The sequence below is a fragment of the Dendrobium catenatum genome, unplaced genomic scaffold, assembly GCF_001605985.2.
Source record: "Dendrobium catenatum unplaced genomic scaffold, ASM160598v2 fragScaff_scaffold_1721, whole genome shotgun sequence".
In the NCBI taxonomy this organism is placed as follows: domain Eukaryota; kingdom Viridiplantae; phylum Streptophyta; class Magnoliopsida; order Asparagales; family Orchidaceae; genus Dendrobium; species Dendrobium catenatum.
In genome coordinates this window covers 121,026-193,114 of record NW_021320183.1, presented here as the reverse complement: position 1 = coordinate 193,114, position 72,089 = coordinate 121,026, and the positions used below count along the sequence as shown (strand labels likewise).

The window sequence follows — 72,089 nt, the reverse complement described above, 5'->3', positions numbered from 1 at the left end:
GACGAACTAATCACAAGCACTCAAATAAGAATGTGTTGATGTAACCTTACACTTCTATGAATTTCTCCCAAGTTTTGTTGAGCCTAAATTATTGGATCAATGGATGATTTAATTAAGCTAATGCCAGTCTGTAACATTACACCTCTTTTTAATCTTGAAAATAGTTCCTTGCATTATAAAATAAGTTCCAGATTAAAATTTGTATTTGATTATTTATATTTTTTTCTAGATATTAGGCCAAAAGTCCAAAATTTTACACATATCATAATATATAAGAGATTTAAATCTAAGACCTTTTTAATTGATTGTTAAAAACGTTTCAACTAAGAGACTAAATACGAGCTGGCGGTATATTTATCCCCACTAAACTAAAGTTATCAGCTGCAGTTTATTTTATTAACGTATTTATTTCTAAAAAAAAAAAAAAACAAGAACGAAATTATCTAATTATTTTAACAAATTTAACAAAAGCAAAAAGAATTAAATCAAATCGTGTTTATTTAAACGCATTGAACTTGGAGGGCGGGGAATCGAAAACCCCGTGCCTCTCCGCATGCGAAAGCGACGCTCTACCATATGACTACACCCCCATTTATTCAATTTTGAGAATTAGATCTAATTTAATTATTTAAAGCCTTCATAACATCTTTATCCATAAGTTTTCAAAAATAAATAAATTATATATATAGATATATAAACGGGATCAGTTTTATTTAAATGGTTAAATGGGTAACATCAACGCTTCCGCAAAGCTAAATTTTATTTATCATTTTTCTAATCAATTTTTAAATTGGCAGGAGTTTCAAACTTTCATTATATATATTCATAATTGATTTATCTTATATCTAATAAAAATATTTTTAAAAAAATTAATAAATAAAAACACATTATATAAAATTTATTAAAATAAAATTAAATTAGTTTTAATAGCCAACCAGTTCTACAGAAATTCGAAACCCTTTTGACAATTTTTCGATCAAATTAGCGGTTCAAGGCATTTGATGCAAAATGATTTTTAAATTTGACCGAAACCTTAAACTTGCAGGTTTACGTTTTCAAAGCGGTTTAACACAGTCCGCTTTCAAAATGTAGGCTTGAATACTTTAAATTTATTAATATTTTCTAAACTGTTTTTGGTTGTTTCAACGCAAATTTTGGAAGCAATTTCAAACTTTGAACAATTGAAACTCAATTTTTAAAATATTTTAATGTCAAAAAAATTTATTATTATTATTATTATTATTATTATCTATTATATTAATAAGGCATTATTGAAATTGTAAACGAACATTATATATATTGCTTTTATTTAAACATAGCTTTGCCATTCTCTGTCTCTATATAAAAGAACTACCTGTACTCATTACATTTAATTCAATCAATAAATAATTTTACTTTCTATCTCTGCTCTATCTCGTTCCTCCCCTGTTCGTTTCACGCTCGCTCTTCTGTTCTATTATGGTATCATGAGCCAATTCAATGGGGAAATAAGAAATCTGCAAACTCCCACCCTCCCTCCTCCGCTGCTTCCTCCGGCAATCAACCACCGATCCTCATTCGCAGCAGCTCAAGTTCCTCATCTCTAACATCAAGAAACCTTGTTCCCAATGCCCTCACCAACGAGAACACGCCAGATAGCGCATTCCAACTCTCCAACTAATTCAACGGCGAATGGCTATGCCTGGACATCTCACACGCACCGATTTCTTTGCCCAACTGATGTTACCTGTGTTTGGTTGGGGGCTGGGTGTTTTGGTCGGGTGGATTTGGTGGTTTGGGTATTGTTGCTCTCAAGAATTTTCGGAGCGTGCACACTTATAGTTCCTGGCACTAGAGACCTTGCTATCTTTCCGGAGGCCTTCATCTCTTTTGCTGCTGCAATAGTCGCGCTGCCCACCATGTGCTTCCCTACGTCATTCTTGCACTCACTGCCAGGATGGAGGTTCCTGGCTTGTTTCTTGGAAGGTGAACGGAGGTAACGGGACGTCTACAGCCTCACATGAGCCGTGGCCTTTGCAAACGCAACATTCACAAGCCCAGCTACAACGAATCGAACTCCATCATGTTCTGACAGATGCAGAGATGCCTGACCATGAAGCACTAAAATAACTCAACGCACGTCAGAAATACCATAAGCGTACAGACGAGAAGTGAGGGCAGCCTGCGAGCTTCGCTAACGTCGTGCGGAAGGACGATAGTCCTCCGACGAGCTTGCTCACAACGACCCTTATCACTAGCATAAAACTCAGGAGTTCAAGATCTCGCGAATCCCGCTCACATACTGCTGCTCTTTCACACGACTCTACGCTTATGTAATCTTTACTCACTTTCTATGCAACGCGAGAGAAAGAGGTAAACGCTCAATCTCAGTTAATGTCGTCCACAGAGAGAAAAGCATCCCTGGCTCTTGGGGCTCTACCTGGTTAGAATGCTCCGGCATAGCCATTCGGCTGCCTCTGTACGCCATGTCCTGCCTAATGAAAATCGTTCGAAAGCTCGTCGACTGCGCACGCCGAGTCGTAAATGAACTGCGCACACTCTATACCCCTCGCGCGGACTAACCTTCTCTCGCGTGCTCCAGAGCCCAAGTCGTCCTTTGGTGAAATGTGCACACAACGGCGGCTTCTTCTGTAGTCTCGATATTCTGTTCAGAGGAAATAGAACCCTATTAGAAAGCTAGTCTTGCCACAACGACAGTGAGCGGCAACTAATCGATAGTGGATTGAAGCTGTCTGCACCGAGGGAGCAGTGCCGGAGAGGGAGGAGGATGCCACTGTTGGCATGTCAAGCCTCCTACTAGAACCCCATGAATTGAGCTCATGATACCATAATAGTAAACAATGCAAGCAATGCCGCAGTGGACGAAGCACATGTCCTTGTGACGCACCAAAGCCAAATTATCAGAATCTCCAGAGAGTTGGAGTCAGTTGATTTCGAAAGAGTGAGCACTTCACAACCATTCTCACGCCAGATTATTGAATTTCGTACAAGCAATTCAATCATCTAAGATAGCACAGAGGCTGAAAAGACAAATGATCCAACAGTTCAAGATGTGCGTTCTCATTAGCATAGACATTGGAGATCAACAACTTCCAGATCGGCTCAAGAATTGCGAGGAGCGAGGTACTTTGTAATTATAACACGTATTAACTCACCCGTTAAAGCTTGTATTTACGCAATCTCCTTCATTCGTTTCCGATTTATAATTTCATAGGCAATTATACTATCAACAATATTCTTCTTGTCGATTTACAATGTTTGAAATCCAACTTAGATTATAATGCCACGTTCTAGTCACTATGTTGAGTATTGATGTATGTGAGGGGTGATCTTAGAGAAAGATTAATGATCTTGCGGTCTACGACGTGTTTCTATATCGTCTTCATAAGGGGTTAATTGCTAATCATTGATCGGCCTGTTACCTATACTTCGCAGAACATTGGTTGACCAGCCGTCTAAACCAACGGACCATATCAGCCACGTTTCAAGCCGACATAAGAAACGATCCTAGGCATGGGACTCAAGATAACACTTAGTGCCACCCCTCAATCATATCCGGGTAATGGCTCAATAGAAACTTGTCTTGAGGGCCGGGGGCGCACTGTGAGCATTGTTTACACAATTACAATCACTGGTCCTTTGCATTTTCTTTGTGAGGAGATGGTAACTGCAAACTGATAAATCGTTCTTTTAATATGGAGATATAATCAATTCTGTTTCTCTGCCGCCTTTGATCTCATACACTCTGATGTCGGGGATTTGTCCCACTCGTGATGTATCTCTACTGAGGTCGGTTATTCGGCATTTGGATGTGCACCTGTTAATATTTGTAATATACGATATTTGGTGTACGCGTTATCTACCTTGAGGTATTCTGATAAGGATATAACAATTGATGGGAACCTGTCGCCTAAATTTGTCAAATTATTTCAGCATAACACTCATCCCGCACATCATATTCTCATACTTTTACTGATAGGTTTCTAGTGTTCCGATTGCTGGAGGCGAATTCACAAGTCTGTATTATTGATTGTACATCTCAATTTAATTTCTTACAAGATTTTATCGACATTACAACGGCAACTCTCTAGTTGTCCTAACGCCATGATGTCAAATATATTTTAGGCTTTGCAATATAAGGAAAAACAGCACTCAGTTCACTCTCGTCTTGATTGCATTAAGCTTAGTACACAATGCCTTAATCGCACCAACTTACCAAACATTTTCGGCTAGGCCGAAGTATTTGCAATCAACGCAACTATTCGGCGTAAACGCACTTACCACTTCTTTGCAACTTTAATGAGCCTAAAATTATATAACCCCTTTCTATCGCATGTGCACCTGTAGCCCACGCCAAGGCGCTGTACTACTCGATCTCATCCGCTACTCATAATGGGTGTCATGCTTCACATTTGGACTTACGACCTTTAATGACGTTCGATCAACACTCTCAGCCGAAGCTCTCACTATAACGTAATAGCACTTTTTATATCGAGGGTACTTTCACCCTTCACACAAAGGGTATAATTTATTTTGTCTTCTGGATCCCTTCATCCCGATCACACGCCTGCCCTCCCTACCACGCCGCCTCCCCACCCACCACTCCCCACTCCCTCATATTCTCGGATACAAAATTTAATATAATCACGGTCACGTTATCTCTATCAATGAAACCCAAATTCTCCCGAGTATACATATATCGTGTCCCGTGTGCATGATCGAGCATAAATTACGCTTAGACACTCCTTTCGCACCGGACATCTCCTCCTTAGCTCTAATAGGCACCGGTGTCTGTGGGCTATAATGCCAACGGCTGCTATATCCACGACTAATCCCTCCTCAGAACCTCACATGCCACACATGCTTAACAAATTGGATCTTCTAACTATTTCAGAGAACCAACATGTAGAACCTCGCCTTTAACCTCCCTCCTTACTCCCCCCTAATTGAGCTCACCACTTATTTTGCCCTAGTTATTGTTTAATATAATCCATAGATACCATACCTATATCAAGTCTTTTGCATCTTATCTTTACATTTTCATTTTGACTCGGCATACTATAGATAACATCGAGCCGAATTAATTAATCAAAAACCAAAACAAGATCATGTCTCCGTCCTGAAACACTATTGCCTTTAGTCTCATCCGCATTTGCGAACATACAACTCATAACGCACACTGATCGTCAATGAGCTCGTCTAAGCACTCGCATCTATAGCTCGTGCAATGTTCTCATCTCGTACCTTGTAGGAATATGTCATTAGGACCCTTCTCCAAAATCTACTACGTTCACTAACATTGACATCTAGATTAATCGTTGCGTCTCTGGACTCAAACTCCACAATATCATATTCGTGTTGAACACATGGTATCCTCTTGCAGGAGCCCCTAACTCCACCCTAACGGGCAAAAGTGAGACATGAGTATAAATGAACTTACCGACTTTAGTTAAGCCAAGGGCCTACGACCACATACATACTGACGAACAAAACTACAAACTTTGAGACTTAAATTTTAGTTCAGTGGCTTAAATAAGACTATCAATTCGCAAATCTCCTATTACTTGCCGGACTTTAGCACTTATATTCTGTATATGGCAATATAATTATCACAACACTTGACGTACGTATGAACGAGTTCCTTGTTCAAACGGTGCGAGCTACCTCACCGAGCCATGAACAAATTTTACAAGTGCTTCACAGTATCACCATCCCGGTGATTCGTATTGTAGCATCCACCTCATTAACATTCAGGTCATACCGCACTGATATCTGTCTAAATTTTGAAGTAAATACGATTTCCACTCTACGAGTACTCGTAGGTAACATAACCAAGACCACCGTGGCATGGTTCGCGAATCTTATTGAAGAACTAACGAGTCCTGTACTCCTTATGCGAGATGAATCCATAGTGAAGTTGCAATAGTTACCGCATCTCGGAGATCACTTTCCTCTTATACTATATCGGTCATACATATTACACTATCTACAAATTGTTTTCTGTTGTAATTCTACTGTCGGAGGAGCACTTATGTGTTACTTATAGGGACAAACACGAGGTCCGCACCACCGAACCCGATCGCCTCTCAAGTTTTGAGCAAGACCTCCATGGATTCGCTTCCTCAAATATTACTCAAACTGAGGGGCCATCTATATATAATAACACTTACTATTAAATGACTCCACCTCTCGGGCTATTCCAGTATTAGAATAAGAATAAGGATAGGCTCGACAAAGAGGCATATATAGAAGTATGCATGCAAGCACGACAAGGCAACATCTAGATGACACATCGAGAAATACTGTGCCTCTCCTCGACCTACCGGCGAGCCTCCCGGACTGAGGCCGACATGTAGATCACACCTGGTAGCACGCAAACACACTTGAGGCCCTCCAATACCTTCTGTCCGTCTCTGCAACCATCCAAGACACACGACTACAACCAGTCCAGCCGTTTCATGATCCACTAGTACCAGACGCCTGCAGGCTCCACTCTGCAGAGCTCTCCTCATCTCTCCGTACGGTCACAGCCCAGTACTGGAAACACCTTACGGCTTATGCGGCTCAAGACATAATCCCATTGTCGGTTATCCACACATCACACCGCATCGTCGAGACGCACACCTCAAGGGAATTTTCAAGTCCTCGCCGGTATCGAACAACCCAGCCTTGCGTCAGGCTCACGCCAAGCTTTCCGCATCGAGACGGCACCACCCATCTCTCCTTTATCGGGCACTCGATTCCATAACCATCGTCGCCCAGTCGTGGCTTCTGGCTGCGGTAATCGGGATGTGATCACACTCTGATTCGGGACCTAATTAATATTCAGACGCCGAACTGCCTGACATCCTCTGATCCGGAATTATCTATTACACATTACAGGGTTTCTTGCACCGTCCGAGTCGTATGGGCGATGCCCTCAAATTGCATCTACTTAACTAGATTCCGTCGAGTACCACTGGAAGTAAAAGGCAACGATGGTGCAGCGAGGAGAATGCCGGAACAATCGTCCTGAGGCCTGAATAAGATCACAATTCAGCTGCCACCGTCGACGTCATCTGGTTGTGCCGCCTTCATTGAAGGAACCTTGATCTTCCGCACCATCTCCTACACAAAATTTATCTGCAACAACACCTCCGGATTGCTCTCGTCGGAATCCAGTTATTCCACCACGGACCAAGCATATCGAGATAGACTATCATTCATTCGTCAGCACCTCAAGAACGCGCTATCTCCCTCCTCCACATACTATAATGAAGAAACAGATTGGCTAACATTCTAAGCAAATCCTTTCTGTTGCTTGTTTCACAATCCTTCGTCACAAAATTAATCATTCAAACACAAAATGATTAATTGAGGAAGGCCTTGTAAATGAACATTATATGTATTGCTTTTATTACATGCTTTGGCCATTCCTCTTGGTCTCTATATAAATAACTATTGTACTCATTACATTTAATTTCAATCAATAATAATTTAATTTTCTCTGATCTGAATAACTTGATCCTTTTGTCTGTTCTCCCTGTCCGTACATCGTCTTCCTGTTCTATCAGAAATATTTTAATTTGAATGCTAAATATCTAAATATGCATTTATGAGAAAAAAATTTCACTTTGAGCCCTATGTACAATATCATTACTATTAATTAATTCTACCAAGTATAAGAGAGGTAACTTGGCAGACACTTGCCTATAATTCCAATCTATCCTTTTGAAATCTCTAAATTTTTAATAATCACTTGCGATTTGTTTGGAAATAGCTTTCTTGCTACTTCTTAAAATAATTTTTTTAATATAGAAATTTACAAAATTACTTTAAAAAAAACAGCACGAAATTTGTCTCAATAATAAAATCATAAAACCTTCATTATGCATTAACTTTCTCATAATCTCAACAAAATGTTAGCTGGGCACCACTTCTTTCACCAAGCAGAATAGATAGAAGAGGAAAGAAAAAGCAGCCTTCAGCTTTGCCGCATTACTATTAATAAAAGTACTCACTTAAATGAACAAATGATGGTATGCATATATATAAACATGCCGCTCAGTTAGTCCAGACGAAGCTCACTGAAGCCCTGCTCTCCAAAAGAAGATATAAATATATAAGACCTAACACTTTAAAGAAGATTTAAGGTTTTTGTTTGGGATGGCTTTCTTACTGCTTTTGAAGATAATTTTAAAGTACAATATTTTAGTTTTTGTGTTAGAAAGCTGCTTTAAAAAGCTCAAAAACGCGTGATCAAACGAGTCTTGAATTGAAAACTAGTACTGCATCCTCTGATCACTGAAAACTTGCTAGTGATGAACTTGTGCTCCTCTCAGAATTCCAAAGCACATCCATTCATGAGGTTTGACAGTTTTTTATAGACTGCGAGTCAGGGGCAACATTCGATCGTCAGAAGTGAAAAGGGAAAGTGGCAATATTTCTTTGCTTTGAGAAATTAGTTACTTACTGGCTTACATAGATAACTTACATATGTATATGATGGTATAAATTTAGTGTATTCATAGTAATTTAACAAAATGAAGTACACAACAAAAATATAGTACAAAGTTGTGTACCTGAAAATAGCGTAGACTATGTGGGGTCGGTTAATATGAATCATTTTTCTCCGCATTGTGCATGTTATGGCGATTTCTTTTAGTCTGATAAGAAAGATCATTTCTAATATTTTCTAAAGAAGGTCTTTTAGTCACTTCTGTCTTTCTTAAACATGGCATCTACATCTCGCTCCCTACAGGATCATCGGAAGGAGAATTATTCTGTGCGGGAACCAACCATAATGAGTCACGTCAACGGTACCGGAGTAGTACTAAGCACGGGTTAACATGACTGATTCTGCTGGTTCTAAACGTTCTGGCTTGTTCTTTTTTTTGTGTTGTTCCCTTTTTTTTTGTTATAGGTTTTTTGTGGGGTGATTGTGGTGGTTTGTATTTTTTTTGTGATGTTAGTTGGCGATTTTATTTGTTGATAGAGTTATTTTATTTTTTAGAGTCTTTTTAGGTCTACTTCTGTCTTTCCTTAAATAGGTTCAAATCTAACAACATCTGCTCTCCTACCAGGATCATCGGAAAGGAGAATTATTCTGTGCCGGAGACAACATAATAGTCCCGCAACGGTACCCGAGTAGTACTAGCACAGGGTTACATGACTGATTCTGGCTTTGGTCTCTAAACGCATTCGACGTCCCAACAGAATATTAATCATCGGAAGGGTCTGCCGTTTTATAATTCAACCAGCTAGGTGATTGAAATATGTATACAGCCCTTCAAAGAGGTGAGTTTTCCATGTAAACTCAATGACCTCCCATTAGGATGGAGGCAACTTAATGGCCTTTTGGACCCAACGCTTTTAACCCTTAAAAAAATGTCTAGAGTTGATTATTGTGAGCATATAGGTGTTAAACTTTAGCACAAGATAAACATCAAATTCTTACTTAACCTGTTTTATGAAGTTTGAATCAAATGGACACAAAAATACAAATATGCATTAATTCAATACCTTCTGGAACTCCAGAGTAACTCCTTAGCTTTCCGAAAACTCAACCATATGCAAAGAGGGGCTTACTTGAAATTCCTATAAACAGGGAAGTAAGAGTTCCAGCTTACTGAATTCAATAAGGTACCCAACTAATTAAACCATGAGCCTTCAATACAACCTCAGTTGCCAACATTGAGATTCCTTTCTGCCAGGGGGGGGGGGGGGGGGGGGGGGTGCTTTTAATATTTTCAGGCCTCAGCTGAAAAATGAAGAAGAGAAGAGTTTATCATAGTCAAAGAGAAAGATAAAAAGCTTTAATTCTATGTGATTGCAAATAAAAGAGTAATGTTCAAAGAGTATATTGTCTGCAATTATAAGAGTGCAAGCTGACCTTGTAATTATTACTTGTGAATATCAAAATCCCAACCAACGAATGGTGCACGATCGAAGGGTTCAATATCGGCCGTCCATTCAAACCACTCCCTATTCGCCCCTGATCTCACACCTATTTACGAGCCATGCCACTCCATAAAAAACTATAAATAGAGCCCTCATTCTTCACAAAAGGGGCTCAAGTGAAGAGTGAGAAGAAGAAGAGAAGAAGGAAGAGAAGGAAGAAGCTCCTCCTCAACCACCGCCGGAGCTCTTCCCGTCGCCTGAAGAAGCCGGAACTCTACCGAATTTTCGGGAAACGCCGGGAATTTGCAGAACTTTGTAACTTTGTGAGAAGTTAATTGTAAACTGATTGTCTTGATTTGTAAGACGGATCAACCTTTGTACTTCAAACAAACACTAGTTGAACTTTACAACTGGGCGAGGCCCAATGATTTTTTCCCTCTTTCAAATTTTCCATGTAAAAACCTTGGTGTTTATTTCTCTTTTCTGTTTGTGTGCTGAATATTCGTGTAACGTTCGGACGCGAATTCATAAACTCTACCGCCGCATATTTTCTAGCACGCAACACTAATAATTAATTCTACCAAGTTATAAGAGAGGTAACTTGAAGACACTTGCCTTATAATTCCCATCTATCCTTTGAAATCTCTAATTTTTATAAACATTTCGATTTTGTTTGGAATAATTTTCTTGCTACTTCTTAAAATAATTTTTGAATATATAAATTTAAAAAATTACTTTAAAAAGCAGTAAGAAAGTAGTCTCAAACGAAACCTTCATTATGCATTAAACTTTCTCATAATCTAAACAAAATAGTTATTGCACCACTTCTTCACCAGCAGAATAGAATAGAAGAGGAAAAAGAAAAGCAGCCTTCAGCTTTGCCTCGCATTAACTATTAATAAAGTACTCATTAAATGAACAAATGATGGATGCATATATATAAACATGCCGCTCAGTTAGTCAGACGAAGCTCACTGAAGCCCTGCTCTTCAAAAAGAAGATATAAATATATAAGACCTAACACTTTAAAGAGATTTAGGTTTTGTTTGGGATGGCTTTCTTACTGCTTTTGAAGATAACTTTAAAGTACAAATATTTTAGTTTTTGTGTTAGAAAGCTGCTTTAAAAAGCTGCAAAAAAGCCGTTCCAAACGAAGTCTTAATTGAAACTAGTACTGCATCCTCTGATCTGAAAACTTGCTAGTATGAACTTGTGCATCCTCTTCAGAATTCCAAAGCACATCCTTCAGTGAGGTTGACAGTTTTTTATAGAACTGTAGAGTCAGAGGCAAACATTCCATCGATCAGAAGTGAAAAGTAGTAGAGCAATAATTTCTTGCATTGAGAAATTGTTACTTACTGGCTATATAGATAACTCTACATATGTATTATGATTGTATAAATTTGTGTAGTCATATATAGTATAATTTAACAAAATGAAGTACACAACAAAAAACATAATAGTACAAAGTTGTGTACCTGAAAATAGAGTACACTATGTGGGGTCGGTTATATGAATCATTTTTCTCCATTGTGTCATGTTAAGAGGCGAATTCTCATTTAAGTCTGATAAAGAAAGATCATTTCTAATATTTTCTAAAGAAGTCTTTTTAGGTCTACTTCTGTCTTTCTTAACATAGGTCAAATCTAACACATCTGCTCTCCTAACAGGATCATCGGAAGGAGAAATAATTCTGTGCGGAGACCAAACAAAATGAGCCACGTCAGCGGTACCGAATAGTACTGAGCACAAGGTTAACATGACTGATTCTGCTTGGTCTCCAAACGACATTCGACGTCCGCACAGAATAATTAATCCATCGGAAGGCTGCCGTTTTATATACCCAAACCAGCTAAGGTGATTGAAATATGTATACAGCCTTCACAGAGGTTATTTCCATGACTCAACTCAATTACCTCCTAATCAATTAGGATGGAGGCAACTTATTGGCTCTTTTGGACCCACCTTTTAACTTAATAAAAATGTCTAAGTTGATTATTGTGAGCATATAGGTTAGAAACTTTAGCAAGCAAGAGAAACATCAAATCTTACTTAACCTGTTTTATGAAGTTTGAATCAAATGGAAGCAAAAATACAAATATGCATTAATTCAATACCTTCTGGAACTCCAGAGTATCTCCTTTAGCTTTCCGAACCTCAACCATATGCAAAGAGGGGGCTACTTGAAATATCTATAAACATGGGAAGTAGAGTTTCAGCTTACTGAAATTCAATAGGTACCCAAATAATTAAACCATAGAGCCTTCAATACAACCTCAGTTGCAACATTGAGATTTCCCTTTCTGCCTGCTTTAATATTTTCAAGCCTCAGCTGAAAAAGAAGAAGAAGAAGAGTTTATTACATAGTTCAAAGAGTAAAGACAAAAAGCTTTATTCTGTGATTGCATAAAAGAGTTATTGTTCAAAGAGTATATTGTGTGCAATTATAAGAGTGCATAGCTGACCTTGTAATTATTCTTGTGAATATCAAATCCAAGAGGTTTCGCAGCTTCTTCGATCTTACTGATGAGTTCCTTCGCTGGGCACTTGGATGTAAATCTCGTTTCTCTCTTTAATTCCTTTCATGTAAAATGAGGAGTATTAGAAACATTTAGCAATTAAAGTGAAACCGTACAATTAAGAGGGCTGTTATCATAGGAAAAATAATATTAGTAACCTTAATTTTTGGTAAATATTTGATTAAAGGAATTTGTCTTTATATCCTAATTTAGATTATTTTCATCAATATTTCCTTCTTGTTGTGTTCTCCTATATGCTTATTAATAGGCTTCCATATTCGATCAATGTGAACACAAGAAAATGACTTTCCTCGCAGCATGATACAAGAATGGAATTATCCTAACCCTAGCCATTGCATCGCTCTCCATCTCACACGCTAACCTAACCCCCCTCACCCACTCACACTTTCGCTCGCACCCCTGTGGTGCTCACTTGATCACACACCTGCCAGTTGTAGCTCATGATTCATTGGTTGCTTGTGCTCGCCCAATCGCAACCCAGTGGGTCCACCTTTCCTCATTTGGATTGCACGCACTATTATGTTGCGCTTGCTCTTACAACCTTGAAATTTTCACCATATCTCATATGTTACTGCACACTACTCAATCTTGTCACTCTCATTACACACATTAGAATTGTTCTTGCCCTAGGACTTGGATTCACCAAATACTATTGTCACTTTATCTCTAGCATTGTTCTCATGCTTGGAATTGGATTCATCAAATACTAGTGTCACTTTATCTTCATGCCTATAAGGGTTTCAATAAATTACATGAAACAACAAATTGACATAAGCCCAACTCAAAAAAGGAGGGTTCAAGTTGATCTAAAAGATTGCATGATTCAATAATAAATGGGATAAATACCAACCGTCCCTTGGCCCTTGATCTCATAGCCAGCATGGTGATATGTGGGAGTTTCACTTGGATCACGTTGTTAAATCTCAGCCGTCCCTTGGCGCTTGATCCCACCACCAACATGTGGATACGTTGGAAGCCCACCAGGATCACGTCGATCTCCTTCTATATTTGGGTGGTTGATTTAAAAAGGATTATATTAAGGCAAATATTCATAATTATGTAGTTATTTGTTTCTTTATTAAAACATTTTATATAGATCTATAAATAGGGATAGTTTTGCATAATAAAACTAAAGCCTTTCACCTCTTCAATTCTCTGAATTTGACATGGTATCAAACCCTTCATTGTCATTGTCATAATTCCGAGTTTTTTACTGCCGTGCCTTCATTGTCGGCCTTCCCTTCAGAAACCAAAAGGGAGTTGGTCCCAACTTATTCGTTCCTATGAACATCCAATCGAGAGGAGGAAGAGTGCTTCATCCCCCGATCTCTGCGTTCGATCGAGAGAGACGAACGATTTGTGCATCTCGTTCAGAGGAATCGAGCGAGAATTACGCGGTTTATGTGTTCGATCAAGAGAGACAAACATCTCATGAACCCCTCTCGCGTGCGTGCAACCAAATAAGATAAGAGATGCGCGCGGCTAGAAGTTTCTGAGTGTGTTCCTGGGAAGAGCCAAATCCTTGGATCAGTGGTCTTGTGTGAGCCTGCGAGGGACCGAGAGCTTGTAGCCCTTATTACTGTACATAGGGGTGCAACCGAGTCAAGCCGACTCGCGAGCCGGCTCGAACTCGACTCGGTAACGGGCTCGACGAGTCGGGCTTATCGAGCCCGCGAGTCGAGCTCGAACACGAGTTCGAGCTCGACGACTAATCGAGCTCGAGTTCGAACATGTCTCTGACTCGACTCGTCGGCTCGACGAGCTGCTCGACGCACGCGGAAATCCAATTCTGGCAAGCGAGAAATCTAATTCTGGCGAGCGGAAATCCAATTTTGGCGAGCGGGAAATCGAAATCTTAGAGCACGCGTGGATCTAGACTGCGAACGAGCTCGATACGACGTCGTCGGACGCGAATAGAGCTCGGAACGACGATGGCTTTACTCAGGACAACGATGGTTCATGGATGAGCTCAAGATGATGGATCTTGGTGGCAGAGCTCATCCAGAGCTCGTTGAATCTCGACTTGGTGGCAGAGCTCGTCGGATCTCTTGGTGGCAGAGCTCAGGCGACGGATCATGACGGTGGAGCTCAGGAAGATGACGGACAAGCTCGTGATGACGGTTCTCGACGCCGGATGTGACTTTGAGTTCGGGACGACGAATTTAGGTGTGCAACCGATTCAAGCCTTACGCGGAGGCGTTGGAAGCAGACGTGGACGCCGGACGGTGACGAAGCGGCATTGGCGACGACGCAGAACTGGCGACGACGCGAGCACGTTCGAGCTCGAATTGCTGCTCGAGAGCTCGACGAGCTTTTTTTTACTCTGTCGAGTCGAGCTCGAGCTCGACTTTTGAGCTCGACTCTAGTTCGAGCTCGAGCTCGAGCTCGGCATTTCTCAGACGAGCTCGGCTCGAACAACCGCTGACTCGAGCTCGACTCGACTCGTTTGCACCCCTAACTGTACATGCGGCCTCTCTCGTGCACATCTGGAACTTGTCGAGATATATAAAGTTGAATTATAAGATTCTGAGGGCTGCTATGAAGGCATGGATTGTCAAGGATCTTCTGGGGCACTCAAACATGGATGTGAAAGTTTCCATTGCATCTTGCCTCAATGAAATTACACGAATAACAACACCCGATGCTCTATATGATGATATAATGAAGGAGATATTTGGGCTGCTTGTTGAAGTTTTCAAGAATTTGGATGACATATCAAGCAGTTTATTTCTGGAGAGAGTTTCAATACTTGAAACTGTTGCAAAGGTCTAATCCAACCTTTTGATGTTAGGTCTTGATTGTGATGATTTGATATTAGAAATGTTCCAGCATTTCCTGAAGACAATAATGTTAAAGCATTCTAATATTGTCTTCTCCTCAATGGAAACTATCATAACACTTGTTTTGAAAGAGACAAAGTATTTATGCACAGCTTTTTTCATGTATGTTGGATGGTGTGAAAGTTATTGAAAAGAATATTTTGCACACAACCAAAAAGCTAATTGAGAAAGTACTTGTTAACTGTTCCTTGAAGTTGAAACCTTATTTGGCTAAATTATTTAATAACAATGGTGCTCAGTTAAATGATTATAGCAAAATTGTTGTTGTTGTATTTCAGGGGAAACATGACACTTTGATACAAAATGAACTAAATGCTTCTAGTAAAAATCAAGAAGCTAAACATAAATTATCTGAGTGATTCCTTTCTGACGACTCGACTCTGGGATCTACACAACAAGAAGGTGAAATTTTTCATACTGAAAAATATGTTGCTGCTGCGGATGGATCTTTCAAACAGGTGACAAATAATGGATCTTTTCAGAATGGAAATGGTGATTCTATGGCTACAGAACAAAAGGTTAAATTCTGCCATCATAATGATAATTCAAAGAGTTAATACTAAACATAACTTGGATTCAAGCAAAGCCTGATAAAAGGGCAGATCTAAGTTCTTGGCGGGATTGTTGAAATTCTTATTTCAGCAATTATTTTCTATTTCTACAGTTATTTCCTATCAGTTTCTAAATTAAACATCAATTTTACTTGGTTTTTTGCTAACAATCGAATTCAAATAATCATGAAGAAATTTGTACACTATTTAAAATAAAGGCCGCATTTCTACCTGTTCAATATCAAACAAATTTTCCAGATTCAGACCCTTTGACAAAGCAATCAGTTCAAACGCATTCAGAGCTGCTGGTTGTTCTTCTTTCTTCACCACATGTGATACCTGTCAAGTATTAAAACATCTTATGCATCCATAGGTGAAATTACACGTGCCAGATTCATGAAAAAAAAAAAATAAGGTCTTAAACTCACTTGTGAATCATTGAAAGCAGCATCAATGTCATCCAAATTTGTTTCATACTTTTCATCAAAAATAGGGGGTTTGTACCCTTTTCTAAACCATTCATCCTTCAATATTCCGGGAATAGTTATCCGCTGTAATCAGACAGAGAATTCAAAGGTCAACTATAGTTCATCTAACCAATGCTGATAAAAGTTAAGACAAGTGAATTTTTTAATTTAATTCCATATCAGAAAATTAAAAACTATATTGGTGAAAAATACTAAATGATTAACTCTCCTCATAGGCTTGGGCTTTTGAGTTGAAAATGGTACTAACCACTAGTGTATCTAGCACAACTTAGATCATCTTTACTTTACAATTCCTAACAAGTGATATTAGAGCCAATTGATTGGCTAAAATCAAGTCATTCTTGTGATTTTTTCCTCCCATAGGTCTTGGGTAATATCTATCATAATTGATAAAAGTTTAAGAGCGAGTAACTCTCATGATAGATCCACTTGATTGAGTAAGTTCTTGGTGTATTGATAAAACTTCAGTTTAAGGGAAATTAAAAGATAATCTAATAAATTTTTATGCGAGGGAGAGATTGTTAAGATATACAAAGATTTGAGCCTAGTCCCGATAGAATAATTGAAATATATATTAGTGTAGAAAGAACAAATGGTTAGCCCTCACTCATAGGCTAAAACTTTCTGATTGAAAATAGGTTTGACCACCAGTGTTCATAGGCCAAACTTCAATCCCTCCTGATTCACACTCCAACAAAAATAAAGTCAATTGAATAGAACTTGGGTATGACAAATTAGAGATCGAAAGGAAAATCACTATAAAAACCCTTAACATAAAAGATCCACTATGATGGAAATCCTATTGCATGGTTATAGCTAATAACTAAAAAAATTAGTAATAAACAAAGTATTTCTAGACCAGGTAAATCAACAACAACAACATCAAGCCTTAATCCCACTTCGTGGGGTCGGCTACCTGAATCATTTTTCTCCATTGTGTCCGGTTAAGAGTCAAATTCTTATCTAGATCTAATAAAGAAATGTCATTTCTAATATTTTCTAACTAAATCTTTTTATGTCTACCTCTATCTTTCTTAACATAGGTTAAATCTAATACATCTACTCTCCTAATTGGGTCATCGGAAGCCCACCGTTTTATGTGAATTTGACCAGGTAAATCATGATCCTAATATATTCCATGCATTCCTAACATATATATAACTACACAACATATCTATAGCAAATGTGGGAGACATCATATAGTAGTAGACGAGAAAACTCAGAGACGAGAGGAGGAAGAAGGAGACGGCTCTGAAACCATATGAACAGAGAACAAATGGTTTGTCATTATCACTAGTATTAATCTGTGAGCTGATACAGGAGGTCTATATATAGATCTGAACATAAGTCCTAATCCTAGATACAGGTACAAGAAGTGTAGCAGGTTAAATGTTTGTACAGGTACTGATACATTGTATCTGTTACTAAGATGGTCATCTTCCAATAAACAAGGTTCCACAAGAGCACAATACAAGATTTGTGATGACAATACGAACCGTCATAGGGTTAGGATCAAGAATTCTTGAAATCAACCTTTTGGCACCATAAGAAAGCCAGGAAGGGAATGTGAAGTCTCCTGTTCCTATCTGCATGTGCAGATTGATAGTATCAGAAAAAAAGATACAGTAATGCAGTCAGCAATGACATAGATAGCATGAACCTAATAAACCTTTTTGTACAAATTCATGATATTATCATCATCAAAAGGTAAGTATCCTGCAAGTAATACAAACAGTATAACCCCACAAGACCACAAATCTGCAGAATCTCCATCATAGCCTCTATCATTAAGAACCTAAATAGAAGAAAAAGGAAACATATGTGAAGATTTCTCCTAAACAAAAAAAATTATTAGAGAAGTCGTTATAAACAACTATGACCAGGTTAGATAACAATCAGCACCTCAGGAGCAACATAATTTGGAGTTCCACATGTGGTGTGAAGCAAGCCATCATCCTATATGCAGATAATCAAAATTTTATGAGTCCGGTAGAGATCATCAGCAGACAAGCAATTGAAAAAATATGAGCTTCTTATTCTAAGAATTACCCTGACTTGTTGAGAAAGTGCGCTTAAACCAAAATCCGAAACTTTGAGGTTTCCAGCTACATCAAGTAGAAGATTTTCAGGCTGCAAAAAGGCAGAATTTAAGACTTCCATAATATCAAGATCAAACATCAAGAGCATGCAACACACAGTTTACCTTTAAGTCCCTGTGAAATACACCCCTGCTGTGGCAAAAATCAACAGCATTAATTAGTTGCTGGAAATATCGGCGTGCCTCATCTTCTCTCATTCTTCCATGATTAACCTGTATAATCAATGATTAGCATTGCTAATCAGAATATTTTTAACTTTTAAACACAGCAAGATTAATATTACTTTTACAAATTTCTAGTTAACTAACAAAATGAAAGGAGTTGATAAATTTATAAGTCATATAAGTAGCACATGATTAAACCGAACTAGTCAAAATTAACATACAATTTTATCAAAAAGCTCTCCGCCAGTAACATATTCAAGAACGATAAAGATCTTTGATTTGCTGCCCATTACCTGAGAGAAAGAAGAAGAACAAGTGAAATATAAATAAGGAAAAGGAAAGTTTCATAGAAAGCTCAAAGCTTTCCTGTTATAACATGATTATTTACATAGGTTCATAACTAGATCCTGTATTGCTTGTTCAGCTTCCTAGAAAGTAAAGGAAGAAAGATGATGAACCTCTAAAAGCATAAAAAGATAAGTAGTTGTAGCAAGCACATGACAATGGAGCAGCTGTGAAACTCTTATAACATAGAACTATAAATTTTTTTTCATGCTCGGCATTTCATAAGGAACAAATTATAGAAATTCATGGCATAGTTTTCAGAGTAGGGAGCTAATGAAGAAGAAGAATAAAGCAAAATAAAAGTCCGAGGAGTTTAGTAGTGGAGTGTAACTCTTGTCCTGTGAAGCAAGCCATGTAAAAGCTCAAAGAAGTTAAAACATGGCTTCAATGTCTCTTTATAATTCTCATCTTATCCAGAATACTATATGATTTGCCATCTAGTTTTTACATAAGTGGCCTCATGGACAGGGATAAGCTTGTATAATCATAACCAAATAAAAAGACTGATCTAGAAAAATTGACAGTGACTAAGAAACTTCATTACATGGCAAAGTTGCTTCTTCCCAAGGGTAATAACAGTGCCGCAAGGCTGACATGAGTACTTCCATAATATAGATGATTATCCTTGATCATCTGGATGCTGATCTGATTGAAAGAACAAATCTATGACACTGAGAAGTCCCATCACAATACATGAACCAGTGAAGGTTAAAGTAAATTGAATTTAGATAGTACAGAAATAATCAATCAGTAAATAGAGCATTAAGGAGTTGTGAGCCAAAGGAAAAACCCATAATATGCTTTTATATCCAAGAAAACCACCCTTTGGATCCTCAGGGGCTTGGCTTTTAAGAGTAGCTCAAAAGCTTGATGATTAACAACTGTCTCCAATAGGCATATTGTATGTATTGTTGATATTGAGCCATCAATCATAATTTAAGTGTATAGTAAGATCATGAGTTATAAGTAACAAAAAAATAATTATGTCCATATGAAAGACTTATAAAACTACCTCGTGGAGGCGAACAACATTTGGATGCTTAATTAACTTCATAGTCGCAATTTCCCGCTTAATCTGCAAATAAAAGTAACAGTACGAGGGACTGGATGTCAAAATGGGAAAAACAGTGCTGGTGAAAAACATCTGTATCAGGGAAACTAGCACAAGAAGGAAGGACTTGGTTTTAGGGCAGTATTATAAATAATTATAAATGAAAAATCAAAAGTTATATTTAAAAGAGGCTAAGGCTTCATTTGGGACGGCTTTCTTATTGTTTCTTAAAACAGCTTTCTAGTATAAAAATTTTAATTTTTGTACTAAAAAGCTACTTTAAAAAACAGTAAAAAAGCGGTCCCAAACAAAGCCTAAGTCAAGTAGTAGACATCCTTCCTTCAAGCAGCATCAGCATGAAACACAATGTGAAGAACTTTTCAATACCATTCTTTACAATAAAATTGGGATAAGGTCTAATTCCAGTAAAAAAAACTATAATTAAGGATGCTTGCACCAAACTTAAGTGTCCAGAAAAAATAAAAATAAAAAACAAGCAATAAAAAGACATATGAAAAAGGAAATCACAAGTAAGAGTTAGACAAATAGATATACTTAGCCAGCCTACATAATTTTAAATATTTGAAAAAGTAGAAATAATCTGAGTTTCCAGTCCCGATTTAGAAGCACACATTAGGCATCAAATCTTTCAATTCTTCCATAAATAAAAATCCTATATTATCAGGAAGCAAACAAGCAAATGACAAGTGATAAGGATCCCATCAATCTGGAATACTTTGAAAATTTTCTACGCCGTGACCAGGAATAGAATAGCTAAGTTCTTCAGAATTATAACAAGTAAGCATCTGTAAAGGATCAGTATATAAGTAGTTCATATTGTAATAGAAATGGTATCCTAAGAAAGCAAAAGTACTATTGATACTCAAGAGTTAAAACATAAAGCAAAAAAGAAATGATAAAGCCTTAAAGAAGATGTGGGTAATTCAGAATCCAGAAAAGACCTGCTCAACTAATTTGTGTTTTAAAATTTTCTCCTTATCGAGGATCTTTATAGCAACGGGTTCTCCAGTTTCAGAGTTCCTTGCAAATCTCACTTTAGCAAAAGTTCCTTCACCAATTGTTCGACCAAGCTCATATTTACCAACTCGACGGCTAACCTTTGGTGTGCTCATCTTGTGCATCAAGTAGGAAAGGTAATCTCTGCAATTTTAAAGCAGGTAAAACACTTTAATGCTTTCCAGCAGTCTCAAAACAAGATTAAACATATTTCTACACAGTAATACCAGTATGGTTGTAAAATCATTCAACTTGAAACACAAACGGGAAATAGATAATGCCAAGCCACTGAGTACAATAAGTACCACGATTCAAACCCCATTCCAAAAACTTACTTTTCCAAAACCCCTCTTTTAAGAGCAAAATCCTACACCAAGCACCAAATTCATTAAAAAAAAGTATAAAGAACCAACCTTTTCCCTCAAAAACGAAGATTCTTACTAAGTTCACCAACTCAAACCAATATGCAGGCGTCTGTTAAAGAAAGATCAAAACTTGACACTTTCCCAACCAATCTGAGAGCTTTCTCCTCCTCCTCCTCCCACGCTTCCAGCTACCAATACAAGAAAACTAAAGATATTTTCGTTGGAATTCAAAGATAGACGGTAAGATGTTTACGGAACGAGAGGCTGGAACAAATCAGTGATTTGATAGAGCTTTCAAATCCTTACTAAAGCTCTAACCTTTGCTGGCTATTAAATGGAATGGAGATAGTTTTACTGTCGCAAGTCCTCATTTCTCTTTCCCAGATCGCTTTTGTAGTGTAGTGCAGTACAATCCACATGGTGGCTCCTCTTCCACCGGAAAATTTACCCTTGCTTGCGCAGATGGCAGATCAGATCTGGTTACTGTATGTTATATTTTATTTTTAAGATAAGATAATAAAATTTAAAATTAATATATATTTTTGGAGCGGAACAGCTGTCGTTTTTCTATTTGATTTTATATTTTTAAGATTTTTTAAAAATTCGTAGGGTGATAATTAATTTCTAGCCGTCAAGCCAATTGGATAACTAAGGAGTTTTACCGTCAGATTTTTTTGAAGGGAAATAGCCTTTTCACGATCTGGTTGAGTCAATTGCAGGCAGCTATATATAAAATTAATTATAAAATTCTCATCAGAGAAAAAAACATTTTAAAATAAATATTTGTAAAAAAATTAAATGTTAGTGATACTTTAACGAAATCATCTAGATGAATCTCTATAGATTTTTGAATAAATTTTTTTCAAAATTAAATTTAGGAACATCCGAATTCGGGTTTCAAGAAATTTAAATTAAATTGATCGTCTCAACAAAGACTAACCCAACAACATTAAAAGTGAACAATCCAAATATGAATGAGTACAAATCAAAAAATTGAAATGTAGTTAAAAACCTCTGAATATTAATTGGATGACTAAACGATTTCTAAATCTTGCATGTTATCGTCAAATTGAGTGTCTCAATAAGGCAAATCTAATGAGATCAAAATACCATAATTCCAACAACATTAAGCCACTTAAATGTTGAACGAATAATCTATGATCAAGTGAATCAATACTAATTGTATGGAAGATTGTTTTGGATATTCTTGACGTTTATGGAGCATGACACTTATATATATACTCCTATTCTCTACATGAAAAGGGGTCCTATAGCTTGGACTTAGGCTTAAGATTTAATTAAGTTAAAAGGAGGCTCTAAGAATACTGGAGCTTCGATATTGTTGAACATATGCTTGATCGCTATCACAGAATCATCGCTAGATCACAACCAGTAAAGCACCACTTATTCGCCGCTATCAGAACATTGACTAACCACCGACGTTGGAGCACCGCACGACTTTCATCTATAGAACACATCCTAACAAAACAACTTTTTACAATTAATTATAAAACTCGAGCGCCGACCAACACGTTCTATAAATTATTTATATTTAGTTAGTGTTAAATACTTAAATATATTATGATTTAATATATTAAACATAAAGAAGAAGGCAAGAAAAGTAACGTGAAATGCTTTTTTTTTTCTGCCAGATTTATAAAATTTGGATTTTCTTGATAAGATGCTCTAATTTTCAATTGATTGAATTGAAGTGTGATAAGATGAGTTGGTGTACTTATCTCAACTTGCGTGTTAGATAAGCAAATCAATTAAAGAAGTAGGGTGGGGCCAAGAGTTTGTTTTAGTGGGGCATAATTTAATTATTTGAAATATATATACAAATTTTATTTTGTGATTTATTAATAATTTATAATATTAATGCATATAATATGACATATGTAATGTGATATGTATCTAATATATGTTAAACAAATTGTTTATACATTTTATAACAAATAAAACAAAAATAAATAATATATGTGTAATGCATTAAGAGAAATATTACAAATAAGATTGACGGGAATTATGAAAGAGTGTTATAGGTTGTTTGGTGTAAGTAAAATAAATGCATAGTTGTTGCCCACCGTCTATACAACAACAACATCAATCATTTATTCCACTACGTGGAGTCGGCTACATGAATTTTTTTTCTCCATTGTATCATATTAAAAGTCAAATTCTCGTTTAAATCTAATAAAGAAAGATCATTTCTAATATTTTCTAACCAAGTTTTTTTAGATATGCCTCTACCTTTCTTAACATAAGTCAAATCTAATACCTCAACTCTCTTAACCGGGTCATCGAAAGGCTGTTGTTTTATGTGCCAAACCATCTAAGGCGACTCTCTCTAATCTTATCTTCTACTGGAGCTACTCTAACCTTTCTCATGTATTTGCTCATTTCGTATCCTATCTCTAAGGGTAAAACCACTCATCCAGCTGAGCATCCTTATCTCTGTCACACTTGACTTAGTATTATGTTTCTCTTTTATTGGCCAACATTCGACACCATAAAGCATTGCAAGCCTCACCACCATCTTATAGAATTTTTCCTTAAGTTTGAGGGGTACTTTTTTATCGCACAACAAGCCCGATGCATTCCTCCACGTCAACCATCTAACTTGAATTATGCTAATAATATCTCCATCTATTTCACTATCACTACGAACAATAGATCCAAGATATCTAAAATGTATACTCTTATTAATGACTTGATCGCCCAAACTCACAATCCCCTCATTAGGTCTATTCCTATTAAAATTATACTCCATATATTTCGTTTTAGATCTACTCAAGCAAAAACCTTTATACTCTAAGGTTGACCTCAATAATTCAAGTTTATCTTCAACTCCCTCTCTACTCTTATCAACAAGAAGAATATCATCAGCAAAAAGTATACACCAAAGTACATCCTCTTGCAAAGGTCTAGTGAGAACATCCATGACTAAAACAAAAAGATATGGGCTTAAGGCTGATCCTTGATGTAACCCAACCGAAATAGAGAAATATTTGGTCAAACCACCTTGTGTTTAAACACAAGTAATATCTCCAGCATACATATCTTTAATTATTTGAAAATAAGTGGTATTAACTCATTTCCTTTCAAGAACTCTCCATAGCACTTCTCTTAGAACTTTATCATATTATTTTTCTAAATCAATAAATATCATATGTAGATCCTCTTTATATTCTATCTATTTCTCCATCAAACCTCTTAATAAATGAATGTCTTCCATAGTCGACCTATCCGACAAGAATCCAAATTGATTCTGAGAAATATTAGTAACATGCCGCAACCTATGCACCATAACTCGCTCCTATACTTTTAAAGTATGACACATTAATTTAATTCCTCTATAATTCGCATAATCTTGTGCATCACCTTTATTCTTAAAAAAAGAATTAGCACACTCATTCTCCACTCATCTGGCATCTTTTAAGTCTTCAAAATAGTATTAAAAAGTTTAATAAGCCAAGAAATTCCTTCATCTCCTAAGCATTTCCACATCTCTATTAGAATATCATCAGGTCCAATAACTTTTTCACCCTTCATTTTCTTTTAAAGCCTTTTTAACTTCAGTTTTACTAATATGTTGATAAAAATAGAAATATTTATTTTCATTTAGGGTGCTAAGGTAACTTGAATCAATCGTAAGTTCATATTCTTTATTAAAAAATTTATCAAAATATCTCATCCACCTTTGTTGAATATCATTATATAAGAAAAGTATTTTTTGATATTCATCATTAATACACTTCACTTGAACTAAATTCTTAATACTCCTATCTATTTATTTGGCTAACTTATACATATATCTTTCTCCCTCATTAATATTTAATCTATTATATAAATCACTAAAAGCTAAGGTCTATATTAACTCAAATATGTGTAATAAATTTTCTTATAAAATATGAAAATTTTGAAGTAGAGGCTTTGTTACTGACTGATGAGCGCTATAGTGTCAAGCCATGAACAATATTTGTGTGTATGTGTGTGTGTGTGTATATATATATATATATATATATATATATATATATATGCCTCACCCCATCGACTTTTTCACTTACTTGTTTAGCTAGGAAGAAATTGAAAGAGGTGGAGAAGATAGAGGAGAGAAAAAAGTCTTTGAATTATATTTGTCAATCATTATTATTAAAAATTTTGTTCTATTCATTGTAGATGATGAATCTCTTACTTATATTTTCAATCATTTTTATTTCTACAAAATTTATCTCTCTTAAATATAAAAAAATTACATTCACAATCAAGTTTGGATATATTATATATTTGATCATTCTGACTGATTTGATATAATTTTATTGTATTTAAAATGAAGTACTGAATGATATTAGATACATGATATGATAACTCTACGTGATACTCTCTTTGGAAGTCATAAAGAGTTGGAGATTGATTGAGAGTTATAAGGAGTCGGAGAGACTTATTCACGTGATTCGATGAGAGTTATAAGAAGTATATTAATTGAGAGTTATAAGGGGTTACTGATTGGGAGTCATAAGTGTAACAGCAGTTCTGTACATATCGTCCAGGCCGATTGAGGATCGTCCTGGGACGATCAGTTCAGATTTTGTTCCAGATTATGTACAGAAGTTACAGAAAAATTTTCCTGTATGGATCGTCCAGGCCGATCTGGGATCGTCCCGGGACAATCAGAGCATGGCACAAGTCAGAGAGCAAGGGGTTTTTGAAAATTATTTATCGTCCTGGATCGTCCTGCGAAATCGTCCCAGGATGATGTGATTTTGGTCAGATCGTCCAGGACGATCGTGAGATCGGCCAGGCAGATCAGAAGGTTATTTAGCTGAAATCAGCTCATTTTGAAGATAGAGAAAATCAAAATAAATATCTAAAATCATTTTGAGGAGAGAGAAGGTCGAGGGAAAAATTGAAAAAGTTGATTTTCGGGTGACGCCGAGCCGTTTACGTCCGTCGTGACAGTTCAGGAAATTGGTGTACGCAAGGTAAGGCACATTCCGTCTTTCACAATTTTCAGAACGGTGAAGTTTGAACGAATTTTCTGTCCGGATTTCGTTTTCGTTAGCGAATTTCGTCCGTATTTTCCGATTGGTTCAATTTTTACCGCGTAACTTTTGATATGTTTCTGAGGTGCCGAGTGTGCACGTTTTGATTATTTTCTGGAGATTTTTGACCGGGTATTTTTGATTCGGCGGGTTTTTATTTTGACTGTAATTTCTGATGAAGTCTGATATTTTATGGGCAGTAGAATAAAAGTCTTGCAATGTTGTTGTGAACATTCTGTGATAATTTGGTAATGTTTGATTTTTAGGAATTTTGTGTAAATTCCTATACTGCCGTTATGCCGCCGGATTTTCGTACGATTTCTGAAATTGTCCGGATTTGTTCTGAAATGACATGCTATGTTTGTGTGCTATAAAAAGGGAATTATAAATCCTGAGCTGTCATGACGGAAATGAGCTCTGAAATCTGAAAATAAGTTCTGTTCTGGATCCGATGATAAGTTATGTTCTGGTGCTATAAGCACATTTGTTCTGGTGCCATGAGCACAAAGGGAGGCATAAGGGCTGAGCTGTGTAGCTCATCCTTGTTTTCTGCGTGTTTTTAGGTTCTGGGAAAGGGAAGGAAGTCTTGGACTAGTAGTTCAAAGTCTGATCCAGTATATGTATTTTGTACTTTTGATTTTTGTACAGTCATGACTTTTCTGTTCTGCTTTTCTTTCTGTCTGAAAGTCATGAGCTGTATTTGTATATGATTCTTTTGAGAAAGAAAAAGATAGATGATCTGTTCCGCTGCATTTGATGTTCATAGTAGCTCTGTGTGTGTGTTTTTGTGTGTAAATATTTGGAAGAAAGTTCTGAAACAAATTCCAAAGCCAGATCCTGGAATCAGTTCAGTCAGTCTGAAGTTCCGGCACCACGACCCGATGCGAGCGGGACCCGTCTCGGTCGGGTTGGGTCGTGACAATAAGTGCAGGAGCAAAATACCCTCAAGATACACTCATTGAATATATGAATACTGATATTGACACTGCTATGAACATTGTACTAAAATTGTGGCTAGCATTAATATTGTTTATTGTTATTAATAATATTCAACATTATTGATCATGATATTAATATTGTTATTGACATAGTATTGTTGATTGTTATTAATATTGTGACTGATGATGTAATGGATTGAGATGTGATGAATTATAGAATGATAAATTGATAATCGGTATAGACATGGTGCATATTTTTTATATGGTTTATAGTATCTTGTTCCCTTTTATCTTGCATTAATTTTAGTTTTAAGGTTTTAAGTACTTGTCGGGCTATATGCTTATTACATGGTTTAATATATTTTCATGAAATTGTAAGGATCCTATGATATGAGGCTGTGAATAAGATAAAAAATGCAATCATGTTTCTTTCTTCTATTCATTGATAAGTTGCAGTTAAATGATTAAAATGAAATATATATGTAATTATTTCAATATAGATTCTGGATTGTGACATTGTCGGCCACCAACGCCAATTGCAACTTGACTGCCACTATTATGTAGCAGTAGAGGTCAAGCCGCGAGCGGCTGGTCAGGTCGATGATGGGTCGCATTTTGCGCCAAACAACGGAAGTTGGTGCTGTGCTTATAATGGATTAAGATCATTTGGGCAGTAGGATTAAGAACCATAAAGCGAATCACACGAGATAAATCATGTATAAAATGCATAAGCGGGCACCATACTTCAGATTGGACGGGTGGATCATGCGAAGTCGCTTGCTGGAGCTCACACAAGTGCCTATGGAAGATAAGCAAGCCGGAGGGTGCTCAATGCTGGAGAACGAGCATGTCACGCGGGGGCAAGTGTGTGGGCCAGAAGATGCATGAGGCATGAGTGTGTTGATCACGAGAAGAACAACGACGGGCGCAAGCACGCAAGAGCACAAGTTGAAGCCGTGGATCGGAACGCACAGTGGAGGTCGGGCACGAGCGGTACTGGGCTGGTTCGACATGTTTGCTTTTATAGTTAGTACAGGGAGCTAGTCAGATTGTAGCAAGCGCGAGTTATTGTGAGCGTAAGTTCATGTTGATACTCTTTGATCTTTGATAGTAAAAAAACTATGTAGATGTGGAGATTGTTATGATTGGTCCAACTTTAGTTTAAATGATTCCGCATGACACCATACCATTCTCCAATTCCTATAAATAGGATGTTATAGGATGATGTATGAGGTGCCCAATTGAAAGGGATAAAATAAAATTCCTGTAAAGCTCTCTCCCTTCCTTGTCTCTCTCTCTCTCTCTCATCCAAAAAGATCTAAGAAACTCCTTCCTCCTTCAAAGAATTTCTCAACAATGTATATTATTTTAATTAAACAAAAACTCCAATTAAAAAATATTATAGAAATATTGGTCGTTAAAAAAATATTTTTCTAACAACAAAATCATAAAATCATAAACTGCCCAAACAAAGTTGTTTCTTGTTTGAGAGAATGAAGAGAAAACAATGTATTTTCCTTCCAAATTTCATATTCAAGATCGATTTTGTTATATTTAAAAGAAAAATTAATTTATACACATTCCTAATAAAAAATAATTAAAAAATATTATCGAACCAATGGTATAACTTATATGCTCTATTTTAGGGTCCGTTTGAAACAACTTTATCATTTTGTAAATATAGCTATAAAATTATCATACATAAAGAATTTTTTTTTGAAGTTGTTATAAAAAGTAGTTTCATGACAATTTTTTTTTTTTTAAAAGCAGCAATAAAACCTGACTTTAATTATTGTTTGAAAAGCAAACCAGCAAAATGTTATCCCAACCCGACCCTTGAAAAAAATAAACTCAATTTCTCTTCAATTAAGGCTTTGTTTGGGACGGCTTTCTTACTGCTTCTTAAAAAAAAATTAGAACAAAAATTAAAACTTTTGTTCTAAAAATTTGCTTTACGAAGCAGTAAGAAAGCCGCCCCAAAAGGCTTTATTTAAGTCTGCTTCCTAAACCAGTCTTTTAGTACAAAAGTTTTGTACAAAGCCGCTATTTTATAGCAGTAAAAAAGTTGTTCCAAATGAAGCCTAAGTAATAGATGAAAATAAATTTCAAATTAATTTTGTTTACCATTTCTATTTTCATTGTCAATCCTTATCATCAATAAAATGAAAGGAAGCTTCTTCATATGGATGAATTTTCAAATATTAAAAATTCAAAATTCTATTTGAAGATTTGAAACGCAATCTCATTATAATTAATTAAGATTAATAAATGAGCGTAGTTTGATCTTCAATGGCCCCTTCATTTTTTCTTATTATGAATGATTTCAATTCATAGCTTATTTAAGGTTAATCAATATGCATTTTAAAGGAGTATATCAATTTAGGCTTTGTTTGGAATAGCTTTTTTACCGCTTTCTAAAACATTTTTTAAGTATAAAAATTTCTAATTTAAAAATTTTTGTACTAAAAAACTGCTTTAGAAAACAATGAAAAACTGCCCCAAATGCAATCTTAGAAAGAGTTTGATAACCATTACAACACTTGAAGCTTTATGTATGATGTTAATGTGATTGGTATATTTATAATAGCAATAACTAATTCCACGCATTAGTGGGTCTTTATTTAAATAAAAAAATTAATTTTTTTTTGAATTAGTCTGAATTTTCTTTTTTTTTTATAAAGTAATGAGGAATTTGATTGGACTTTGGACGGTAGAAATATAATTATTGGAGGTCCCTACCTCAATTATTTCATTTTCTCCACCTATTTAAACGTAGTTGATTCAACCATCTTTCATAAGATGCCAAGGGAGGTGTTGTAAGTCCATTTATATGGTTGTAATTATTAAAAAAAAATAAAACATAATATTATATTATTACCTAAAATATTAACAAGCATGATTAAAAAAATTAATATTAAGAAATTGAAAAAATATTGAAATGTGATGATCTTTTTTAAAAAAAGTATCATGTAGTGATTTTATATATTTTTTCATATCTATATTTTCTTATTATTTTTAGATGGGCTAAAGTTTCATTTGGGATAATTTTTTTTATTGTTTTTTAAATAGAGTTGTAATAAAAAAAAAAACTTCTTTCGTCAATGAGTCATAATGATAAAGCTGAATGGAGATTCGCAACTAGGCCACCAAGGCCCATTGTGAACTGACTATCCATTAAAGGCCCGAAAATGGTAGGTTTCTATATTTTCAATCGAATGGGCCGGGCCTAATACTCAATAAGCTTTTCAATGAGAAATCTTCGTCCAATCCTAAGGCGCAGAAATGCGCAGCGAATACGTTTTTATTGCGTAAAATAACCCCATCTTTTCTCGGCATGGCGCAACGAATACCAAAGCCTTGTTCTCTTCCTGGGCTCGCTCGCTCTTCCGTTCAACCGCCATTTTTTCTTCCCATATATAGTGTAAGCTAGCGTTCGCACTTCGCTCGGCCGCTTCCGGAACTGAACTGTAAGCGCCAAATCTTTTTTTCTTCCCAGATTCGATCTGGTCGCATTTGTTTTCATCCCTCTCTTGTTTCTCTTTACAGCCCCTCGCTTATACAGAAGTCGTAGATTTCCCCCTTTTTTTCCGCATCCGTGGGTGGTGTAAGATGGAAGTCTGCATTAGGTTCTCAAAACGTTGATTTATCTTTTCGCTATTTAGCAATTTAGGATTTTATGAATGATTATTGATTTAAGCCATTTGATCTTAATAAAAAACATGCTATCAAACGTAATCTTTTATCATGGAATGAACGAAGCGGTTCAGTCAAATCTCTAATTGTTCTATTGTTCAATTATCTAAATGATTCTTTATGATTTATTTGGTTCTTGCACATGATGATTTTCGGAATGGATCGAACCAGCTGCTGTAATTCATGGTAAGTTCTTTCAAATAAACATATAGGTTTTTCCCCACAACAACAAGCATGCACGTAAGAGCATTACATTGAGTCATAACATCAATATCTGACAAAACAATCAGCTTATCACATGCATTTATAGTAATTAGGTTTCGTTTGAGACAACTTCCCTACTACTTTCTAAAACAACTTTCTAGTACCAAAATTTTTAGTTCAAAAATTTTTTGTATTAGAAATTTGCTTTGAAAAATATTAAGAAAGCCATCCCAAATGAAGTCTTCGTTTGGTAAGGCTTTCTTACTGCTTCTTAAAATAGCTTTCTAGCATAAAAATTTCAAATTTAAAAAATATATATATATACTAAAAAACTGCTTCGTAAAATAATAAGAAAGCCGTCCCAAACGAAGCCTTAGTTGGCCTAAAACACTTGAGCATTTCCATACAAAATACAAAACCAAAAGCGAACATTGCATTTAGTATTCAATTTCATAAACATACTAAGCAATCAAAAGCTTCAAGAATCTCATAGATGCTCATAAGATACATCTCCACATCAAAGCACATTCATTGAATAAATGCGTTCTTACTAGGAACTTGGAACATATTTTCATACAAAAAGAAGGTAGTTTTATACAAGAATCAATAAACAAGCGTAGGCTCAAAATCAGCAAAATCAACAGATCCAGAATCAATGGGAGGCATAAGATAGGCAGCCAAGAGTTCAGATACTAGAGCTGCAATTAGAGGTATCCTCTTCAAGTTCTTTACCATAGGAATGTCCTCACCTTCTCCAATAGCTATAATCTTCTGGTTGATCTCTACCATCCTGTCCAGCTTCTTCTTGAACTCTGGATTCTCAACATCAGGGACTGCTGGGAATATCCTTGCTGTTGTTCGGTTGGTCTGTGAGAATGCATGAAAACTTTAAAGATAAGAAATAGTTGAAAACTTAAACCATGCATGTAGATTCATAATAGAAACATAGATTGTGTGTTTGAATTTAAATAATTTGTGAGAAGGTGAACTTTTCTTGAAAAAAATTCATGACTGTAATTATAGTGAAATTTTACTGTAATAAAAATTAGTAGACAATAAATAAGCTAAACTATATAGATGTTTTTTTATTTTTATGTCTAGGGGTGTAAATGAGTCAGACGGGTCAAGTTTAAACAAGTTCAAGTGTTGTTCAGCTTTGCAGCCTTTGCTCATACAACTGATTGGATCAATGATCGATTCCTAGGTTTTATCATAAACCTAATTGGTTACTTTCAATTACGTAAATCAATAGTTCAAACCGCACTCAAAGGTAGGACATTTCCCATTGATATAGGAACTTCTGTACCAGAAACAATGATAGCCTCTACTGGAATGTAAAATACATCTCTTCTTACCATCCCCATAGTGTATGAGACAAATGTATGCATTTCAAGTACATACAACAAATGAACCAAAAACTTTTGTTTGTGTCTAGCTCCTTAAAGAGCCAAACACAAGCTATTCATGAATATTAAGGCTTCGTTTGGGACAACTTTCTAATTACTTTCTAAAACAACATTTTAGTGCAAAAAATTTTTAGTTAAAAAATTTTTTGTATTAGAAAGTTGCTTTAAGAAGCAGTAACAAAACCGTCCCAAACGAAGTCTAAATATAACTAAAAGTCATCTATAAGTTATAGAATATATAATCATTATGCGTGTGTGCATATATACATATATTTATAAACACAAAAGCATGCATGCATATTTGCTCATATATACATATTTTTTATGTATATATAAGCATAATGAAGCTACAATCAAGCCAAACATGATCAAACAAGACAATGTTCATGCTTAAGTTAGTTGAATAAATGAGTTTATAAAATTTGATTGAACTTGAGCTAATTATTTAGCTTAACATAATCAAATATGAACAACAAGCTTTTTTGATAGCCCAATTTATGTGTTTGTTTTCTTCTATTCATGTGCTCTCAATGGTTTAAATTAGGTCTTAAACTTATCATACTCCTATAAGGAAAATTATGAGACCTTATCATACCTCAATAATGACATGCATATCAAATTCTTTGGTGTTGAGGCCAATGCCTTCATAGAAAGCAGTACGCTGGCAATCATTGAGATACATTGTCACATAGACCTGCAAAACACAGCTTTTTTGGTTAAAAATCATTGCAATTTATGCTTTCATTTGGGATAGTTTAAGATCATTATTTTTTTCCTGCTTTTAAGAGATTTTTGTATTAAAAAGTATATATACAAAACAATAAGAAAATCGTCCCAAACGAAACCTCAATTTCTATAACTGTACAAAAGTAGGATCAAAGTCACAACAAAACTCTTGGAAATTTTCTCAACTTCTTAAAATGAGATCACTATGTTTGTTTTAGCTACATTAGCCTCATAAAATGTGAAGTTTTATTAGTCATTTAATGAGTAATTTGATCAATTCAACAAAGAAACGAATTCAAATAAGGTAACAGACAAATTTGTGTTTCAAAAATATAGATGAAATTTGGGTTTATTGGAAATGAAGAAGGTTAGCAAAAGTTTATCAATATTTTAGTTATACTAATGGTACAAACTTCTCGTAGTTAGAGTAAGGCTTCGTTTGGGATGGCTTTCTTAATGCTTTCAAAAGCAACTTTCTAATACAAAAATTCAATGAAAGCAAAGAAAAAATAATAGTCAAAAGCTATCACAAACAAAGCCTATGCCTAAAACTTTTGACACTTAGATTGATTTGGGCAGTTTTTTCGCACTTCATGTTTTTCAAATAACTATTGGCTCAATATTTTTACTGTTTTTCACAGAAATATCAAACAAATACTTAAATCCTTAAAATCTCAAACACTTAAAATCAAAATGATAAGAATTTACCGAGAGGCAGAAGAACCTAGACCACAACTTTGCCTTCCAGTCATTTAGGAACTGAGGCTGGGCTTTCATCAAAGCAGAAAAAAAGTCACCATGCCTGTTCTCATCCTGGCACCAGTTCTCAAAGTACTTGAAGATAGGGTAGAGCTGATACTCAGGATTTGCCTTCAAATGCCTATAAATGGTGATATACCTCCAGTATCCAATCTTTTCTGAGAGATAAGTAGCATAGAAGATGAACTTTGGCTTAAAGAATGTGTACTTTCTAGCCTTGGTTAGGAAACCCAAATCCAATGCCAAATTAAAATCTGATAAACCCTTATTCAAAAACCTACAAATTCCAAAAAAACATAAAAAGGAAAACTATTATATAGGCAGGATTTTCAGGTAAAAAATTTCTTACTTTCAAGAATACAAGTAGCAATAGAAAAGAATAATGCTATAATCCCCAAATAAGTTCAGCTAAAAATTGAGAACACATCAACTGCCCAAATGGTAGCTTATGCGGTCAAATTCAAGTTTAATGATTTTTTACTTTAAAGAAATATGCTCAATTAATAACTTTAACAAAGTTTTATTTGTATAGCTGGCTTGAACTTGACTCACTACGAGCATGCAAGTTGAGCTTATCAAGCCAAAAGCTTAAGCTCATATATTAAATGAGCTCGAATTCAAATTTGACGAGACTTAGCTTGTAGGCTCGCTGGTTAGCTCAATTAACACTAAGCTTCTCCAATATTTAAGTATCAAGAATTCCTCTTCTTATACTTCAAAAGGAAATAGTCCAATCGTTCCTTCTTCAATGAATCCCCATCGTGGCTTCCTCTTCTTCTCAACCGTTCGGTCTCATCAATGTCTTTTCCTGCTATATCCCATAGCGATGAACTCTATTGTGCTCGTCAATCCTTCTCCAGTGAGCCCTCGTTGAGATTTTTTTGTCTATGCTTCTCCAACGACAATGTCTCATCAAGGACCGAGTTAGGATGGATTATTACGTGCGTTATTCGGACACAAGCGCAATTCGGTTTTGTCTCTGTGAACAATATAAACACAGTTATTGTATCCTTTTATTGTTCAAACTGCGCTTTTAGTGTTCAAGAGATAAAACCGACGTAATAATCTCTTCTGAGTTAGAGGTAACTCTTAGGTATTTTATTCCAAATTCACCTCTAGCTAGCTGATTCAAGGCTTTGGATGACTTTGGACTTAATGAGTTCTCAATCACAATGACTTCTTATGAATATGGGGTGGTAAATGAGCAAAAATTTCTTCTTGCATTACGATATTTTTATAGCATTAAGAACTAACAATAGTTATAGGAGTAAATCTAACTAGGAGTAAATCTATCTGGGGATCATATCATTACTCAACAAAAAAGGCCTTTTTATTACATTAAAATTCATACCCAGCATGCCTGGCTTCATCTCTTGACATAAGTGAGAATATCTCCGCCACCACCGGATTAGTTTTCTGTCACAAAAACCAACTCGTTCAAAACAAAAAACTCATCAAAGCTCTCTACTTTACAAATTATTTAACTAAAAACCAGGTCAAAAAATCCAACCTTTAGCCTCCTCCCAAGCTCCTTATACAGCAAGAATCCGGAGAACTCAGCAGTACAAGATCTCTCCAGAAACTCCACGAAGATCTGTCGAAGAGGTCCCTGCATCTTGTCCGCCGCCTCCTTGAATTCAGGATTTCGAACAAAGTGGGTTTGATTATAATCGGTCTTAAACTCATTCAACAGAGCTTCGAACTCGGACTGGTTCAAGTTCTTATTAATCTCCTTGTTGAATAGCTGCTCCATTTCGTCAAAGTCTGTCGTGTAGAATCTCGGCGTAAGAAGTGACTCATTTATTTCTTTTTTCCCTTTCCCCCTCACCGGCGGTGCCGCAGCGGCGGCGGAGGCTCGGATGTGGAGAAACGGCGTAAATGAGACAGCTTTATGGTTTAGTGGTCGGCTGAATTTGGAAATGGAGTTGAAGGGTTTCGCGAGGGCGAGCTCTGCCGTAGCTGTTGCCGCCATTTTTGGAATTGGAAAGAGAGAAACGGAGGAGTTGAAGTCGGCAATGGATAGAGGACTATAACAGAGGGGATTGGGGCATTTGAGCTTTGAGATCAGGCTTTTATCTTAGGAAATCCATGACTGCTAATGAGATGATGACACGTGTGCTGAAATATTGTCGTTAAATCGAACGCACGTAAATAATGGCGTAGTGTAAAATCGATTAATTGGCATAATTTTTCCTAACCAATGGCTGCCAGCCAATGGAATTTGAGGTGAAATTTTAAATAAGCCACGCCTTATTTGAGATTTATGAAAAGGAGCTCTTATAAGATAAAATTAGAGAAAGAGGCAGAATAAAATCTGGTATTTGAGAGAATTTGTCTTAAAATGTTGGAGGATTTACATACCTACCCTATAATTTTTATATGTTTATTGATCTAATATCAAAATATTGATATTTATTTACATAACATTCAATTTTTTTAATTAACTAAAATATATTTTAATGTTATTGAGATAATAAAATATAATAAATAAATATTAGAGTTTTGTCAAGCCTAGCTCAAGTCATCTCTAATTTAAGCTTGAACTTAATTAGTTAATTGAGTTTGAGCTAAAACTTAATTCTTCTAGTTCTAACCAGCTCGTGAGCCGGTTCATTTATAATAAAAGAGTGAATATAATTATAATTCAAATAATTATTCTAATAAAATTTAAAGAAAAAAGAGAAATTAGAAGATATATACTAAAGAAGTATATCATATAAGAAAGTAAGATACGATTTTTAAATATTTTTAATAGCTTAATGTTTGAACTCATGAATTTTAATATATTTTATATTAATATTTTATAAAAAGCTCGCTTGTGATCTAATGAGCTAAATTAAGGCTAATTCGAGCTGGGCTCGTTAGCTCATCAAGCTCTGCTCGGAATTCATTGATCAAGTTGAACTTGAGCCAGTTGATGCTGCGTCTATTTATTGATATGTTACCATTTGAAACTTTTTCTAAAAATCCTTCAACCCTCAACACCAATCTGCACCCAAAGCAGCTACTCCAAATGCTATAAAGAAAAAAAAAAGTTGATGATTACTCTAAATTTATTTAAATCTTTAATTAAAATTTTAGGCTTCAACCTTCATGAGAGAGGTTTTTTATTGCATTGTAAAGCAATTTTTTAGTTAAAATATTTTTAATTTAAAAAAAAATATACTAAAAATTTAGTTTAAGAGGATTTTCTTCAACTGCCGAATCCGTTCAGTATTTTATTTTTTTATTTTTTATCAAACAGCAAGCTTGATTATCTACAACTGTGACAGTGCAATCATCCACCAAAAAAATAAAATCCAAAAAAGCAATAGTTATACACAAAATCAATCATGGAAGCTGTATCTGCCATATATTTAATCCTCCTTTTACCCTCTTCATCATTGATTACAAGACCTGGCTTGGGGATAGCTTTGAAAACATTCAGATGGAGGATAGTATAAGCTTCAAATGTATGCAGTTGAGGTTCTTGAAGATGAACTGTGATAATCCCTGCAAATTTCAAGTCATTAAAACATACTTTGTGGGAACAGAACACTGAAATATTGTTTTCTGACATATGTTTCAGCAGCAAAAAATAAAATTTATTGATAGAAATAAGATTGCAAAGAGAACCAAATCAGAATGTGATATGGCAGAGGGAGGAGCAGCAGGAGCAGAGGGCGGCCTGGACCAACCCAACACCCAGCCGGCCGAACAAGCCTAGGGCTGGGCGGAACCGGGGGAGGATCAAAGGGGATTTCGGCCCCCTTTGTGAGCCCAAGAAAGTTGCAATTCATTATGTAATAAGGAGGATTCAAGGAAGAGATATTTAGAAAGTTTTAAGGAAGGTTACAATTATGTTAGTGTGTTAGGAAGAATTTAATTAAGGAGGTTTTAATTATGAATGTTTCAATTATGTTTATCATTTGTTATGGTTATTCAAGGGAGAGTTTGTCTACGGTTTGGAATTATGCTATTTCTTAGTTTTAGTTCTAGGGTTTGTCTAAGATTCCTAGTAGCGGCTAGGATTTGTGAGAGAATTTATCTTGAATTATTATTGAAAGAGAGATCCGAAAATCAGCCTTATTGAGTTCAACTATGATGAAAAGTTTCCATTAATCCATTCTGGATGAAAGCAAACAGTATCAAATACCTCATTTTCTCAGAGCATGAAGAGGATGCAAGCTCTGATTGGGGAAATGTACATTCTCATCTACAACTCTTCCATCTGAAACCAAGCAGCACTGGTTGGAGTCTATTGGCATGTGAATAACAGGTAGTTCTATGATTGGAAAAGTAAAAGGGACGACTGCTTCGACTTCATTCCCATCATTCACCTTCAAATTATCATTAATTTCACTGTAATCCAAATTTCTTAAAAGGTTAGGGATGGAAACATTGCCATCTGAGTCAGGTTTTCTACCCATTTCTAAATCCACAATCTCCTTCTGAAGAATGGTTTCTATGCTTTGCTTAGAAGTCATGGATTTCACCTGAACTTCTTCTTCAATCACCCATGATCTGAAGTTATTCAATGAAGGTGGGATTTTCGAGCAATAGACAGCTCCAAAGTTTTTCAGTATGCCCTTATTATATGGATTCTCCTTCTTGTCGTACTGATAGCGGAAGTTTTCATAAGTTGTCTGCAATATCTTACAAGTTAGGAAAAAAAAGAACTCGAAGCATGATCAATTGTAATGGCTGGAATCAACAGAAAGGTACAAAAGACAAGAGAATTACAAATTCATTTAGAAAAGATTTACCTGGTTTGTGCTGATTAAATAGATATGGAAAACTGTGAGTCCTCCAACAAACCAGACAGAAATAAAGGTGTACACTATGAGCACAAGTGACAAAACCTCCCCCTTCATGGATTCCCAAAGAGAATTGCCATAATATTTCTTCTCATAAATAACATTAATCCACGAAAAGGTGAAGACGTACACACAAAGAATGGTTGATAGTGAGATGAACAGAAAGAAAAAAGGGTAGTTACGCTGCATTTGTTCAAAAAAACTTCGTTAGTATCAAGAAAGCATGTACTACTATGTTGTTGAGTCTAACTATTGCCTCGCCAAAAAAAAAAAAAATTCACTATACAGTCACTTATCCAATACTTTGTGGGTTATTTCATTAAGGGCATATTTTGGATAGTATTTTCAGTGGCCAAAGATTTTTTTTTTAATATGTTGCATTACAGGAAAAAGGGATTCAATTCTCATCAATTAAACCATAATGATTTGTGTAGCAACAACAAGATGTAGCTAACAATTGGATGAAAACTTCTATAGTTTTTGTGTATTTTCTTTATTAGATTTAAACGATAATTTGACTTTTAACAGGACACAATGGAGAAAAAGGATTCATGTAGCCGACCCGATGTAGTGGGACGTAGTGGGACAAAGGCTTGATATTGTTGTTGTTGTTGTTTGTATTTTACACTGGTATTCTTATCTTCAGTCTATTTTTTGTTTTTCACTCTTCATTTGAATTAGATTTTGCCTATTTAATAGCATATACTGTCATTGCTCTCATCATTTGAATGTCAAAAGGAAGGCTTTTATTTCACGTTCAATAGATAAAAACTTGATTGTGTAAATATAAGTAACTTACCACACCGATGCACTGACCAACCCATGGGCAGTGGTGATCAAACTTCTGAACACAGTTGTTGCATATAGAACAGTGGGAAGCTCGAGGTGGGCGGTAGAGCAAACATGTATCGCAGTATTTCACTTTAACCATTAAACCATTCACCAATACATCCTTTGTGCGGGGTAATTTCAGATTTGGCAATGCACCACTGATCCACTCCATGGAAGAAGAGGTGGCATCAAATGCTTCATCTGGTTCTGGTGGTAGCTTATTTCTCGGCACAATACCAGGATCTGTCCCAGATGTCAGGAACAGGAAAACCAAATCCTGCAACATCAATGAAGAACATAAGTTGCTGAATTTAAGTATGAATAGAAAAGTAACTTGAGAGAGGAAATTAGATCATCACATACTGCTATGGAGATAAATAATCCCACAATCAACACCGGAAAACCAAGTGTATGATGGCGAGAAAAACCCACATGTTTGCTCTCATGCATTTCATGTTTACGGATCTTCTCAATTACTTGAAAACAGAACGCAAAAGATGGACCAGCTATTAGCAGTGTTGATAGGAACACTGAAGCTACATCTGGACCAAATATCAATCTCCCACCACAGAAAAATCTCTGAGAATAAGAGAAAGGAAGGGTTTCGTCAATATAAACATGATGGAATAAGGTTAAGAGTACTAATTCTTGATTTATTGGATACATGATATGCATTAGCAAAGTTGAGTGAAGGGAGAAGAATTTCTGAGCTGTTTAAAAAACATAAGTACTGCCATGCATCCAAATTTATTTTAAAAAAATCTAACTGAAACTTCACGAATGAAAATTTTAAGAAGGGTTCAAGAACTTCAAAATGTTCCACTGAGCAATCCTCCTTTCACCCTTTTATGCTCGCATGTCACCTCTTAGCCTTATTTGATTATATTAGTGATATTGTTTAGGTTAGAAATACATCACGAATCTTTAGCCTTATTTGATTATATTAGTGATATTATTATTATTATTATATACTTCTTACTATTAGAATGTTAAGAAATCATTTAATAATATATTAATTGGTTAGGATGTTAATATTTCATTTCTTACCTTCAATTTAACTTTACGCCATTTTTTTATTTAAACATTGATTGAAATAAATCAAAACATCTAGCTATAAATTGAGAAGCTGATTCAAAACCAATGGCATCACATATGTTTATTAAAGAAATGAAAAATACCTACAGGCTTTGTTATAAATCTCAACGCTATTCAGCTCATAGTACAGAACAAACTTACAATAAATGCACATCAAATGCATCCCATTATGAGGAAGAGGCAGATGCAGATAGCTCATTTCCTAACCTCTTTCTGGAAAATCGAAGGGGAAGTTGCAGAAAATATCTAATAATCTTCCAATTCAATATCTTAAAGAACATACAACCGCTATCGCATGATTTAAGTGGAAAAGGTTTCATATTTAATATACATTTGAAAAGAAAAATGTGACATGAATTTTAAGATCACCAAGAACAATTTAATCTCAGAAAATAAGAAATCAGCCAAATTTAGAGAGAGAATAGGGCGAGAACAAAAAAACGCACATTGCTTCCTTTCCAAGCTTGATAGAGCCTCTTGGGTTTAGAAGTCGCCATGCCTTGCGTGAGGAAATCGATCAAATTGGAGATGATGAAGTAAGATCCAATTGAGATCTTGACGAAAACTTTCCAAATTCAAATAAAGGACTTTCCTTTTAGTGTTAATTCGCAACGAGAGAGACGGGAAGAGTTGAGGAGGGAGCGAGAAGACGAGAAGAATGCCTCTATCAATCCCTCTATCTCACCTTGATTATTTCTGTTTCGTTCTTCCACTCCTTCAGATCAAAACAAGTTGCCCCTGCGCATTCTCTCTCTCTCTCTCTCATCCCTCCTTGTCAGGATCGAAACGATAGAGAGAGAAGGGGCGCCCTCTTTCTCTCTCCTCCGATGGAGAAACCTGTCGATTACAGATAGCTCGGGCGGCATCTCTGCATTTCAAGCGGGTTTTTCGCTTGCAAAAAGAGCAGAAGACGTGCTTCCCTAACGGCTTCATGGAACCCAAATTTGGTGAGAAACAGGACTGCATTTAGTTGCCCTCCTTTTATTTTATTCGGAGGAATTATTTAGAACATGGCTCATCTTTAAATTATAAAATTAATATTGAAATTAGCAAAAAAAAAAAGCTTTTAATTTTCTAATAATATTATTTATGAATTTATTCTTCATTTGAGATGATTTTTTTTATTATTTTTTAAAACATAAACGAAGCCTTAATCTCTTCATAATTTGTAATGTTACTGTCCAAATTAACCTTCAAAGTTTCCACAAATTTTTATTTTTGAAAATTATTTGTAGCAAATGATTACTTTTAAAATAAGAACATTGCAATATAAAAATAAAGGGTGATTATCACTATTGTCAATGATATCAAATTTGTAAAGTTGTATAGATCATTTATTATAAATAAATAATTAATTAATTTTTATAATACATAAAATAATAAATGAAGAATATAATTTATGTAATTTAGCACAGAATTGGTTTTATGTTCAAATGCTGAAATGATTTGAACAAACGAGAACTAATTTTCTTCTAAAGCCTAAATGCTTGAGATGTATTTGCATGCTACGAATTTGAGACAAAGGAAATTAAAATCATAATCAGCTAATATCACTTTGCTCCAATCCCAACAAAGCTTTGACAAAAGACGAAGATGAAATCTTTCAGTTGGTTTCTTCATGAATTTTTTTATTCACTATGCATGAATTACATTTGCATTTCACTGTAATTTCAAAATACATAAAAGTTTTTACATGCATGATATACAACAGCAGAACTTACAGCATTGTAGCTATAATAACATTCACATTGCAGACCTGTAAGATGTGGAATCAAGTAATAAATCAAATGAAGTTAAGGAGTGTGGGTCAAGAATAATATCCATACTCGTTCCAGCATTCGGAAGGATACTGGAAACTGGCACCACCTGCAAAATCAAGCATAGCAAGATTTTTCAAATTCATAGAAAGATATTTATTTTCATAATAAATTTTGATATTTAGTACCTAATCCAACATAAACTGTATAGGTTTTAACGTTTATCATTGCATAAGTTGAGCATTGAATATGTTTTAAATGAAATTATCTAAGTCAGATCTTATGGCTAGCTTGCTTGTCTGACTTCCAGTTAATTTCCTATGGATTCAGATTCTCTAGATTATCTGGTGCACTTGTCGATTTTAACTAGGTTAATTTGGGACTAAATATATTTAATTAGTTAAATATTGGTTAGCATTTAATTTTCGTAATAAATCATGAGATAATTAAACGATTAGTTAATTGTTAGTCGGAGTAATTAGTAAATAACGAGTTAAGTAGGCTTGGGAGAGATCAGTTAAGGTTTAAGCATAAGTCATTAATATATTATTACTATTTATTTGTTGTAATTAAGTTTAGGATAATTAATTATTTCATAATTAACTAGAGTAATTAGTAATTAACTATTTACTTAAGCTATTTAAGGAGTTAATTACAGTTTAATTAGTAGTGCTTAATTATAGTATTTAGACATGAAATAAGCATTCAAGAAATCAATTAGCCATATTAATTGATAATTAAACATCGGTTAAGGTTAATTATGAATTCATTAAAATATAATTAAAGTTATTAAGGTTTAAGTGGATTGCAGCTGATCCACGTGATTTGAATAAGGGAAATCATATGAACAAGGTTGTGGTAGTGTTCAATGCCGCTTATTTAAGGCTAGTTAATCGAAAATAACTAATTACAATACTAAGCAAACTGAGAAGCTATTAAACTATTATTTATTATGGAAAATTTGGATTTATAGGGACTTAAATAAGTTCTAACCAGGGTAAAGAAAACATAGATTGACTAATCATAAATAAAAAAGCTAATTATCGTAAATAAATACAATTAATTACTGTTTTGATTCTTAGTTGTTAAAATGCTTTCTATTTTCTCTTTCTACTAATAAGAAATAAGTGAATCATTCATACATGTTTTTTTTAAGTGATAATAAAAAATAAAAAAAATAAAGAAGGAGACAATTACTTACATAGCATCAAAATTTTATCTATTTATAAAATACACCCAACTACCTTTATTTACAACAATACCACTCAAATCTCGAAAAGAGAAGAAAAAAAAAAGCTCAATTTATATTTTTCACTTTCATTAAATTCTTAATAACTTAACTATAGAATGAATAAACACATGACTTTGATAGTTTCATTTTAAAAACTTAGGCTTCGTTTGAGATAATTTTTTATTGCTTTTTCAAATAACTTTTTAGTACAAAAATTAAAAATATTGTACTAAAGAGTTGCTTCAAAAAACAGTAAGAAATTTGTCCCAAATGAAACCTTAGTTGCTAGTTTTATAACTCAAAAAAATATTCGAAGTCATGTCAGTAAATCTCCCCTAAAACAAATAAAAACAAGGTCTAAGGTTTTAGCTGATAATGTACCTTTGTTGGTTCATTAAAGGAGTTCTCGTCCATAGAATTCTGGGAAGTTAGTACAGTCTTCTTTGATCCAAATGAATCGATGGCATATTGCAATCCATTCAAAACAATTTTGATATTCGTAACATCATTGCCAAAATTGACAATCTGCATAAAATGAACTTCACAGGTTATGCCATTCTGCGCATTCCAGGGATTAAAAAGTAGACTGAATGAAGTAGCTATGACCTTCACTCTCAGGTAAGTCTTCCTGTCTTCTGAACTCTGCCAGGTAATTGCAGACGCAGCCAAAGAAGCAGCAGTACTGCTTTGGAGAATGGAGGGGTGGAAGACTGCACCGCTTGATTCTTTAAAGAAATGTTGCATCCAGTAGGTGGGAGTACCATATTGTTGCCATGAGTTAAAGACTATGGCATCCGGGTTAAAGCTTCATCACGCAAGAGGTTACATTCGTAATTTAAAGATTAAAGCAAAGAAATGTATATAAAATCATCCAATTGATGATTATATCTTGTTGTTGTTCATGCAGATTTCATTGAAATTTAGACTTAGTTTGGTTATCCGGCACTATTTGTAAAAAATAGTTTTAGAAACATTGGTTAAGAGAATGAGCTTTCCAACAGAGAAACAAATATCAAAAAGCTTATGAAAACAATAGAAAAATGAAGTTCCCTAAAAAGCATTTCTGTAGAAGCGTCTCATCCAAACAGCGACCAAAAAATGATTTCGCCGTTTCCAAACAAAAAGGGGAAAAAACGTCCTCTCAAACGAGGCCTTAATTATAAATAATTACTTCTCTAATTCATCTCATAGAAAATAAAGCAAGCAACAAAAGAATACAATAAATTTAAAAAATGCCCTCAATAAAGCAAAATGCCCTTAAAACTAAATTTAGTTAGCATGTTTTCTTCGTAAGATAAAAATGATGTTCCACAACTTAACACTAAGAACTAACATAATCATAGAATATGTGCCACTACACCAGTTTAGAGACAGCAAGGAAAAAAAATTGTACTGCATTCAGGAAATAAAATGCCAGTTTGAAGTAATAATTCAACCAAATGCATCACCATTATCATGAACATAATAGAAATCAAATATCGAGTGATAAAACAAAAACAATAAATAGCGAAACTCATAAGATAGAAAATAATTTCATGAAAGAAGAATACCTGCGATCATTGTCATTTACGAAAAGCGGAGCACAACTTGCCATGTAAACCACGTCACTGCATGCAAATAGTGATAAGCTAAAAAAATGAATAACAATAATCGAACGAGCACCAAATTGCAATCTTTGAAAACTAAATCTTTTTTATTTTTTATTTTTTTGGGACTGTATAGTTGAATTCTATGCACTTTGCGCTCTCAAACGCACTGTGCTTCGTTTAATTTTATCTCATCTAAACAATGTAATGCTACCTAGAAAGATCAGCGATAATGATGGTATGTCTTTTTTGCTTTCATTAATTTTAATCATTAAATGGCCTGATATTTAGATGCTAGCAGAGTTAGCCGATATATAGATGCCATCAATATAAGACTTTAATGTCATTTACGAAATTTAATTTAAAGATCAGTGAAACAAACGATTGATATGTTCTAATAACATGATATCATATAGCAGATGTAAGTGAACTAAAATATCCAATAGCCTCTTATCAATCTCTTGAAGAGAGAAATCTCAAATTATAACTTGTAGCAAACCAAGACTTGATTGGCTGAAATCACTGAATAATTAGGATGAAAATTTTCCTGATTTTAACAGTTGAAGTACCATTTGTTGATCTTTAACATTAATAGCCTGATCGCCCTGTTATAGTACTACCCTATTGACATCATGCACATGCACTGTAATAGTCCAAACTCTTAACTATCAATATATTGTCCGCTTTGACCTAAAGGCCTCAAGGTTTTGTCTTGTTGGTGTAACTTCCCAGTAGGTCACCCATCCCAGAATTGCTCCGGGATGAGCACGCTAAACTTCAGAGTTTCTTGAATGAAATTCCAACCATTACACCAAAAAGTGCCTCGATGTTTAAAAGTTTAGCTTCTTTTACTTAAGGGGTTTCACAATGTATTGCTTTTAATAGTGAAAGCCTAATATGAATGTATAAAACTAAATACCTCGTTTAACTTCAATGAGTGTTGATTTTGAGAGGTTATGCTGTTAGTAGTGAACCTTTCTTGTAATAAACCTTATGATTACTGAACAAATCATTTGGGAAAAAGAAGAACGTAAATCAAGGTAATAAACGCCTACACTTGCTGGTATGAATGAAAGGTGTGATATATGACGAAAAGCACATAAGAGAGAACGTGGTTGCTGAGTGATGTAGCTTGCGAGAGTTTTAGGGTGATGTGAGGGGTAGTTGCAGCGGGGTCCTGTGTAAGGTCTCATATGGAGTGATGGGATGGCAAGTGAAGATGCGTAGAGCTGGAATCGTGAACTAGAGAGGAGTTGATGCACAGGCAAAGCAGATGTGAGAGTCAAATGCTATCTTTGTAGGAATGTTCAAATATCAAAATCTAGGGGAGATCAAGTAGGTGATTGGTTCGACAATTGCAAGCAATGGGATTGCTGAGCAAAATATGTAAAGGAAGCGAAAAACATGACAATAGTTTGCAAATGGATTCCCAAGTTAAGTTCTAATCCAGGCTAAAACTTGCCAAAAACTGATTTTCCCATATCAGACCCAGAATGGCCATTGATCAACAAAAAACTAACAGCAAAATGCAATTCAAAAGTGTTGTATAAGTATGTTTTTGAGCGCCGAAACACTCAAGGTATAGCAAGTCAAAAAATGGTCAATATCCTCAAGGAAAAGTTAAATCACCTATTTTTTTCCAATCCAATAAGAAAGCCGGCTTCTGCTAACGCTGCTAAAAGGTTTCCTCTCCCAGCATCTCTTCCAGTCACAGCATACTCACTAACAAAAGCCTGAGAATAAAAAGAACCAACCGTCTACAAAATTACATACTAGGGCTTCTTGAAAATTGACAGGATACTTAGCCTTCAATTCACCTTACCTTGGGACCAGTACGCTTTAAGCGATCAAATTGATAAACCCTAGAAAACATGTCTGAAGCAGAGGTGTAAACCTAGCAAGTAACCAGGATCATAATAGTCTGTTTGCCTACTTATGTTGCACACAATGCAGTGAAGAAAGTGAGATTAGTCTTACAAACTTCAGAACAGGGCACTATCCACATTCTTACATGAATATCATACAGATCAGCAGGATGATCAAGTTCTTGAGAAGAAGCATCGCAGTTTGTAATAATTTTGATATCCGGATAGGCAGCTTTTACGAGAGAGTGAAACTTCAGGTAGTTTCCTGTCCATACGAAGTCAATGTGCATATGATACTATATAAAAAAATAAAAATAAAAAATTTATCTTTCGAAGAACAAATGAAATGACTCCTAGGTTAGGTTTTCATCCACTAAAACAGAGACAAAACTATCATCATCGCAAATGAAGTTTCGGAGAGCCAAATAGTACTTACACAATGATGTGCCGCCAGCCCAGCCCAGGAGGGGCCGGCTGGACCGGTCCATGTTTATTCAAGGCGAAACAGAGAGAAGGGAGGGGGGGATCTAGAGGTGGGCCAGGCTTGGCTTAATTCATCTTAGGAGGGAAAATTTGAATGTGGGGGGCTGTTTTAGGAAGTTTTTAATTGTCCTTTGTGTTTAATTAGGAGATTGCGGGGGAATTTGTTTCTCATCTTGAATTTGAATGAAAATTTGAGATCTAGGGTTTTCTTTCTTTTGGACTCTTGGCATCGCCGGAGATTGGAGAGTGGTTCTTCCTCTCGGATTGAAGAACAATTGTATCTTTGATGTTTTAATTCTTCTACTAGTGGAATACAAGCGTTTGTTTGGTTTTCTCCCAGATTTCCCTTTGTATTTCTCTGTTTTGGTGCTGTGTTCTACTGTCAACAGCAGAATTTCTGCGATTTTCTCATCCTTTGGTAGAAGTCTTGCTTGCAAACTCAAGTATTACCTTAGGGTTACTTGAGGACTCAAGTATTTCCTATCAAATTGGTATCAGAGCGTCTTTTTTGGGACCGTTGGTGGCTAAATTCCTGCGATTTCACCCGGGAAGAAGGTAGAAGTCTTGGAAGGCGAAGTCGAACAATTGAAATCCGATTTGGAGGGAAGATTTTTTTATTTTCAAAATCAAATCACCACCAACAATGAAAAGTTGGAGAGAAGTTCACTGTCATGGAAGAAATGCTTAAAAGTTACTGGAGATGAAGACAAATCCGACGACGTCGGAAGTAAGAGAGACTATCGAAGGCCATGTCCGGGGAGGAAATCCAAACCCTTTTAGGGGGAGGAGAAATCGGAAGTGAAGGTCACTAAGGGGGAGGACGACATGCCGCCTCTAGAGCCACTTTCTAGAGAAGAGATGAGCTTGGGGAATGATCGGAGGGGTGCTGATTTCATCGGAAGAAAGGGAGGAATTCCATCGGCGAGGGGCTGATTTTGAAGGGAGAAGAGAAGAATATGACGAAGGGTTCGGGTATAATCGCCGGAGGGAAGATCGTGACAGTTGGGGAGCACCTCATCTCCGAGGGATGGGAGGGTATGGAGGATTCAGGGGACACGAGGGAGACCCACGGGTGAGGAAGTTGAAGATGCTCGTCTTTGAGGGTGAAGACGGCCATTGCTGGATCTACAAAGTGGAGTGTTACTTCGCTGTCAACGGGTTGACAGAGGATGAAAAGTTGACAACGACGGGTTTGTGTCTAGAAGGAAAAACTTTGGCATGGTATCAGTGGCGTGACAGGAAGGAGCCCATTCGGAGCTGGAGAGAATTCAAATATTGCTTATTAGAGCGTTTCCAAGCCGATGGGGGAGGAGACTTCTATGAGCAATTTTTTGCCTCGACTCAGGAGGGGACTGTGGCAGATTATCGGGACCGGTTTGAGTACTTGGCTAGCAGATTAGATCACATTTCAGAGTCAGCCTTGGAAGGGAACTTCATGAAGGGGCTGAAACCAGAGATCCTAACAGTAATCAGGGTGCTGGAGCCGAGGAACCTGGGAAAGGCTATGGAGCTGATGCAGTTGGTGGAAGATCAAAAAAGATCAGAAAGAGGAGCTCGATTGAACTATTCTGGGGGGTCATACAAGATGACTACCACCTTCTTACCATCGAAAGGGGGAGCACCAGGGGGACAGAAGGAAGCACCCAAGGAGAATACTAGAGGGGGAAATGGGGGATAGTTCAAAAAGTTGACAGAAAAAGAGATGCAGGATAAGAGAGCAAAGGGGTTGTGCTTCAGATGTGATGAGAAGTACATGCTGGGGCACAGGTGCAAGGACCGAACTCTTCAGGTTCTCCTTGTCTGTGAAGATGAGGAAGATGAGGGAGGTGGGAGCAGAACTGAGGAGGAGAGAGAGAGAGAGAGAGCCTTTGGCATACTCAAGGAGAAAGACTAAGTGGTCTATGTTGTTAGATTTGAAACCTAGTTTCATCTGTCAAGAAATCTTGCAATGAGTGTACGAAAGATAGAACCGCACAAGAGAAGATGTGTAAGTTTCATTTTAATCATAACAAGTGAAGGTGTTATACATCAATAAGGTCATCGAGGGTTTTTAATCAACTTTATCATAGAAGGTTGCTCTAAAATCCTCCTCTTGTTAAAGAGCAATTGCTTGTAATCTCTAGTGGTCTGGAGAAGTCAAACATATAATTATATTATATTGTATAACATAATGCAGTTTGCTTAGGAATGGTCTGATGGTTTTTCACATAAAAATATTGTGCTCTCTATGTTGGCATTCTTCATTTGTTTCTCAAATCATAATAGAAGTCTAGCTAGCAGAATTAGTATCTTGATATAAGTATTAAGGCAACAAAATTCAAATTTTCATTGAAACATAAATCTCTTCTGCAAGAAAGTTAATCTTGGCATCAAGAGTATATGCATATAATTTGAGTTAATTTAGCTTTCAAAACAAAAAAAATTAAGGTAATCCTTGAATAGAAGCTAAACCATAGGTAAAACTACAAAATTAAAAATTATATCAAGTAATGTTTCACTTTATATGCAAAATCTCACATAATGTAACAACATTTTGAAGCAATTATTACCACTAAACAAAGATAAAGATAAAAAGGACAAAATAGTCTCCAAACTATTTATAGAGGGTCATTTTAGTCCTAGAATATCTTATGTGTTCAATTTAGTCATTAGTGTTAGACTATCTAATAAGTCATCAAATCTAATCCGAAATAGCCTCTTCACTTCTCAAATTTAATCCAAAATAATTTCATAGAGGAACTATTTTGGATCATATTTGAGAAATCAATAGACTAAAACAAATTTATAGTCTGGGATAAAAATAATCTCTTGCAAAGAGACTGACCCATTTGATATTTTTCTCTGAAATTAAATATGCACCTCGATAATTTTGTTTGAAACAATCCTGGTTCCCAACTGCAATTAAGTTCAGTTGAAATGGCTCTGGATGTCCCATTGATGTTCGAACAGAGCCCCAATTTGAATATGAATCTCCCCTAGCAAACTCAATACCATCAAGAGTATCCTGCAAAAAGGAAACAATATAAGAATACAGGCACATCATGACCAATGTAAGTAATGACCTAGAGCTACATCAATGCAGTTGAAGTTCAATAAATTATTATGTAAGCAAGCAATAAAAGTGCAGATGTGTTAGATCTCATTTTTTTTTAATCCAGAGCATGATATTTTATGCCATAATATATATTTAGGATAGATTGAATAGATTGAAAAGGGGGGAAAAGTATAATATTCTGTTCCAAAAAATTAAGATCCTTCCCATCAATGCCATAGGTAGAAATAACATCACATTTTTCGGTGAAAAAGCTTAATAAAATGAAAAAAAATTAATTCTTTTAATGATAATGAAACAAGTTTACTCTCCAAGTTGGTAAACGGTGAAGTATTGTTTGATTAGCAAGGCACAATGTTATCTTCTTATGTTGCTAAAACTACAAAGTAAAGAATAAATATCAGGCCAATAAACTATACTAATTCTAGTTAGTGAATCTCTACGATATATGATTCTCATTGGCTTGATAAACAGAGTAATGTCAGTCAGAGATCTAAAATATTATATTGTGATAATGAGTTTGAATTTTCAAAAAGAAAAATAATGATTTGTAAAGCCGACTCTAAATAATTGGGATAAGGCTAATGTTGATCAGAATTGTGAATTTTGAATTGTACTCAATCAGTTCACTCAACTAAAGATTACATTTCAAATTCATGTGATGAGTGGCCTATTCCTAAGGCTTTTGTTATCATATTCCTAAGGTGGTTGTTTTCCTATTATATCCTATCACTGAATGAGGTTTGTGGATTTTCTTCAAGCAGGCTGCTCGTTTTTTGTTCCTTCAGTTTTGCTTCTTGCGGATTGGTACTTCTTGTAGGCGTGCTACTAGTGGGTAGTTAATGTAACTCTTTTGGAACTTCTGCGATTCAGGGCTTCTTACTGGTGGTTAATGTAAATTCTTGTAGTACTGCTTGCAAAAAGGTTCTGCTGAGAGACATGAAACATCCTTGGTGATCCAATCTCCTTCTTAAAACATGAGGCTTGCCTATCTATTACTTGTTTCCATCTCCTTCTTCCCCTGTTTCGCTTTCTCCCTATTCTTTTCTTCAATTATTCTTGATTGAAAATGTGATTGGTTTCTTTCAGATTTACTACAACCATAAATTTCCATCGAACTAAATTTTAACTGCTGGCTTTCATCATCTTTAATGTTCTGTTATTAATTTCTAACAGAAAGACAAGGTCATTCACTTAACTTGCATTCTAACCATTCTAAATTTTCATCAGAAATGGTAAACAGCTGTTCGAGATAAACAGTTTTCTTTTCTGTAAAAGTTGCATGTTTTTTCCCAAGCGACTGTACTATTGCTAGAACTACATTAGAAAACCTAAACCATCCTACATTAGAAAAAAATGTGTTTTCGTTTTTTTTGGGTCAAGAAATTATGAATAGTAGTGCTTGCAAAATTTTCTGAAGTTCACCGAGATTAAACTTCACATCTATGCATAATATGATTACTTTTTTACTCTTATAAACACATGTACGAAAGAAATTTCATTTCATTTCCTGAATTTTGTATAGAATCTGAACTCATATTCAGTTTAATAGATGCTCATCTTCCCTGTGCCATTTTTCTCTATATTGCCATGCAAGCTTATATAGATCCCTAGCTAACCTATATTGATGAAGAATAAAATAAAATCAAGTGCTAGGAACTTAAAAAGATTAGAGGAAAGCAAAAAAAGAATGATTTTACAGCATACCTTGACAAAAGGTAAAATGTCGGACGAATCAACTTGATCATGATGGCTGATCCCTATAACAAGAACAGAGGCAAAATAAATTGTTTTGTATAGCCATTACAGCACTTCATTATACAGCTTCCATCGGCAGATAAATACCGTTATTGATCACCCAAATAGGGGATGCACCTATATCCTCTGCAAGCTATTGTATATTATAATCAGTTGAACAAACTTCCGAAGAAAATTTAAGAAAAATAAAACAATCTACACACACACTCAAATATGAAACATACTTGAAGAAATTCAAAATATCCTAGTCCATCATCCGTCCAGTACTTCCAAACATCACCAAAGTGACCAGGCCTCTCTTCCCATGGACCAACTGTCTCTCTCCATCGAAATGCATTTCTTAGCCACTCTCCCTCAACAAAAGATCCACCTACAGAAACACAATATGTAATTAACTTGTCTACAGTAACGATTTAAAGCGCATGAAGTGATCATATAGAAGTTGCTAATTGCTATGCAGACAGAATGATTGTCATGAAAACCTTCACTACTTAAAATGCATCTTCTTATAAAAAAGACAAGCCAAATTAATGTTACGAGTGACAGCATTTTTAGCTAACCATACTTATTTCCAAGTATTTATTTAAAGGGGAATTTACATGCAAACTATCAAATTATTTATAGTGGAAATTCATATGTGGGATTCACACCGCTCTTTCATCAATCAATCTATGTGCTCTAATTAATTAAGCAAAGGATAATTATCCACCTTAACAATTCATGTGCTCCTCTAGTTGTTCATGTTTTGATTACCATTAATTATGTTTCAATTAGCCCTTGATTTTAGGACTATTAATTGAGTCTACTTAGCACCTATAAATATGTCATAATTTTGTAGGTTGAGAAAAGAGATAAGATTCAAGTTCCTCATCTACTATTCTTTCATTTTCACATGATATCAAAGGCTAAGTATTGTATTGGATCGCTTGTAGTTCGCTTGAAAAACTCATGAAGATCCAAAAGGATGTCGTCATCGATGAAATCATTAAGATCCAAAAGGATGTCGTCATCCATAAGGATCTTGTCGCCATCATCATTCGACCCATGAAAAGATCCCTTGAGGATCCGCAGCTTGCTCGCCCTTAGCTTTCAAATCTCACTCAAAAGCTTAGTTTTCGCAACTCGCACACATTGTAAAGACCTTCATCGTGACCAAGCAAAAGGTGAACCGATTCATATCTACAGGGTCACCGTGCAGCACGCCTCATCTCTACAGAACGAGACTCTCACCTTTGACTATTTGTTCTCACCCCGATTAGTTTAAGATGCCCACCCTCGAACATTCAGCCTCACCCTTAACATCACAATCTAGTTAGGTCGCATGCATGACACTCGCATGATGCAAATAAACATGTAGCACGCCTTGTTTACATGTGGACCACCACATTCATATTAACCTCAAGTATGCCCTTCTTACGTAGCATTTGCCCCGCACACAACGCAACCCTTGCAATCAACTATATTCAGGTCATACAGCACGACACTTTCAGGAAACGTCCTATCATTAACATAATGTATTAAAAAAATTATGTCATGATTATTCAACAAGTTTTACGCTACCTATCGACTACCTAACACAACCCTCTAATTTCTCATCCAAGACTTGGGACCTAGCAATGATAGTGTTATCATTTTATAAGTCCACCTAATTTTATTTTTAATCATCATATCTTCAATAAATGTCACTCCAACCTTTACTCTAATATAATAATTATTTGATTTACATCTTCCTAATTATGCCACACATATATCTTAGCCTCATGTTTATATCACTTAACTTAGATTTCAATAAATTTACCTTTAAAATTCCCTAAATACTTCTCTATTTTAACTATAGAACCTTTAGAAGTAATATACACGTCTATATTTCTATTCCATTGTATAATATATCCAAGGCTTCAAGTTTTCTAGCTGAGATCCAAGCTGTTATCTTATATTTTACTAATATTGAATGATAATTATTAACATCATACCAATTTAAATTATATATCATATAGTCAGTCTAGTTTTGTTCTATCTAAACCAGTCAAACATTGAATGGGTTAGTCTCAAACCCGATAGTCAGATCAGCAACATAAAATGGCTTGATTCATATCTTTAAGAACTAAGCATAAAAATTCCATTTCAAACCTGGAAATCTAAGAAACCGAGGCTTCAAATTTTCTAGCATAGAGCCAAGGTCCTTCCTAAATCCATGTCCCTGCAAAAAAAATTTTGAATCGCAATTTGCACAAAGCAAAAAAAATATTATGGCTTTTGATAAAATATATAGTAATACAGAATATCAACTACCTCCAAGAGCAACAAACATGTTCTCTGTCACTAAATATATATACATGTACATGCACCCTAGCCTGCTATTGAATCCTTTTATATGATTAATGGAAATATATTTCTTATTTCTAGAAGTCAGTCCTTTAATATAACAGCAGATGTTTATTCTTTAGAAATATTTCTGGGGCATCTGAATATGTAGGATAATTTACATCAGTGCTATAAATATAATAGCAAGTTAGAACAGTGAGAAAAACCTTGAAATATATCATAGAAAATAGTTAGGTTCTAAGGATTTTTTTTGTGAAAAAAAATATATTTTTTGAATTTTTATTTCGAAAAAACTGTTCATAATGTCTTTTGCAGCTTCTTTAAGTGAAATTGGGTAGAAATTACAATTTCAAATAACGAGGATAGGATAATACAGAGCTTCTCAAGAACTAAAAATTTTCAGAGAAAAATGCATAGCTATTTGGTGTATGTTATGGAAAACGGGTTACCTTGTAGGTGTCCATAGGCATGACTGACACTTGATCAAACCAATATACACCTTTCTTTGTTGTTGTTATTTCAAGTCTTGCATTAGCATTTGTTCCTTTAGATTCCAATATGAGCTCCACCTTAGTCCAATAAGACGTCTTAGATGTGTCAACACTACAAAAACAACCCTCTCATCATTCATCCAAGAAAATAAACGTGGAATTAAATTATTTATCCAATTGTGACTTTAAGGCGTAAAGAATTTTAAAACAAAAGAAAGGGATAAACCTAATGGTATCTGCCGCAAGGTTAGTCAATCCATCTGAACTTTTCAGTGAAACCAAAATGATCGCATTATCCTTTGACATAACATACATGACCACCTTATATTTATTTCCTTCTTCAACATGCTGGAACACCCAAAACAAAAATAAAAAGTAATAGAGATGAATGCATAACCAAAGAGTGCAGTAACATATAGAATAAGGTTTATGATACATATCAAATATTAAAATTACTAAAATCTTGTAAACTAATTAGAACTTCGAAGGTATCCAATAGGTAGGTACACATTTATGTTTCGTTTGGGACAGCTTTTTTATTGCTTCATAAAGCAACTTTCTAGTACAAAAATTTATTTTTTATACATAAAAGTTGCTTTAAGAAGCAAAAAGAAAGTCATCTCAAACAAAGCCTTAAACTAAAAGTAGTTTTATCATTATTTAGCTTAAACATACCATGCCCCAGTAACCAGGATTATACACCCCAACACCACCCTCTGGGCAGCTATAAGGTCCACAATCATCACAAAGCACTTCCATCCTTAGTGCAACCTTATTTCGACAAAAACACGATGACCCGTCCGTCGACAAAAAAATGGATGATTCATTACCAATTGTAGACCATGGATCGATGTTTGAAGGAGTGACGGGACCACCAGCTTCAAATCCTGAAATCAAAATCATGTGCAGTTAGATATAAGAAACAAAATAGACCATTGAAGAAGGGCCAAAAAACAGGAAGAAACTTAAAAAATCAACTGCAGTCAATCCTACTCTTGATTATAAGGAGCAGAGTCAGTCACTCAGCTCACCTCTATTGCTTACAAGCTCTGCCCACAATCCACCAGCTCCAGCATGATTAATCTCCTGCACATATACTTCAAGTCATTAATATATCTAGGATTTAATCTAAATTAATAATGATCATTCTAGCATATATTATCAGTTTAAATAAGGAATAACTAGCTTAAAACAAATCCAATCTTTATGGACTCCAAAATAGAATGATCAAAGAACATCCAATATACTAAGGCTCGCTTTGGTTTAAAGGCATTGAAAGAGATGAAATGTGACTTAAAATGGAAATTTAAATGGCAAAGGGATTAAAGTGTAATTAATTTCCGCCCACTTGTTTGGTTAAGGAAAAAATTAGCAGAAAAGTAGTTTCACTTATTTGTATCTTTGGAAGGAATATTGAATTAACACTTTAATGTCACTTCAGTTTTCATTGGGTTTAAGCAGATGATCATAAACAGAAATACGCATGTGTACTAATTTCTTTAGTAAAATCGATTTCTTATGAATTAGGCCTAACTGTGAGGTAAATGATATTTCCATTTCACTCGATTCTTTCAAACCAAACACAACCTAATGGGCTATTTGGCCACAGCTAGGATTTAACTCAAATAGAATTTAGTAAATCATATTTAGTAAATCTTGAGAGGATTAAAACCTAAAAATTGTTCGGTATGACAACCATTAAATTTTGTAAAATCATGATAAATTATTTAGCTATTTATTTTTGGATTTAAGATTTATAAGAGGAAGAAATCCTTAAATCACTTAAATTATGTGAATGATGGGATTTGATAAATTTTATATTAAACCAATAATTGGATTGAAACTGGATTTATCAAAGCTGTAAGATGAAAAATTCGCAATTTCCTGTTTGGCGGGATAAGCTAAACTAAATCCTGCCTAAAATAGGATACCAAACAGCCCCTGCATGTCCAAGTAATTCTCTAGTTCCAAGTTTTAACTATAAATCATTTTGTAAGATATAAATAAATATCATAATGGAATAGTAATCCTACAACATCTCCCTCAATCCAATGAGGGCCATCCTATCTTAAACTTGAATTCCATGAAGGTGATTAAGAATTCATAAAGCAATTTTAACAAACCAAATAACAAGATACTAATAAGAGCATCAAATTTACCTCAAAAAAGATGCCAAACAAGTTGTCGGGCATCTTCCGCCCAGATTCGGCCGACGCATAGACAACTAAAGAGGCCGTCTGATTTGCCTCGAACTCCATCGCATAAGTCAGGCATGAAAAGCATAGTAGAGTCCAGAAAAAAGATACAATTTCAAAAAATTCCCCTTTAACTCCCATTTTGCTTTTGCTGCATCCAACGTACAAAATTAAAGTGAGAATTGCAAGAGAAAACACAGACATATCCTGCATATATTCAAATCGTTTGCATAAGCTCGACGTAGGAGGTAACCTTTGCTAATACGACAAGAAAGAGGGTTTATCTAGGGTTTTCGTATCAGCTTGCGCCACGGGGACGGAGACGAAAACCCTCGCAGCCGTCACTGTAAGGTACAAGTGACCGACGACTTCTGCACCGTTGGATCATGTTAGGAAGACGATTAAGTCGTCGGAGATTGATGGCCATGGCGATTGGCATCACTCAATCGAGCTTACACAAATCTTACCGAATTTGGAATAGATTACAATAATATAAGACATACTATTATTTTCTGATTACTTCTCTTCCATTGCTAATTTCTTTATCATAGAAATTGAATTGTAAATTTGTATATTAAATTTATTGCATTTTAGAAATTCATTTTGTAGATAGAGATATTGATCATCTTAATTTTAATATATATTTCATATTGAAGTAAAATAACAGATGATGCATGATTGTTTATGTAAAATTTTTGATAAAAATTATATAAAAATCATAGAAGTTATCTAGTTTAATAGTTTTGCTAGTAGTTCATATTATAAATAAAATTAATTTGATGGTTGGTATCATCAATGTTAGTGTAGATCACTAGAGGTAGTTAAATCAATCATTCTCCTTAGATGTGGAAATGGCACGATGTGAAGGCAACGATAGAGTGGCATGTTTAATATGAAGTATGCAGTGAAAAGTCTTAACAGTGCAAAGTTACCCTTATTTTTTGGTAATTAAAATATAAATTTAATTTAAAAAATTAGAATAACTTCATATATTTTAAAATCTAATATAGTCATATTGTGACCTACATCAATCCGAATAGCTAACTGAACAAGGTCGACATCTAAAAGTGGCTCGAAACGACAAAAAAATCCTCTCTCTTACCAAAATCATTCTCACTCTCTACTTCTGCTATTAATGTGAACGACTAAATGTAATAGTGGAAAAAAATTTATATTTAAGCGTAGAAATTTTCCCAGCATCTAGGTGTCACTATTACTACGCCAAGATGCTAGAATACCCAACACATAGGCATTCTAGGAAAACAATTCTAGATTTCACTAATATGCATTCAAATAGATATGCAAACCTTTTTCATACACACAAAAACACTTCGAAACACATACAAAAGAGTTCAAAACACGTAAGTTTAAACATTTACCTTCTTCAAATTTGGTAAAATATGTTAAACTAAATGTTGAACCTAGAGGTATTACAACTTGCAACCAACAACCTTGCTGATGTTGTCAGCGACTTATATGACGGATCTTGGATCGCATGAGAGAGAGGCGAGTGAGATGTTGTCACGGGAAAGAAGAGGCCTCACAGCAAGATGAACTAGATTATGTATTCATATTTTGAACAAATGAATGTAGATTTTTACAACTTTTATATTTTTTGGAATTAGCAGCTCTCGTTCTTGCTATATGTGGATGAGGTAATTACTTATATGATTAAGTAAGTTTAATCATTTCTTTTGGATCTTAGGGCATCATAATTAATATTCACATAAGTTAATGGAGTTAAATAAATCTAGTATTCCCCTTAGATGTGGAAATGGCATCATGTGAAGGCCATAGTGACGGTGGCACAAGAAGCTTATGGAGTGTTACGCCACAAGATCAAATTTAGAAGAATTGTCTAATTTAATCACTTAAATAATCAACCATATGAATTTATTAATAAATTAATCGAATAGAAAAAAACTAAAATCATATACATCAAAATATTTCAATATTCGTTCTCCAATATTTTATTTATAATAGTCAATATATCACTTACAATCATTAATCCATCATAGCTCCTTACTATAAAAGAATAAAAAAAGAGAATATATATACAAAATATAAGAAGGAAACCTTAAGATGTTTGCCAACCTCACTCCAGACAGTCATGGCCCCTTAACTGATATGAATCAATTAAAATCACATAATGAGCTTACAAAGCCGAGTATAAATCCAAATTCACTAAAGCTTCCAACATAAGGCATGAATAATCAATATGCATGCTCAGTTTAGTCGATACTGTCAATAACGCTTAGTCTCATTAAAAAAAGTAAGAAATCATTTCAATGAATTGATAGTTGATACATAAATTAATAAACTCGTAAAATAATCATAACGTAAGTATTCACAATATAGTAAAGGAATTATAACATACAGGTGTCAATATCATTGGTCTTATATATTTTATTTATTATCAATTATGTGCACCATATGCAGTCAATATATATATATATATATATATCCATTATGATCTACCTATCAATATTATTTATGCACATTACAGCTCTATATATATCAATACTATAAGTGCATACATGCTTTGTTATATAATTCAATAAGGTAGGACATCCAATTATAATGTGATATTTCATCATTTTTTAATCCCAACTGCTTCCCAGTTGCTCATTAGTCATATCCATCATAATTATCATTTATCAATAAATCAATCATCATTATATGTGACTTTCATTAAATCAATAAAGAGTCGTCACTATGCTCATCAGTGTAATTTGTTCATCAAGTTCAGGCTACAATCGAGATAACTATAAATATTTAAAATTTTAGGTAAAATTTGCACTACAAAGTTGCTGTATAAAATAGTTAAATAACAGTTTCAAACGAAGTCCATAAATTACCAACAAAGGTCTCAAAAGAAAACTAAAAATATCAGACATAATAATTCCTCCATAAAAATTTCTCCATTTTAGGTGTTGTATGGTAGACTTCCACCATACATTCAATCATATAAAAAGAACTATTTTGTTATGGTCAAATTTTTAAAAGGAGTAGCTTAATAGTTTGGATAAGAAAAAGGAGCATCGCAGTATGAAAATTTAAAAATGAGTCAATATGTTGAATGGTTCAGCGCATTTAGAATACGCCAAACAGTTTTGCACATTCTGAATGCCCTAACAAAATTGGATGAGTTGATAAAATTAAAGAGATTAAAGAGAGAGGGAGGGGAGAGGACAGCTCTATGTGTCATCTCTCTCTCTCACCCAACAGCTCCCCCTCTCTCTCCATCAACTATCTCCCTCTCTCTTAGTCATCTATCTCCCTCTATCTCTCTCCCCGCCCGCTCTCTCTCCCTCTCTCACCATCCTCTTCCATCCCTCTATCTTTTTCTCTCTCTAAGCTAAATACGCCAATTTGGTTGGGTCATTCAGAATGCACCGAACTATTTGACGTATTGACTCCTTTTTTAAAATTTTCAATCTGTGATGCTCCTTCTGTTTATTACAACTATTAAGCCGCTCCTTTTTAAAATTTAGCCTTCTACTATTGCTTATCTTGACACATGGTTAACAAAGTGGGACATTCTTTCGTTGTGTTAGAGATAAATTACACACCATGAAATAACATGCTTATAAGAAGCGCATAGAGTTGAAGTATAATGTATGCAATCAAGTACTAATTAAACTACACTCCTATCGACAAATTACAGTAATAACTAAACAAGCCCAAACTTGCTTAACGTTACCATAACTCATTTCCCATTCTGGAATGAATTTGCGCTGCTGCATAAAAAGTAGAGCTTTCGACACAATCCCACATCCATCTAATATTCAATATCTCTTTACTCCATATGTTTCATGAAAATAATAATCAAAACATGGTGCCACTACCTTGCACCACCTTTCTCAAAATCAATTTGGATTCAAGCCAAGTAGGTCTACTATGGAAGCTACTCATTTATTGGGAGGGTTGATGGAGAAGTATAGAGATAATAAAAAGGATCTACATATGATATTTATTGATTTGGAGAAAGCATATGATAAAATTTCTATAGAACTGCTATGGAGAGTTCTAGAAAAGGAGTTAATAATGCTTATATTCAAGTCATTAGGGATGTGCATGTATGCATGAGCTTTTACTTGTGCTAAAACACATGGTGGTTGACCAAGTATTTTCCTATTTCAATTGGATTACATCAAAGATAATCTTTAAGCCCTTATCTTTTTTATTTAGTCCTGGATGTTCTTACTAGACATTTGCAAGAGGATGTACCATGGTGCATGCTTTTTGTTGATGATATTCTTCTTGTTGATAAGACTAGAGAGGGAGTTGAAGGTAAACTCAAATTATGGAGGTCAACCTTAGAGTATAAAGGTTTTCGTTTGAGTAGATCTAAAACCGAATACATAGAGTGTAATTTTAGTAGTAATAGATCTAGTTAGGGGTTTGTTACTTTGAGTGATCAAGTCATTAATAAGTGTACCCGTTTTAGATACATTGGGTCTATTGTTTAGAGAGATGGTGAAATAGATGGGGATATTATTAGAATAATTCAAGTTGGATAGTTGAAGTAAAGGAAGCTTTGGGTTTGTTGTGTGATAGAAAAGTACCACTCAAACTTAAGGGAAAATTTTATAAGATGATTGTGAGACCTATAATGCTTTATGGCATGGAATGTTGGTCATTAAAATAGAAACATGATATTAATTTAAGTGTTGCTTAGATGATGATGCTTAGGTGAATGAGTGGATTTACTCTTAGAGACGGGATACAGAACGAGCATATCCATGAAAAGGTTGGAGTAGCTCCAATGACATATAAGATAAGAGAGAGCCGCGTGAGATGGTTTGATCATGTAAAACGACGGCCTTCCGATGACCTTGTTAGGAGTGGATGTATTATATTTGATCTATGTTATGTAAGGTAGATATAGACTTAAAAATACTTTGTTTGAAAATATTAGAAATGACATTTCTTTATTAGATTTAAATGAGAATTTTACTCTTAACATGACACAATGGAGAAAAAATGATTAATGTAGCCGACCCATGTAGTAGGAAAAAGGCTTGATGTTGTTGTTGTTGTTGGTGCCACTAACTCCAGTCATGGGAAGACAAACCCATAGCTCTAGATAACGAGACTTAGGCTTCGTTTGAGACAACTTTCTTATTGTTTTATTTTTCATACAACAACTATAATTTCTATTTGACCACAATTTTTTCGTTGCATTAAAAAAAATTGTACTAAAAAGTTATTTTTTACAACAACTTTAAAAAGTTAATTTTTCTACAATATATTTACAAAGCAATTAGAAAATTATCTCAAATAAAATATTAATTCAAGGATGATGATCTCTATGGCATACCATTTAATGACAACCTTGAGAACAAGGCCATGCTTTCAAGATTAAGGGGAATTAAATCCTAAACCAAACAATCCAACTTCTATAGCAACTAACAAATCACATAACGTAAGAAACCGGCCTGGTTCAACGATTACAAATACAAAGGGGACTAGTAGTAGGACCATAGGTGCTCTTACATTTCTACCAAATTTTTTTGCAAATATTAGAAGGCTAGTCATGACTTGCAATCATGAGTATTTAGGAAAAATATGCACAGCTCCTTTTTTTCCTTCTCTTGATTGTCTTCATTTGTTTGACCGTTCTTTGCTTTTTTTACTGCTCATCACAACAGTGAAAGTCTCTGTTGGGAGTAAGCTAAATGCTTAAGAGAAGCTGCTCTGCCAACTCCTCCACAACTCTTGAATTCAAACCCCTAAGAGCATCTTCAGTCGCTCCAGCGGAATGTCAAATCTTCTGCTACTTGCTGCGGGTGAACAGTGTGACGTCAATATTGTTCACCAACACGATTTTTCTGCCTCAACCGGATTTGCCGAAGAAGCGCACCAAACAGGAGAAAAACGGTTACCTTCGCAGAAGCCTGCAAAATGGAGTTAGATTGGAGATGAATCACAACATTTTTTAGTTTCACTGCATTTTGGTGTGAAAATGAAATTTTCTGTTGGAGATACTCTAAGTCATATAATTTACGTATGCTTCTTCTATTGCGTGTAAATTTAATAAAACCATACCAACAAAGTTGAAGCGATTGATACCTAACTAATATTGTGATTGCAGCCTGGCCTTCTACTCAACGCCTTCTGTACCATTCTTGATGGCGACGGGCACACTTACCCACCCAGAGCTAGCCTTAGAAAATCAGAACCAAATCCTCAACAAATCCAACTTACCATTTTCTTAATTCTCTGCGGTTGCTACAACCGTAGCCACTTGTTCACTAAAAATACTAAAAAAGTATGGCATCAACTAAATAAATATATATGAATAAATTAATATTTTTAATTAAGGATCCGTTTTTGAAAAAAAAAATAATTCAAGTGTTATAAAAAACTGGTATGAGTGCTATAGATTTCTATAAAAATTTTTGAAAAACAAAATATTTAAGGCTATCGCATCTTAAGACATATTATTATATTATATAAATCAAATATTGAAACCTGTAATCATTTTATTGCAAAAAATATAAATTTTAGGAATTTTCAGTGAATATACAAGCTTTGAATTTGGGATCTCTTAGGCTTCGTTTGGAGCTGCTTTCTTAATGCTTTTTAAAGCTAATTTTTAGAACAAAAATTTTTTGAATTCAAAAATTCATATTAAAAACTGTTTTAAAAAGTAATAAAAAATCTGTTTCAAACGAGACAAATTTCTTATTGTTTCTTCAAACAGTTGTTTAGTAATTTTTGTATTAAAAAGCTGCTTTAAGAATCAATAAAAAAATCATCCCAAACAAAGTCTTAGTTGATAATCTAAGCTCCTAACAAACAAATTAAATAATGTTGTATAAAAGAATGAAAAAAATATAATAATAATAATAATAATCTATTTTTTATGTACCAGATGATGATTATCAGGCCGAACCAATGGAAGTAAGGGAATGAATTGGCAGAGCATGGAAATTCTCAAAGAATAAAGAATTAGGCTATCAGCATGCCAACCAAAGCTATGTGACCACATTAATTTATATCTAAGCTATATTTATCAAAAAAATATCACCTTTATGAGAAATTTTTCTGAAACAGGAGAGAGAAAGAGAGAGAGAGAGAGAGGGAGGTTCTAATTTTATAAATAGTTAAATTTTAGATTATATATATGAAGTTACCCAAAAAAACATCACAAATAAAAAAAAAAAGCTAAATATACAGGTGAAGTTTGAATAACCTGTTTATGCACATAAATTCTAATTTTAATTCTTGTGCCTATAAAGGCAGTTTGTTATAGACACTTATAATTATGAGCATGATAAGCACGCCCCCAAGCTGTTAGCTTTGTAGTTAGCAGCTAATCACCAATGATATCCAACATAGTACATGTCATCAATCCACTCCACGGTTAATGTCAAGAAAATCTATTAATATACACACAATCTCACTTTCTTTTTCAACCAAAGTGCTTTGGAATTTGGCATCCCACACTTTATTACTTTCAATTACCTTTAATTTGCCTTTTATTCTCTCTTTTCCATTACCCCATGACCTTTACTCTTCTCCACTTTCCCTTCATATTTACCCACCGAAAGCATTTGAATTCTTCAAAGAAGAGCTGAAGATGAGGGAGTTCAGCTATGATGAAGTTAAGGCAGCCACCAAGGACTTCTCCCTTGATCACCTCATCGGCAAGGGCAGCCATGGCTGCGTCTACAAGGCCATCCTCGATGGAGGCAAGGCTGTCCTTGCCGTCAAGAAGCCATCGGTTGTTGCACCGGCCCACATCGACAATGAGATAGATATTCTCTCATCATATAATAGTCGTTACATCGTCAATCTTGTTGGCGTCGTGACCAACCAAGGTGGAAGCCAACTCCTTCTCCTAGACTACATGCCGAACGGCTCTTTAGAAAAGTTCCTCCCCTCGAGGCCCAACCAATCCGAACTAGCATGGCGAGCTTCCGTTGCAATTCAAGTGGGTCGAGCCTTGATTGGGCTACATCGGGCCAACCCGCCCATCATACATCGCGATGTGAAGTCGGCGAATATATTGTTTGATGAGAGGTGGAGGGCCAGACTAGCAGATTTCAGCTTGGCAGTTCGATCAGGCGGGCCAGGTCGGCCAGCTGCAGGAACGATGGGGTATATAGACCCAGGGTATATTGGGCCTGGTGAGCTCAGGCCAGGGGTCGATGTGTTTAGCTTTGGGGTGGTGATGATGGAGTTGGTGAGTGGACGACGAGCAATGGAGATGAGGGAGGTGGGAGAGGGGATGGTGGGGAGGATGGCAGCATTGGCATTAAGATGTGTGGCAACAGATGATGGGAGGAGACCGGGGATGGAGGAGGTGGTGGAGGAATTGGAGAGGGCGGTCGAGCGAGTGTGGTGGCCATTAGAAGTGGTGAGGAGGTGGGTGAGGAGAGGGTTGAAGAGGAGGGGTGGGAGGAGGGTGAAGGTGGTAAGGGGTGCAACTAGAATTGTTTGTAGGAAGCATTTAATTGAAGATGGTGATGAGAATGGAAATTGACAGTTATTTTGGTGTTAGTTATCACATGTAAAGAGCAATGGAAGGGTTCTATAATTGTATTTCTCTTTTCTTTTTCTGTTTTACTCTCATACATTTTATCTTATTTTATATATGAAGAAAAAGGAATAATAATATTTACAATCATTAAAGTTCACTTTTTTTACATAATGTCTTCTTAAAACAATGTGATTTAGTCCATCTCTTTATGATCATGTTTTTAGACAAGTCGTATTCACAAATATGTTGACTTTGAAGAGGTAAGATTACTCATAAAAGCAATAATTCAGCTTTTTCAACATAAAATTGATATTTTTTTTATAATGATATATTTTCCAAAAGAAAATATAACTGAATAGAAATTATATGAGGCCCAAAATTTTTTGAAAGAGTTGAATTGTCATCATATACAGGCATTTTTCTCTTTGACCTTTCTGTTCTATATTGTCACAAAAGTCTCATGTTCAAAATTCAGGACAAAATTAATCAACTATCAATGTTCTCCACAACTAATGGAACCTTTTTTTCTATTTATAATTATATTGTCATAGATGAAAAGAAAAGAAATATCACAATATGATCACAAAAGATTGTCATTTAACATTATTTATATATTAATTAGATCTCCAATGCAATTCTCTAAGTTCTCTACTGAACTGCTATAGTAGACTACTATGAAACCTAACAGATCTTAGTAGCCAACTACTATTCAACAACCTCTGAAATCAAAATGTTCAGATTTCTACAGGAACTCCCTGAGTTGTATTACAGTCATATTTATCTGCAAATGGCCTTATTCGTACAGAAAACATATTATTTTGAGTGATTGAGAGTTTTGAATAACTTGAACCTATTAATCTACTAGTTTATAACAAGTTTTAGGCTTCGTTTGGGACGGCTTTTTAATTTATTGCTTTCTAAAACGGAGTTGTAGTGCAAATTTTTTATTTTTTGTACTAAAACTCTGTTTTCAGACGCAATAAAAAAACCGTCCCAAATGAAGCCTTACTTGAATGCTCAGAGAGAGGAAGAGAGAAAGCGCTTTAGTGTAACTTTCTGTAAATAACAGTACTCTTTACTGATAGGCTGTCTGGCATGAAATAATTTTATCATATCAAGCACTAAAGAGAGCAACAGCAAGGTCTTTTGTTTTGGAGGAAGCTTTACAAATAGAAAATTTGACAGTAATCATTTTATGCACTGTCTTTTTTACATGAATTTATAGTGACAATATATATCGACAAGAGAAGCATTATCTGCATATTATAACTTTTAATAAAAATTATATAGAAGCATGCTTTGTGGATTGAGATGCATATTATAATGTTGGAAGAGGAGAAAGAACTACTCCAACTCAGAAAATTGTTCTGATTTTTTAAAAAATAAATTATTAACATGTTATCAACATATACTTCTATAATGGATTCTATGAGGTCTTTAAAACCTTATTCATGAGATGTTGGTATACAAAACCGGAATTCTTCAATCTAAACATATAGCATGGCCCAATAAGAGTACAATCATGTATTAATTTGAAAAGAAGTGACTTCTTCATCAATATGATTCATCTTTATTTGATTGTAGCCGGAATAAGAATGTGCATAAAACTAAGCATCATATATCTATATGTGGCACCATTTATCGGTCTATGCAAAAAAGAGGAAAAGTGCCTTTTGGCATGCTTTGCTAAGATCAGTCTTAGAAATATAGAGCTGATCCAACTCATGAGCAAGCTTGGAATTGGCTTGATAAATGACACATGAGCTAAGCTCAATGAGCTAAGCTTGAGTTAGCTTTGATTTTACTTGTTAGTTCATGCGCTATTTCGTTTAAAAAGTGTTAATACAAAATATGTTTACAATATATTAAATTTTAAGAGTTTAAGTGAAAAAGTATTAAATATATAAAAATAATATCATAATACCTTATAACAAATGATTTATTAATATTTATTCCATATTTGCTCTTTGTTTTTGTCATTTTATCAAAACATTTGTTTGAATCAATATTATTTTTCCTTTCATAATAAATGAGTTGGCTCTTAAGCCGACTCACTCAAACTTGTAGACTTAAACTCGATTATTTAATTAAGCTCAAGCTTAAGAAAAGGGTGGTTTTTACTCAACAAAACTCGTTTACACTAGTAATCTACACGTATCCTTGACTCGACTAACCTTTTTGACCATAACTACTTCGTTAACCAAGTGGAATAATGGGTCTCTCAAATGAACCTAACTTCTAATAGTTTATCAACTTCTTACTCATTTGCTACTCGACTATCTGGCGTAAATTTCTCTCATTTGAATGATAGGTTTAAATGATCAGTTTATTTTTAAAGAAGTGTGAATTATCTTGAATTTATTTCTAACTAAATTTTTTCTTGACTTCAACATCTCAAATAAACTTGTTCCCAAAAGTTTTTGTACCGCTTCTTTTGTACATGTATTTCAAAACAGAATAAAAACTTGATCAATGAGTTCTGCATGAATCTTCATTGGTTATTCTCTTATGCAATAAGGGTATAAGTGCTACCACATCCCACGAGAAATATGTATGTAGTTGTTGATGTCACCCTAAATGAATAATAACATTGTTTTATAAATACTTATCCTCTTAAAGAAATATAATTCACAAATAAAGGAAAATATTTTTTCTTCTTGCTCGTCCTTCCTTGCCACTCATCACACCAAGAAACTATAGCGGTAGGAATTTAGCACAAAATCAAAGTTTAGATATACGACTCTGATAATGTATGAATTTATACATTTAAAAATTATCTTAGAAGGCACAAATATTGAACGAATAAATTCTATCAAGCTCTAATGTGATAAAAAGTTAGCAATCAATTTGCTCATAATCTTGTGTAAATAATTATATGAAGTATGTCAAAGTTGACAAATATTTTATAAAGGAGAAACTTGATGGTGATTTAATATGTATTACATTCATAGTAAATATGTGATCGACTTGTTGACATACCCACCAAATGATTATTAAACTGATATTTAAAAAATATTAAATTTGGAATGAAAGATGCACATTTATTCACTTAAGGAGGAGTAATGCACCTCCCTAAAATCATGCCTCCAACTGCTTCACTAGTTGCCCCTGTTAGAGATTACGCCTCCAAAGACAATGAAAACTTTGTCCACTTATTCTCCACAATAGCTTTTGGCTCCTAATTGTCCTCCAGCTTCCTCCACACAAACTCACTAATGATTAGGGGTATCAAGAAGGGTTAATAGGTTAGGGATCACACACATTCGTGCGCGTCACAGGCCAGTGGCCAGTACAAACAGGGTAGTGGCAGGCCAGCGCAGATGGGACGGCGACAACAGCAGGCCAACACGGGCGAGGCTGACATTGATGGCACAGCATTTTGTTCTGATCGGCCAGGACGATGTGGCGATTGGCCGGGCCGATCAGACTAATGTTATAAAAAATCAGCTCGATTCGAGGAGAGAGAAAATCATTTATTAAAATATCTGATTCTGAAGAGAGAGAAAGAGAAAGGAAAAGAGAAGAAATATTGGATTTCGGAGGCCGCGGAGCGCTTTTCGTCCGTCGCCACTGTTGAAAGAATTGAAGATCTCGCGGTAAGGACTCCGAATCCTATTTTTGTTTTCAGAGATATTGATTTTTGATCGAGTTGTGCACTGTTTTGTGTTTTCGTAGTCGAATTTTGGACCCGGTTTTATATTGACACAACTTTCACCGCACAACTTTTAGAATGTTATAGATATGAATATTGTACACGATTTGAGTATTTTCTACGATGATTTTACCGGTCGGAATTGGTTCTACGCAATTTTAATTGAATAGAAAAATATCAGGATGTTATTTGATATTGATTCAGTAGAACAATAGCCTTATATTGATGTTGTGAACGTTCTGTGTGAATTTGGAAATTAGTGCTTTTTGCAGGTTTTTTTGTGTAATCGTAGACTCGTACTCTTGCCGAATTTCGTAGATTACTATTTGTCTGAGATTGATAGATATAGATACTGAATGTAATATTTAATGATTGCCTTTAATATGACTAATTGAAATTGATTATACCGATTATGATACTGAACACAAGGAACCTGTTCTGAACGTGTTGGAATTTGAATTGACCTATACAGGATGTGGGCCGACGCTTTCCTTTAAACATTGATTATGGATTATATGGTATGAGGATCCATAAGAGTTCTTATAGATATGCCGATCTACCGTGCAAATAGAGTGGACGCATCTTTTATTGAAAACTAACTCAATGAACATCTTTACACAACTCCCCAGAATATGATTCTAACAATAGCAACAAACTTAGCTTGATTCCCTTCCACTTGCTCCCATATCTTTTCCATTAATGTGTATGTTTATCGTATTAATTACAATTTATTGCTTATCAATTTCTACTTATGATTTCATTCCTACTTTGTACATTTCATCATTTTCATTGACTTGCATCATTGAGCAAGATACTATTGATTATTGACATTTGATATGGAATTATAGATTATTATCATTGCTTATAGACTCATTGAACTTATTGATTCTGCTTGTATGACTCTACATTATTTATTATAGGGCTAGATTAATTATCGTATGCTTTCATTGATTTTATTACTAGCATAGCATAGATTTGATTGATCTTTGATGATAATGATCACCGACTGAATTTGACGGATGAATGTTTTTCTGTGTTACGGTTTCTTCGTATTATTACGTTATTAATGAGTTTTGGTTTATCATTTCCCGTCTTCGCTGCATTGTGGACTTCGATTCATATTGACTATGAGATTTCCTATTTGCATTAGACTCATTGACCATTGACTGATATGAATTTGATTGACTGACATGCATATTGATAGCGTCGCCGTGCTTTGATTTCAGTTATAGGTATTAGGTGACCTGCTGGGCTTTGTAAAGCTCATTATATGTGGTTGACATTTTCAGGTCAGGGCAAGGGAGCAGAAGATATGAATTGATCCGGATCTACAGGTTTTTGTCTTTTGATTGATAGTGATTCTTTTGTACTCAGGACATGTTAGATTTCTGTACTTGTGATTGTAGTGTAGTTCCTGAGTATTGTACATGAACTTTTGAGATATGAATCGACTTGTTATTGATGTTTTTAATTTATAGACTTTTGTTTAGACGGTGATTAATTGGAGAATTGTAGATAACTCTGGTAAATGGCTGGTTAATTGACATTCTTTCCAAGTTAGATCTCGGGGCATGACACAGCAGTAGGCTAGCGCGAACGGTCACACGACGACGCCGATGAGACGAGATCACACACGATGTTCGCGGATCAAATCGGGTTGATTTTTGAGTTTCCGTGTCAACTCGAACCCGCCACGATTTTACAAACGGGTTGGAATCTCGAACCCAAGCCCGACCTGTTTTCAAACGGGTTGATCTTAACCCAAAGTTTTTATGTTGTGTCAAATATTGACACCCATTCTAATGATTTTGGGCATCCTATTCATACATGATTGTTTACGTGCATAGTGAGATGTAATTATTCTATTTCTGTTTGCATCTTTGAATTTCGAGCCTGCATTTTTATATATGTTATACTATAAATTTTTTTAGAATTATACAAATTCAATATACATTGTGGAATAATATACATTTAACTATTCTCTAAGTCATCTCATTTTTCATATGTTTTTAATTTTTTCCATTAAAAAAAATCATTCCCCACTAGTGGGATAAATACTTGATGTTACAAAAAAAAATCATTAAGCCTTAGGATTGGATGACTGGCCCACATGCAAACAATATAACTTTCACTTTTACAGGTTCCTGTCTAGTTCCCTCCACAAATAGACATTCCACCACCTTGGTTTGGCTATGAGCTTTTGGTTTTTTCTAGCTACTTCAAATTTTAATTCCATGGAGAAGAGTTCCATAGGGTATATGGGAATGATGCGACATAGTTCATGGGTTTTTAATATTTTAATGCTATTATGTACTCTTATTTTGCTTGATTTTATCTTGGTTTAATTATTATTTGGCATGGCTATATTTTGATT

General features: G+C 35.0%; 5 protein-coding genes across 9 annotated transcripts; 1 reads left to right on the top strand and 4 right to left on the bottom strand.

Moving 5' to 3' along the window:
* Nucleotides 1-10,730: 10,730 nt before the first annotated feature.
* LOC110113526 (CBL-interacting protein kinase 32) lies at nt 10,731-21,695 on the bottom strand. 5 transcript variants are annotated; one of them, XM_020846154.2, is made up of 15 exons: nt 21,389-21,694; nt 20,920-21,120; nt 19,919-19,981; nt 18,783-18,854; nt 18,502-18,609; nt 18,348-18,428; nt 18,201-18,254; nt 17,968-18,093; nt 17,795-17,884; nt 16,239-16,361; nt 16,042-16,149; nt 12,345-12,458; nt 12,155-12,211; nt 11,997-12,071; nt 10,731-11,152 (listed from the first exon to the last, which is right to left on the bottom strand). In XM_020846154.2, exons 2-15 carry the CDS (start codon nt 21,097-21,099, stop codon nt 11,048-11,050), a joined length of 1,356 nt encoding a protein of 451 aa, XP_020701813.1. In that variant the 5' UTR covers nt 21,100-21,120; nt 21,389-21,694; the 3' UTR covers nt 10,731-11,047. The 5 variants fall into 5 exon arrangements, with proteins under 5 accessions (XP_020701813.1, XP_028557306.1, XP_020701816.1 ...); XM_028701473.1 differs by lacking the exon at nt 21,389-21,694 and adding an exon at nt 21,202-21,355 and having other exon boundaries at nt 20,920-21,118; XM_020846157.2 differs by lacking the exon at nt 21,389-21,694 and adding an exon at nt 19,451-19,551 and having other exon boundaries at nt 20,920-20,998.
* A 9,983-nt stretch (nt 21,696-31,678) lies between these two features.
* Nucleotides 31,679-36,143, bottom strand: LOC110113521 (magnesium-protoporphyrin IX monomethyl ester [oxidative] cyclase, chloroplastic). The gene is made up of 5 exons (XM_020846146.2): nt 35,618-36,143; nt 35,459-35,523; nt 34,057-34,384; nt 33,218-33,316; nt 31,679-32,083 (listed from the first exon to the last, which is right to left on the bottom strand). The coding sequence occupies exons 1-5, from the start codon at nt 36,077-36,079 to the stop codon at nt 31,820-31,822; spliced, it is 1,218 nt and encodes a 405-aa protein (XP_020701805.1). The 5' UTR covers nt 36,080-36,143; the 3' UTR covers nt 31,679-31,819.
* Nucleotides 36,144-38,297: 2,154 nt separating this feature from the next.
* Nucleotides 38,298-41,778, bottom strand: LOC110113513 (probable protein S-acyltransferase 4; the record flags this gene model as incomplete). Its single annotated transcript, XM_028701471.1, has 5 exons — nt 41,276-41,778; nt 40,098-40,313; nt 39,703-40,011; nt 38,853-39,086; nt 38,298-38,732 (listed from the first exon to the last, which is right to left on the bottom strand). Coding segments are annotated over exons 1-5 (1,245 nt in total), but the record flags the coding sequence as incomplete, so codon positions are not given.
* Nucleotides 41,779-42,419: 641 nt separating this feature from the next.
* LOC110113516 (alpha-L-arabinofuranosidase 1-like) lies at nt 42,420-57,819 on the bottom strand. The gene is made up of 17 exons (XM_020846138.2): nt 57,537-57,819; nt 56,409-56,463; nt 56,053-56,264; nt 55,604-55,725; nt 55,336-55,489; nt 54,692-54,761; nt 52,786-52,931; nt 52,649-52,694; nt 52,511-52,563; nt 50,611-50,755; nt 47,415-47,533; nt 47,226-47,297; nt 47,033-47,136; nt 45,368-45,424; nt 44,424-44,622; nt 44,199-44,342; nt 42,420-42,695 (listed from the first exon to the last, which is right to left on the bottom strand). Exons 1-17 carry the CDS (start codon nt 57,783-57,785, stop codon nt 42,573-42,575), a joined length of 2,070 nt encoding a protein of 689 aa, XP_020701797.1. The 5' UTR covers nt 57,786-57,819; the 3' UTR covers nt 42,420-42,572.
* A 7,011-nt stretch (nt 57,820-64,830) lies between these two features.
* LOC110113528 (serine/threonine-protein kinase-like protein At1g28390) lies at nt 64,831-66,237 on the top strand. The gene has a single exon (XM_020846160.2). The coding sequence runs from the start codon at nt 64,948-64,950 to the stop codon at nt 66,064-66,066; it is 1,119 nt and encodes a 372-aa protein (XP_020701819.2). The 5' UTR covers nt 64,831-64,947; the 3' UTR covers nt 66,067-66,237.
* The last annotated feature ends 5,852 nt before the right edge of the window (nt 66,238-72,089 follow it).

Bases quoted from the DNA above. Each gene is read 5' to 3' on its own strand.
- LOC110113521 (XM_020846146.2), bottom strand. From the start codon at position 36,079: ATGGCGGCAACAGCTACGGCAGAGCTCGCCCTCGCGAAACCCTTCAAC. The intron at 34,385-35,458 runs GTATGAATTTTA...TGGAATTTGTAG, and splicing joins GATGAAGCCAGGCATGCTGG to GTTTTTGAATAAGGGTTTAT. The intron at 32,084-33,217 runs GTATGATAAGGT...GCATTCTCACAG, and splicing joins ATATGCATGTCATTATTGAG to ACCAACCGAACAACAGCAAG.
- LOC110113526 (XM_020846154.2), bottom strand. From the start codon at position 21,099: ATGCACAAGATGAGCACACCAAAGGTTAGCCGTCGAGTTGGTAAATAT. The intron at 16,362-17,794 runs GTTCGTATTGTC...GTCTGATTACAG, and splicing joins TTGATCCTAACCCTATGACG to CGGATAACTATTCCCGGAAT. The intron at 12,459-16,041 runs GTAGAAATGCGG...TTTACATGAAAG, and splicing joins ATTTGTTTGATATTGAACAG to GAATTAAAGAGAGAAACGAG.
- LOC110113516 (XM_020846138.2), bottom strand. From the start codon at position 57,785: ATGCAGGATATGTCTGTGTTTTCTCTTGCAATTCTCACTTTAATTTTG. The intron at 55,490-55,603 runs GTTTATCCCTTT...TTGTTTTTGTAG, and splicing joins CTTGCGGCAGATACCATTAG to TGTTGACACATCTAAGACGT. The intron at 50,756-52,510 runs GTATGCTGTAAA...TCCTTTTTGCAG, and splicing joins ACATTTTACCTTTTGTCAAG to GATACTCTTGATGGTATTGA.
- LOC110113528 (XM_020846160.2), top strand. From the start codon at position 64,948: ATGTCAAGAAAATCTATTAATATACACACAATCTCACTTTCTTTTTCA.